At 36.6% G+C, this 72,089-nt stretch overlaps 4 protein-coding genes and 1 non-coding gene across 5 annotated transcripts; 2 read left to right on the forward strand and 3 right to left on the reverse strand.

Annotated features, from left to right (window-relative positions):
* Window positions 1-33,910: 33,910 nt before the first annotated feature.
* Window positions 33,911-34,954, reverse strand: LOC140867093 (uncharacterized protein At4g14450, chloroplastic-like). Its single transcript, XM_073272170.1, has one exon. The coding sequence runs from the start codon at window positions 34,880-34,882 to the stop codon at window positions 34,553-34,555; it is 330 nt and encodes a 109-aa protein (XP_073128271.1). The 5' UTR covers window positions 34,883-34,954; the 3' UTR covers window positions 33,911-34,552.
* A 5,352-nt stretch (window positions 34,955-40,306) lies between these two features.
* Window positions 40,307-46,602, forward strand: LOC140894384 (enoyl-CoA delta isomerase 2, peroxisomal-like). Its single transcript, XM_073302894.1, has 2 exons — window positions 40,307-41,088; window positions 46,469-46,602. The coding sequence occupies exons 1-2, from the start codon at window positions 40,366-40,368 to the stop codon at window positions 46,487-46,489; spliced, it is 744 nt and encodes a 247-aa protein (XP_073158995.1). The 5' UTR covers window positions 40,307-40,365; the 3' UTR covers window positions 46,490-46,602.
* Window positions 42,706-45,678, reverse strand: LOC140894385 (uncharacterized). The gene is made up of 5 exons (XM_073302895.1): window positions 45,523-45,678; window positions 43,855-43,969; window positions 43,683-43,772; window positions 43,485-43,583; window positions 42,706-43,010 (listed from the first exon to the last, which is right to left on the reverse strand). Exons 1-5 carry the CDS (start codon window positions 45,588-45,590, stop codon window positions 42,906-42,908), a joined length of 477 nt encoding a protein of 158 aa, XP_073158996.1. The 5' UTR covers window positions 45,591-45,678; the 3' UTR covers window positions 42,706-42,905.
* On the forward strand, window positions 46,482-48,252 carry LOC140894383 (1-aminocyclopropane-1-carboxylate oxidase homolog 1-like). The gene is made up of 3 exons (XM_073302893.1): window positions 46,482-47,029; window positions 47,326-47,647; window positions 47,809-48,252. The coding sequence occupies exons 1-3, from the start codon at window positions 46,482-46,484 to the stop codon at window positions 48,058-48,060; spliced, it is 1,122 nt and encodes a 373-aa protein (XP_073158994.1). The 3' UTR covers window positions 48,061-48,252.
* A 5,067-nt stretch (window positions 48,253-53,319) lies between these two features.
* LOC140869858 (U6 spliceosomal RNA) lies at window positions 53,320-53,427 on the reverse strand. The gene has a single exon (XR_012146849.1). It is a non-coding gene; the product is annotated as a U6 spliceosomal RNA (small nuclear RNA).
* Between the last annotated feature and the right edge of the window lie 18,662 nt (window positions 53,428-72,089).

Genomic DNA, 72,089 nt, shown 5'->3' on the forward strand with positions numbered 1-72,089 from the left:
TTCTATTTTATGATCATCGTGTTTCTCTATGCCTTTTCTTTTTCGAGGATTTTTATCCTTGGAACCGACTGACCTTCCACGCTTTAAGCATTTTATGACATCATGAGTGTCTTCAATTTGTTTCTTTGGAATTTCAATTCGAGCAGGGGCATTTACAACATGTATATATGATTTCGTTACCCCTTTTGTGTCTGCAAATGCATCTGGCATTTGATTTGCAATTCTTTGCAAGTGCACAATTTGTTGTACATCTTTCTCACATTGTTTGGTCCTTGGATCCAAATGTAACAATGATGGTACATACCATGTATTTTTTTTTTCGATGTGTTTCTTTTCTCCCCATAACATTGGGAAGATTTTTTCATTAAAATGACAATCAGCAAAGCGTGCTGTAAACACATCGCCTGTCTGAGGCTCAAGATATCGAATGATTGATGGACTATTATAACCGATATAAATACCGATTTTTCTTTGAGGACCCATTTTTGATCGTTGAGGTGGTTGATGGGCATGTTTGTGTTGCATATTTTAATATCATTGTGTTGTTATTTTGCATGCGTTTATGTGTTTTAATTAAGCATTGTGTTCATATTTCATACATCGTGTCTACATTACATTCTCCCATGTTTATTGTATAGGACGTAGCGTTTTGTCGAGAAAAATATGGAAAAGCTATTGCGCGAGAATGAATTACGGAGCATCAATGATCAGAAAATCATATTTAATTTGATAAAAGTTCAAATCCGATCTCTACTGTCCAGAATAAAGTTCAAGATGTTTTAAAGCAGCTGTCCAAATTTCAGCTCAATCCGACGGCTAGATCTCCGGATATGAATTTTACAAAATCGCTGCTCGCTGGGAGAAAAGTTGCTCGCTCGATCCGCAACATTTTGCGGATCGAGCGGCCAAAAAAATATGAAAACAGTAGGTTCGGAAAAGTTGCTCGCTCGATCCGCAACATCTTGCCAATCGAGCGAGACGTGCTGTTCGGGAAAATATTTGTAATTTAGGAATTTTTATTATTAAGGACTCTAGCCTTAATTAAAAGATATATCTCGAATTTTAGAGTCAGATATTGAGGGAAAAGATAGGGGAGACGCAGAAGAGGCTCAAGAACCATCTTGGCAGCTAGGTTTTATCTTTCTTGTTCTTAGATTTTAATTCTTCTTGTTTTTATTCTTGGATGAGGAAGACAAACCCTTGAATTTATTTATCTTGTGAGATTCAGATTTTCATTGTTTGATTTTTATCAAGTATCAAGAATTATTCTGAATTGATTGATATGCTTGTGTATGAGATTTTTAGATTGGCCATCTTAGGATTTCATTATACAGTCGAATGCTAAATTAGAATTCAAATCCGTAATTGTTTGAAACCTCTTATTTGCGAAGCAACTATGATTAATATTTTCTGCTGTTGAATTTGTTAAATCGTAGGAATAATAATTGACTAGGCTAAATTCATCTGCTTGTGTATGGGTTGTCTAGCTTTATCAGTTTTACTAGTTTGAATGCTACCGTGGATTTAAATCTGATCGCTGGTATTGGGTTAGTTTATGAGGCAAGGGTTAACTTATACTGCTGTTGTCTAGTTAACTAAAATTAAGGTGAAACAGGAATTAAATTTCCAATGATGAATATTCGATGTGAATTAATTATTTTTAGAGAATCGATGATCGAGTGAATGATTTCAAGGGTGTAGTCGACCGATACCAAGTCTCGTTATTTATTGATCTTTCTTATTTTAATTCTTGCATAGTAGTTAGTAAAATCCAAAAATCCCCTTTCCAGTATTTTTAAGAATACAAATAAATTTCACTGTCCTCGTGGGAACGATCCCTACTCTCGCTACTACATGTTTATTTAGTTAATCTGAGTTGGGTTAATTTGGGCGCGACACGACTAAGCGCTACCAAATTTTGGCGCCGTTGCCGGAGAAAGACGTTTAATTTATTTGTGTTTTTGTTTTTGTTTCATTGTTTTTTATTATTATTCCTCAGAGTGCTACTCTGGTTTGTTTGTGCGTGTAGGTGAATCTTCGGAATTAGAAGAATTTTCATATGACCCAGAGATAGAAAGAATTTTGCGTAGGAGAATGAGGATTCTTGCGGTGTAATACTTTGAGATGTCAAATCTACAAGTATTCACAAGTTTTACCCAGCAACACGGAGAGCCTTTCTATGCAGCATGGAAGATATTCAATGATTTAGCAACCCTCTTCCGGTATAATGATTTTTCTAAATATTCTCTCCTTACATATTTTTTTGATGGTTTGGATGCAGTGACAAGAAGATGGGTAATTGATGGAGCTTTCACGGCCCGTATTTCAATATTTTGCCGAGATGATGATATCATGAGACACCTGTTGGATGATATGACCGAGTTTGACTATTACTGGTATTCACACTCTCAATACCCGAATTTTACAGACCAACCATTTGAGCTTCAAAAGGAGGAGGGAAGTTGTTCACAGTTGATCTTACATCCGCTAGAGGATATCATGAGCAAGTTTGTGGCATCGACTGTGGAAGCTATAGAAGATTTAAAAAAGTCTAGATGCGACCTTGCGGAGCACATAGAGAATCTCAAGAGATCAATTCCCCAGGGACACAGAGAACATAAAGTGAAGCAAGATACTCAAGCAGTGACCAACCCAATTTGGTTCGATGAAGATTATTCAGAGAACCAGGATTGGGAGAGCGAATCAATTCCTACTGAAGATTTAGATGTGTTTGAGTCTTCTCTTCTTGTTGAACATTAGCCGAAAGATGTACTGGAAGAAACAATGTATGATGGAGTGCCAGTTTCGAAAGATTTTGGTTTCCAAGAGCCCGCAGAGATATTCTCTTCCCATGTTTACTAGCTACGGAGTGTTGTTGAGGTAACGAGCTTCATCTGTATATATCTGGCCAAGTTTGAGGGCATATGGAACCAAGACCCATTTGTAGTGTCATACGACACTTATTTTGGGCGTCAGCCGCTCTTTGAGCAGTGCTTCTGAGAGTCAAGCCGATGACTGAAAATGAAGCGCTGACTGGGAGGCAACCCAGTGTTTTTTTTCTTTATTTCATTTTTTGTTTTTTATTTTATTTTGTTTTGTTTTGTTTTTTTTGTTGTTTTATTTTCTTTGTTTTCAGGAGCCTATCCGCCCCATCTGCAGACCAATTTTCAATATGAGTCTCCCATTATTCAGCCTAAGGCCAAAGAGGACGACAACGCCAACACTTGAACCAGGGGAGTTCTGTTTTAATTTTGCATCTCGTTATCATTTTGTTATTTGTGTTGTGTGTTTGTGTTTTTAATGCTAGAGCATTGAGGGCAATGCTTTAGATAAGTGTGGGGGGTGCATTCAGTGTTTTGTTGTTTGTTTTGCATTGTGTTTGTTGCGTACATGCATTTAGTTCGTAAATTTTTTCATGAGTGTTTTGTATGCATAAGTAAAGGATGATGTAACACCCGGTATTTTAAATACGTAAATACGCATGCATAATTAGGATATTTAATTATTTAAATTTTAGATTTATGGGTTAAATAATTATGTGAATTATTTGTGCATGATTTAATTTATTTTTTTAAGCATTTAACCCATAATTAGTGATTTTTATGATTTTTAGTATTTTAATTATATTATCGCGTAGACGGGACCGTGGACGGACGAGATGACAACTTTCTAGCCAATTAATTTCATGAGCCTTTTTAGAGCCCTAAAATATTATTTTGAGTTTTATTATCCCAAAATTTTTAGTATTTAATTTTATATAATTTTAGGAGTCCATTTTTATTCAAAATAAGCCAAAATAATGACTTTTTAGTATTTTTAAAATTCCCTTAAATTGTAATTTCGAGATTTTAAATTTAGTTATCAGATTTTAACTTTTAATTAGGAGTTTAAGTTGTATATTTTATATTTAAAACCTTTTATCTATATTTAATTAACCTATATTTTTAATTAACACAAAATCAAAACCTAAGCTACCCAAAACCCTCTCAACCGATCACTCACCTCCATCAGCCGCCACCCTCACTATTCTTCATCTTCTTTGACCGAGCAAGCTCCAAGAAGAACACCATAGCCACGCTTTTGAAGGTCCAAAACTTGTCGTCGTCGTCCCGTCGTCCCGGAATCTTCTCACGCTCGTTTTCTCTTCGTTTTTCGGTGAAAGGCATGATTCCTTCTATTTTCTTTGTGCCATGACAGTAATTAGATGTGTGCGTGCGTGAACATCAGTTTATTGTTCAAGATTTTTCAGAAAAACGCTTTGATATGCATTGTGTTCTTGTATTCCTTCCATCATGTTCATATTTTTCCTACATGGCTTGTATGGATGCTGGTCAGGGTTTTCTAAGGGGTGTGGGGATGGCCTGGGCTCGAATGGCTCGAGTGGCTCGAGCCAAACGAGCCCAGGAGGGCGTTTGGTTCAGTCGGTCGAGAAGGGATGCGCAGGTAGGGTTTGTTGGAAGAGGGATGGGGCTCGGTCCTGTGGGGTGCATGGGCCGGGGTCAGGGGCTAGGTTGGGTCCGCCCAGACGTGGGCTAAGTCTGGGCGGCGGGGCTTCGGCCAGGGGTGGCTGGAGCAGGGCGGCAGCAGCCCTGGAAGGGCTGCTGCTCGCGGCTGCAGTTGCAAGGGAAGTAGGGGCTCGGGTTTTAGGGTTTGAAGGGTCCGGGTCGGGTGGTTAGGTCCGGGTCGGGTCAGTCAAGTCTTGGGTCAAGTTAGTTGGGTCCGGGTTCGGGTTAAGTTAGTTGGGCTCGGGTATTTTTATTTTTAAGTTTTAAGTTTAATTAAAGGTTTAATGGGCCTAATTAAATCTTAAAATATTATTGGGCTCCATTTAATTATTTTGGGTTGAATTTAATTATTTGGGGTTAAATTATTTTAATTAAGTGAGCCCACTAAATTTTATGGGCTTTAGGGCCCATAAAAGTTATTGGGCCAGTCTTTGGGCTTTTGGGCCCATTGGGCCAGTTTGAGTTGTTATTGGGCCTAGAAGGTTTTATGGGCTTTAAATTATTTTAATTGGGCTTAGAACAATTCTAATGGGCTTAAGTATGTTATTGGGCCAGTCTCAGTGTTAATGGGCCAGATTTAAGTAATTGGGCTTGAGAGTAGGGCCAGCAGTCCAGTACAATCCATGAGAAATTTCATGTGTCCTGATTATATATTTAATTATTTTTATGCATTGAAGTTATTTTAATATGTATATGTTAGTATGAAATCAAATTAAATATATATGAAGGACACACATTTTTATTTAAGTACATGCATTCATGAAATAATATTTTATGCATGATTTAATGTTTAAGGTTGAGCAAAAGAAAATATTTTATGTTGGAAGTTGAAGTAGTGCAACAATTTAAGGAGGATTCGTCCCCATATGATTGAAGGGCAGTTTACTGTCAATTTAAGAGGTGATTCGTCACCGCCACGTACGTTGGTTTCCACGCTGATCAGTATTTAATGTATGATTTAAGGTTACACTACGGATACAACCATGCGATGTTAGAAAATAATTGCTCAACAATGTTTATGTATTATGTTATTTAAGTTAAGTAAAGTTATGTTATGTTATGAAATTTTCAAGCATGCTCATTCATGTATATGTATGTATTAGTATTTAATTGTTTTAAATTATTTTAAACCCTTGTTATATTAGCATGTTGGGCCTCTAGGCTCACTACACTGGTATGGTGCAGGTGAGTTTGTTGAGGATGAGGTTGTACCCACCGGAGGCGAGGATGTATGAGCGGACATGCAGTGATCCCGTGACCGTGATAGATATCTGAGTCACATTGCATGTTTTAATTATGTCAGCATGTTACACTTTTTAAATATTTTTTTCAGTGGTTGGGGCTTTGAATATTTTATTTGAATATTTTCAGTGCATGCAAATTTTACATCATTTTTCTTATGCAGTATTTTTTTTATTAAATGTTTGACTCAGATATTTATTTTATTTAAAGAATGCAATTATAATTTAAGTTATTTATTTATGTATTTATTTAAATCTTTTTATTCTGTGCATGTATGTATGGGCATATATGTGCATATTTTATTTAGTAAGTATATATATAAAAAAAAAAATTCCGCATATTTATTTATTTAATAATTATAGAGTTAGGGTCGTTTCAGTTGGTATCAGAGCACGGTCCTTGGAGGGGTCATTACTGCTATGCGAGCTCAGAAATCCACGCTACCGGTCTGTAAGTTTTAAGTGTTTATAGTATGATTTATTTTTTTAAGGATTTAAGTTAGCATTAATTTTAAATCACTTAGTTATGCATGACGATTTACGTAAAGAAATATGTGGTGGTGCAGAATGCCTCCGAGACCAGTTAACAGACGTGGGGGACCTCCACCTCCACCTCCACCTCCACCTCCACAGAACCCTATTGCAGCATTGGAGCAGGCCAATGCAAATATGATGGCAGGGATTACTGCTCTGTTAGAGCAGCAGGCTACTCGTCCCAGGTTGTCCCATGAGGAGGACGTTGCTGAGAGGTTCCAGAAGAAGGGACCCAAGGAGTTTGTGGGTACCACCAATCCTTTGGTGGCGGAGGGATGGATTCGCTCTCTGGAGTCCATCTTTGCTTATATGGGGATCACAGACACCGACAGGGTGAACTGTGCGACGTACATGCTGAGGGGTGATGCAGCGCTCTGGTGGGAGGGTGCAGCCAGAGGAGTTCACCTTCCTACACTGACCTGGGCAGAGTTTAGGCGTATCTTCTACGCCAAGTACTTCACTGAGGATGTGCGCAGTCGCATGATCCGAGAGTTTATGAGTCTCCGTCAGGGGGACAAGACAGTGGTTGAGTATGTGAGACAGTTCGAGAGGGGCTGTCACTTTGTGCCTCTGATTTCAGATAGTCCACCAGAGAAGTTGAGGCAGTTTGTGGAGGGTTTGAGGGCGGATATCAAGCATGATGTTCGCATGGCAGACGTCCTTACTTATGAGTCTGCAGTCAGTAGAGCCTTGCGTTCCGAGGAGGGTCAGAGAGAGATTCAGAGAGAGCAGCAAGGGAAGAGGCAATTTCAGGCTGGGTATCAGCGACCATCTTCGCAGTCTCCTGCAAAGAAGCAGTTTACAGGGCCGGCTAAGGGCCCGAATCAGCAGCAGAGGCCACAGCAGCAGAGGCCGCAGCAGCAGAGGGGCGGGGCCCCTAATGCCATAGCTTATCCTACTTGCCCGAAGTGCCAGAAGATGCATTCGGGACCTTGTCTATTGGGAGCAGGAGTTTGCTACCACTGTAGGGAGCCAGGGCATCAGATAGCTAACTGCCCGAGGAAGAAGAACACCGCTGGTAGGGTGTTTGTGATGCAGGCCGAGGAGGTAGATCCAGACACCTCCTTGATCACCGGTATACCTTATCCCTAGCATTTTAATAATTTTCCTTTGGTTAAAATTTCGTCTTTAATTTGGAATTTGTTGTTATTTGGGTTATTTAACTGCATGTTAGAATAGAAAGCATGTTTTACTTGTGATTAGAATTAAGAAGTAGTAGTGACTCGTTGGGGAAAATTTAGTAGTGGTATGAAACTGTTGGGAATTTTCTGTGTGCAGGGAGAATTCTAGTTGGAGGCAACTCCATGTTTGCGTTGCTAGATTCAGGGGCTACGCATTCGTTTATCTCCCTGGAGTTTATCAGGCGGGTAGGCAACACACCTGAGAGTAGTGACAGTGGGTATGATGTTACTATGCCGTCAGGGCAGATTATTTCTACCTCGAAGGTTATTCGAGGACTGGAGTTAGAGCTGCAGGGACACTCCATTCGAGCAGATGTGGTGGTTTTACCCTTGAGCGGATTCGATTTGATTTTGGGTATGGACTGGTTGACAGTCAATGGAGCTTCGATTGATTTTCGTCGGAGATCAGTGTCAGTGAGACCTACAGTAGGCGACCCGTTCACTTTTCATGCATCTCAGAGCAGTGATATGCCTCGGGTGATATCTCATATTCAGGCGAGGAAGTTGTTGAGACGGGGTTGCCAGGGGTTTCTAGCGAGTATTATCACGACTTCAGAGCCATCTAGCAGCTCATTATCAGAGATAGAGGTGGTTCGTGACTTTCTGGATGTCTTTCCGGAGGATGTTGCAGGGATTTCACCAGTGAGAGATGTGGAGTTCAGCATCGACTTAGTGCCAGATACCGTGCCTATCTCTAAGGCACCGTACAGACTTGCTCCTACCGAGATGAAAGAGTTGAAGGAGCAGATTCAGGAGTTGTTAGAGAAAGGCTTTGTCCGTCCTAGATTTTCTCCGTGGGGAGCTCCGGTGTTATTTGTGAAGAAGAAGGATGGCAGTATGAGACTGTGCATCGATTACCGGGAGATCAACAGGGTCACAGTGAAGAACAAGTATCCACTGCCGAGGATAGAGGATTTATTTGACCAGTTGCAGGGAGTGTCAGTGTTCTCCAAGATCGATCTGCGATCTGGTTATCATCAGTTGCGTGTTAGAGATACAGATGTGTCCAAGACTGCTTTCAGGACACGATATGGGCATTACGAGTTCTTAGTGATGCCATTTGGGATGACCAATGCTCCAGCGGTTTTCATGGATCTCATGAACCGAGTCTTTCAGCCATATCTAGATCAGTTCATCATAGTCTTTATTGATGATATTTTGATCTATTCTAGGAGCATCGAGGAGCATAGACAGCATCTTCAGACAGCCTTGCAGACTTTGAGGGAGCATCGGTTGTATGCCAAGTTCAGCAAGTGCGAGTTTTGGCTTGAGCAGGTGGCATTTCTTGGCCACATTATTTCGAGAGATGGGATTGCAGTTGATCAGTCGAAGGTTGAGGCAGTGCAGAATTGGGGTATTCCGAAGAATGCTTCAGAGATTCGCAGTTTCTTGGGTTTGGCAGGATATTATAGGAAGTTCATCAAGGGTTTTTCCTCTATTGCAGTACCCTTGACTTCCTTGACCAAGAAGAATGCGAAGTTTATCTGGAGTTCAGACTGTCATAGGAGCTTCGATCAGCTGAAGGAAGCACTCACTACTGCACCAGTGTTAGCGATGACAGTACCACACGAGGAGTTAGTGGTGTACACCGATGCGTCTAAACTAGGTTTAGGCGCAGTACTTAAGCAGTGTGGCAAGGTTATTGCGTATGCGTCGAGGCAGCTGAAGATTCATGAGTAGAATTATCCGACGCATGACTTGGAGTTGGCAGCAGTGGTCTTCGCTTTGAAAATCTGGAGGCACTATCTGTATGGAGAGAAGTGCAAGATTTTCACAGACCACAAGAGTCTCAAGTACTTCTTCACACAGAAGGAGTTGAACATGAGACAGCGCAGATGGTTGGAGTTGGTGAAGGACTATGACTGTGACATTAGCTACCATCCGGGTAAAGCTAATGTAGTGGCCGATGCTTTGAGTCGGAAGTCGTCAGTGGTATCATGTTTGACCGTACAGTTACCACTACAGAGCGAGATTCAGAGATTTGGCTTGGAGTGTTATCCGAGTGGCCATGCACCGAGCTTGTCAGTGTTGACGGTGCAGCCAGTTCTGAGAGCCCGGATTAGGGATGGACAGTCTACAGATGAGGAGTTGCAGCGATGGAGACAGAGAGATGAGGCTAGAGGTAATCTCTTGTATTCAGTGGAGGATGGAATCGTTCAGTACCGTGGTAGGATGTGGGTACCGAACGTCGATCAGTTGAGAGCTGAGATTTTAGCAGAGGCTCACACATCTCCGTACTCCATTCACCCCGGAAGTACGAAGATGTACAAAGAATTGCAGCTATTTTATTGGTGGCCCGGAATGAAGAGTGACATCGGGAGAGTGGTGTTAGAGTGCTTGACTTGTCAGCAAGTCAAGGCAGAGCATCAGCGTCCAGCAGGACTTCTTAGACCTCTTCCTATCCCGGAATGGAAATGGGAGAATATTACGATGGACTTTGTGGTTGGCTTACCGAGGAGTGCCAGAGGTTGCACAGCGATTTGGGTGATTGTGGATAGACTCGCCAAGTCAGCTCATTTCTTGCCGGTGAGGACTACTTATTCTTTGACACAGTATGCAGAGCTTTACATCAGAGAGATTGTTAGACTGCATGGCATACCAGTGTCTATTGTGTCAGACAGAGATCCGAGATTCACATCTGCGTTTTGGAAGAGTCTGCACACGGCTTTGGGGACTAGGCTTTTGTTCAGTACAGCATTTCATCCCCAGACAGATGGTCAGTCTGAGAGGGTGATCCAGGTTCTCGAGGATCTTCTGAGAGCTTGTGTCATTGATTTTCGGGGCTCTTGGGAGACTAGACTGCCATTAGTGGATTTTACCTATAACAACAGTTTTCAGTCGTCTATAGGTATGGCTTCTTATGCAGCATTGTATGGGAGGAGATGCAGATCTCCTGTGCATTGGGATGAGGTTGGTGAGAGGATTTTACTGGGTCCTGAGATTGTGCAGCAGACAGCTGACATTATGACTCAGATTCGAGATCGGATGAGGACTGCTCAGAGTCGGCAGAAGAGTTATGCAGATGCCAGACGACGAGATTTGGAGTTCACTGTAGGTGATCACGTATTCCTGAAGGTGTCACCGATGAAGGGAGTAGTGCGTTTTGGCCGGAGAGGCAAGCTTAATCCGAGGTATATAGGGCCATTCGAGATCTTGGAGAGAGTTGGCACGTTGGCCTACCGTTTAGCTCTACCACCAGGGCTAGCGGCAGTGCACAACGTTTTCCATGTATCCATGCTTCGGAGATATGTCTCCAACCCGTCGCATGTGTTGGATTTCGAGCCCTTACAGTTGCCACCAGATCTAGTGTATGAGGAGAGGCCAGTGATTCGTCCTTACTTATGTGTTTGTTGTTGTTTCATTTTGTTTTTGCATGACTTGCTCGAGGGCGAGCAAGGATTAAGTGTGGGGGTATTTGATGGGCATGTTTGTGTTGCATATTTTAATATCATTGTGTTGTTATTTTGTATGCGTTTATGTGTTTTAATTAAGCATTGTGTTCATATTTCATACATCGTGTCTACATTACATTCTCCCATGTTTATTGTATAGAACGTAGCGTTTTGTCGAGGAAAATATGGAAAAGCTATTGCGCGAGAATGAATTACGGAGCAGCAATGATAGAAAATCATATTTAATTTTATATAAGTCCAAATCCGATCTCCACCGTCCAGAATAAAGTTCAAGATGTTTTAAAGCAGCTGTCCAAATTTCAGCTCAATCCGACGGTTAGATCTCCAGATATGAATTTTACAAAATCGCTGCTCGCTGGGAGAAAAGCTGCTCGCTCGATCCGCAACATCTTGCCAATCGAGCAAGACGTGCTGTTCGGGAAAATATTTGTAATTTAGGAATTTTTATTATTAAGGACTCTAGCCTTAATTAAAAAGATATATCTCGAATTTTAGAGTCAGATATTGAGGGAAAAGAGAGGGGAGACGCAGAAGAGGCTCAAGAACCATCTTGGCGGCTAGATTTTATCTTTCTTGTTCTTAGATTTTAATTCTTCTTGTTTTTATTCTTGGTTGAGGAAGACGAACCCTTGAATTTATTTATCTTGTGAGATTCAGATTTTCATTGTTTGATTTTTATCAAGTATCAAGAATTATTCTGAATTGATTGATATGCTTGTGTATGAAATTTTTAGATTGGACATCTTAGGATTTCATTATACAGTCGAATGCTAAATTAGAATTCAAATTCGTAATTGTTTGAAACCTCTGATTTGCGAAGTAACTATGATTAATATTTTCTGCTGTTGAATTTGTTAAATCGTAGGAATAATAACTGACTAGGCTAAATTCATCCGCTTGTGTATGGGTTGTCTAGCTTTATCAGTTTTACTAGTTTGAATGCTACCGTGGATTTAAATCTGATCGCTGGTATTGGGTTAGTTTATGGGGTAAGGGTTAACTTAGACTGTTGTTGTCTAGTTAACTAAAAAATAGGAATTAAATTTCCAATGATGAATATTCGATGTGAATTAATTATTTTTAGAGAATCGATGATCGAGTGAATGATTTCAAGGGTGTAGTCGACCGATACCAAGTCTCGTTATTTATTGATCTTTCTTATTTTAATTCTTGCATAGTAGTTAGTAAAATCCAAAAATCCCCTTTTCAGTATTTTTAAGAACACAAATAAATTTCACTTTCCTCGTGGGAACGATCCCTACTCTCGCTACTACATGTTTATTTAGTTAATCTGAGTTGGGTTAATTTGGGTGCGACACGATAAGCGCTACCAGTGGTGCAATAGGCACATACACCATACATCCAAAAATTTTCAGATGAGAAATATTTGGTTCTTTACCAAATGCAAGCTGCAATGGGAAGAATTTATGATATGCACTTGGTCTGATGCGAATTAATGCCGCAGCATGTAAAATTTCATGTCCCCATATAGAAATAGATAGTTTTGTTCTCATAATCATTGGTCTAGCAATCAGTTGTAGATGTTTAATCAATGATTCAGCTAATCCATTCTGTGTATGAAGATGAGCAACATGATGTTCAACAGTAATTCCCATTGACATACAATAGTCATTGAAAGTTTGGGAAGTAAATTCTCCAGCATTATCAAGTCTTATTTTCTTGATTGTATAATCGGAAAATTGATTCCGCAATTTTATTATTTGAGCCATTACTCTTGCAAATTCCACATTCTGAGTTGACAATAAGCATACATGTGACCATCTGCTAGAGGCATCGAAATATCATAAAATATCGAAATGGTCCACATGGTAGATGAATTGACCCACAAATATAACCCTGAATGCGTTCAAGAAATATGGGTGATTCTGTTTGGATTTTAGCTGGCGATGGTCTTATAATAAGTTTTCCAAGAGAACATGCTTTACATTGAAACTTATTATTCTGAAAGATCTTTTGGTCTTTCAATGGATGACCATGCGTATTTTCAATAATTCTTCGCATCATTATTGAACCAGGATGTCCCAATCGATCATGCCAATTTGTTAATATTGAAGAACTATTAACCATCATATTTGATTCGATTGAACTTATATGTGTATAATGCAATCCAGTAGGAAGCATTGATAATTTTTTAACCACATATTTCTTTCCTGATTTATATGTGGTAAGACACATATATTTCTGATTTTCATCAGTTATCGTCTCAGTATCATATCCATGAGAATATATGTCATTAAAACTCAACAAATTTCTTTTCGATTGTGGTGAATATAAAACATCATTTATCAGAAATTTTGTACCATTTGGTAACAAAAATTGTGCTTTACCACAACCTTCAATCAAGTCTACAAGACCTGATATTGTATTCACCATTGTTTTTGTTGGTTTTATTTCCAAGAAATATCTTTCATCTCGCAAAATAGCGTGCGTTGTACCACTATCCGATATGTAAATTTTCATGATATTATTTCCATGTTTGCTCATAGCATTTTCCATATCAAACTTCACAAAAATGCAATAAATAAAAATTAAGTACAATATAAATGCAAAATATAACATGCTTTATAATACAAGAATGCATGAAAAATACAAATTTTTTTCAATCTAGTCCCACCAATCTTTTAATCAATGTCTTCGAAATCATTCAAAAAATCTGCAGCATTGAAACTAGTTGAACCAATTAAATGGTCACTATTTTCAACAAAATTGGTCTCTTTTCCTTTTTCCTTTGCCGATTCTTTATAGAGCTTTTATAGGTGCTCAGAGGTTAGACAAATATGTGACCAATGTCCTGGAGTGCCACATCTATAACAAACACTCTCATATCTTTTTGAGTGATTTTAATTTTCACTCGTATTTTCATGCTGCCTTTTTGGTGGGTGGTTCGTGACGTTCTTTTGAGATGAATTATTGAAGTAACTATCTCGATTATTTTCATATCCACGACCGCGACCACGACCGCGATCATTTTTACGTCCACGTCCACGTCCACGACCAAAATCTGGTCTATGCCTTTTATTTTGGTTTTTATTTTTAATTACGACATTTGCTTCTGGAAATGCCGTTGATCCAGTGGGTCGGGATTGATGATTTATCACTAACAATTCGTTGTTTTTTTCCGCCACAAGAAGACATGCGATTAGTTCAGAATATCTCGAAAATCCACGCACTCTATACTATTGTTGTAGAGTTATATTTGATGCGTGAAATGTGAAAAATGTTTTTTCAAGCATTTCCATTTTAGTAACAACATGCCCACAAAATATCAGTTGCGAGACTATTCGATACATCGCATAATTGTAATCACTGACTTTTTTAAAGTTTTGGAATCTCAACGTATTCCATTCATCACGGGCGGTCGGGAGTATAACTTTCCTTATATGCTCAAATCTTTCTTTCAGCCCTTTCCATAAAATCATTGGGTCTTTTTCTGTGAGATATTTACATTTCAATCCTTCATCAAGATGTCTACGTAAGAAAATCATAGACTTTGCCTTTTCTTGTGAGGATGATATATTATTTTCTTTGATGATATCACTTAGACCCAATATCTCAAGATTTATCTCTCTACATCGAGAGTCCATGGCATATAATTCTTTCCAGTGATATCGAGCGCAACTGAAACGACCCTAACTCTATAATTAATAAATAAATATGCGGAAAATTTTTTTTTTATACTTACTAAATAAAATATGTACATATATGCCCATACATATATGCACAGAATAAAAAGATTTAAAAATAAATAAATAAATAATTAATTAAATACTTAAATAAAAATGCATTCTTTAAAATAAAATAAATATCTGAGGCAAACATTTAATTAAAAATACTGCATAAATAAAATGATTAAAATTTGCATGCACTGAAAATATTCCATAAAATATTCAAAACTCACAACCACTGAAAAATAATATAAAATATGTAACGTGCTGACATAATCAAAACATGCATGTGACTCAGACATCTATCACGGTCACGGGGTCACTGCATGTCCGCTCATACATCCTCGCCTCCGGTGGGTACAACCTCATCCTCAACGAACTCACCTGCACCATACCAGTGTAGTGAGCCTAGATGCCCAACATGCTAACATAACAAGGGTTTAAAATAATTTAAAACAATTAAATACTAATACATACATATACATGAATGAGCATGCTTGAAAATTTCATAACATAACATAACTTTACTTAACTTAAATAACATAATACATAAACATTGTTGAGCAATTATTTTCTAACATCGCATGGTTGTATCCGTAGTGTAACCTTAAATCATACATTAAATACTGATCAGCGTGGAAACCAACGTACGTGGCGGTGACGAATCACCTCTTAAATTGACAGTAAACTGCCCTTCAATCATATGGGGACGAATCCCCCTTAAATTGTCGCACTACTTCAACTTCCAACATAAAATATTTTCTTTTGCTCAACCTTAAACATTAAATCATGCATAAAATATTATTTCATGAATGCATGTACTTAAATAAAAATGTGTGTCCTTCATATATATTTAATTTGATTTCATACTAACATATACATATTAAAATAACTTCAATGCATAAAAATAATTAAATATATAATCAGGACACATGAAATTTCTCATGGATTGTACTGGACTGCTGGCTCTACTCTCAAACCCAATTACTTAAATCTGGCCCATTAACACTGAGACTGGCCCAATAACATACTTAAGCCCATTAGAATTGTTCTAAGCCCAATTAAAATAATTTAAAGCCCATAAAACCTTCTAGGCCCAATAACAACTCAAACTGGCCCAATGGGCCCAAAAGCCCAAAGACTGGCCCAATAACTTTTATGGGCCCTAAAGCCCATAAAATTTAGTGGGCTCACTTAATTAAAATAATTTAACCCCAAATAATTAAATTCAACCCAAAATAATTAAATGGAGCCCAATAATATTTTAAGATTTAATTAGGCTCATTAAACCTTTAATTAAACTTAAAACTTAAAAATAAAAATACCCGAGCCCAACTAACTTAACCCGGACCCGGACCCAACTAACTTGACCCAAGACTTGACTGACCCGACCCGGACCTAACCACCCGACCCGGACCCTTCAAACCCTAAAACCCGAGCCCCTCCTTCCCTTGCAACCGCAGCCGCGAGCAGCAGCCCTCCCCTGGCCGGAGCCCCGCCGCCCAGACTTAGCCCACGTCTGGCGGACCCAACCTAGCCCCTGACCCCGGCCCATGCACCCCACAGGACCGAGCCCCATCCCTCTTCCAACAAACCCTACCTGCGCATCCCTTCTCGGCCGACTGAACCAAACGCCCTCCTGGGCTCGTTTGGCTCGAGCCACTCGAGCCATTCGAGCCCAGGCCATCCCCACACCCCTTAGGAAACCCTGACCAGCATCCATACAAGCCATGGAGGAAAAATATGAACATGATGGAAGGAATACAAGAACACAATGCATATCAAAGCGTTTTTCTGAAAAATCTTGAACAATAAACTGATGTTCACGCACGCACACATCTAATTACTGTCATGGCACAAAGAAAATAGAAGGAATCATGCCTTTCACCGAAAATCGAAGAGAAAACGAGCGTGAGACGATTCCGGGACGACGGGACGACGACGACAAGCTTTGGACCTTCAAAAGCGTGGCTATGGTGTTCTTCTTGGAGCTTGCTCGGTCGAAGAAGATGAAGAATAGTGAGGGTGGCGGCTGATGGAGGTGAGTGATCGGTTGAGAGGGTTTTGGGTAGCTTAGGTTTTGATTTTGTGTTAATTAAAAATATAGGTTAATTAAATATAGATAAAAGGTTTTAAATATAAAATATACAACTTAAACTCCTAATTAAAAGTTAAAATCTGATAACTAAATTTAAAATCTCGAAATTACAATTTAAGGGAATTTTAAAAATACTAAAAAGTCAATATTTTGGCTTATTTTGAATAAAAATGGACTCCTAAAATTATATAAAATTAAATACTAAAAATTTTGAGATAATAAAACCCAAAATAATATTTTAGGGCTCTAAAAAGACTCATGAAATAAATTGGCTAGAAAGTTGTCATCTTGTCCGTCCACGGTCCCGTCTACGCGATAAAATAATTAAAATACTATAAATCATAAAAATCACTAATTATGGGTTAAATGCTTAAAAATAAATTAAATCATGCACAAATAATTCACATAATTATTTAACCCATAAATCTAAAATTTAAATAATTAAATATCCTAATTATGCATGCGGATTTACGTATTTAAAAATACCGGGTGTTACAATTCTCCCCCCCTTAAATTGAATTTCGTCCTCGAAATTAAAGTACTTACCCGAACAACTCCGGGTAGCGAGTCCTCATGTCTGCCTCGGTCTCCCAAGTAGCTTCCTCCTCTGAGTGATTCAGCCACTGGACTCTGACCATCGGTATGATCCGCGTCCTAAGCCTCCGCTCCTCCCTTGCCAAGATCCGCACTGGCCTCTCCTCATACACTAGATCTGGTGGCAACTGTAAGGGCTCGAAATCCAACACATGCGACGGGTTGGAGACATATCTCCGAAGCATAGATATATGGAAAACGTTGTGCACTGCCGCTAGCCCTGGAGGTAGAGCTAAACGGTAGGCCAACGTGCCAACTCTCTCCAAGATCTCGAATGGCCCTATATACCTCGGATTAAGCTTGCCTCTCCGGCCAAAACGCACTACTCCCTTCATAGGTGATACCTTCAGGAATACGTGATCACCTACATCGAACTCCAAATCTCGTCGTCTGGCATCTGCATAACTCTTCTGCCGACTCTGAGCAGTCCTCATCCGATCTCGAATCTGAGTCACAATGTCAGCTATCTGCTGCACAATCTCAGGACCCAGTAAAATCCGCTCACAAACCTCATCCCAATGCACAGGAGATCTGCATCTCCTCCCATACAATGCTGCATAAGGAGCCATACCTATAGATGACTGAAAACTGTTGTTATAGGTAAACTCCACTAATGGCAGTCTAGTCTCCCAAGAGCCCCAAAAATCAATGACACAAGCTCTCAGAAGATCCTCGAGAACCTGGATCACCCTCTCAGACTGGCCATCTGTCTGGGGATGAAATGCTGTACTGAACAAAAGCCTCGTCCCCAAAGCTGTGTGCAGACTCTTCCAAAACGCAGATGTGAATCTCGGATCTCTGTCTGACACAATAGACACTGGTATGCCATGCAGTCTAACAATCTCTCTGATGTAAAGCTCCGCATACTGTGTCAAAGTATAAGTAGTCCTCACCGACAAGAAATGAGCTGACTTGGTGAGTCTATCCACAATCACCCAAATCGCTGTGCAACCTCTGGCACTCCTCGGTAAGCCAACCACAAAGTCCATCGTAATATTCTCCCATTTCCATTTCGGAATAGGAAGAGGTCTAAGAAGTCCTGCTGGACGCTGATGCTCTGCCTTGACTTGCTGACAAGTCAAGCACTCTGACACCACTCTCCCGATGTCACTCTTCATCCCGGGCCACCAATACAATAGTTGCAAATCTTTGTACATCTTCGTACTTCCGGGGTGAATGGAGTACGGAGATGTGTGAGCCTCTGCTAAAATCTCAGCTCTCAACTGATCGACGTTCGGTACACACATCCTACCACGGTACTGCACGATACCATCCTCCACTGTATACAAGAGATTACCTCTAGCCTCATCTCTCTGTCTCCATCGCTGCAACTCCTCATCAGTAGACTGTCTCTCTCTAATCTGATCTCGCAGAAATGGCTGCACCGTCAACAATGACAAGCTCGGTGCACGACCACTCGGATAACACTCCAATCCAAATCTCTGAATCTCGCTCTGTAGTGGTAACTGTACGGTCAAACATGATACCACTGACGACTTTCGACTCAAAGCATCGGCCACTACATTAGCTTTACCCGGATGGTAGCTAATGTCACAGTCATAGTCCTTCACCAACTCCAACCATCTGCGCTGTCTCATGTTCAACTCCTTCTGTGTGAAGAAGTACTTGAGACTCTTGTGGTCTGTGAAAATCTTGCACTTCTCGCCATACAGATAGTGCCTCCAGATTTTCAAAGCGAAAACCACTGCTGCCAACTCCAAGTCATGCGTCGGATAATTCTGCTCATGAATATTCAGCTGCCTCGACGCATACGCAATAACCTTATCACACTGCATAAGCACTGCGCCTAAACCTAGTTTAGACGCGTCGGTGTACACCACTAACTCCTCGTGTGGTACTGTCATCGCTAACACTGGTGCAGTAGTGAGTGTTTCCTTCAGCTGATCGAAGCTCCTCTGACAGTCTGAACTCCAGATAAACTTCGCATTCTTCTTGGTCAAGGAAGTCAAGGGTACTGCAATAGAGGAAAAACCCTTGATGAACTTCCTATAATATCCTGCCAAACCCAAGAAACTGCGAATCTCTGAAGCATTCTTCGGAATACCCCAATTCTGCACTGCCTCAACCTTAGACTGATCAACTGCAATCCCATCTCTCGAAATAATAGGGCCAAGAAATGCCACCTGCTCAAGCCAAAACTCGCACTTGCTGAACTTGGCATACAACCGATGCTCCCTCAAAGTCTGCAAGGCTATCTGAAGATGCTGTCTATGCTCCTCGATGCTCCTAGAATAGATCAAAATATCATCAATAAAGACTATGATGAACTGATCTAGATACGGCTGAAAGACTCGGTTCATGAGATCCATGAAAACTGCTGGAGCATTGGTCATCCCAAATGGCATCACTAAGAACTCGTAATGCCCATATCGTGTCCTGAAAGCAGTCTTGGACACATCTGCATCTCTGACATGCAACTGATGATAACCAGATCGCAGATCGATCTTGGAAAACACTGAAGCTCCCTGCAGCTGGTCAAATAAATCCTCTATCCTCGGCAGTGGATACTTGTTCTTCACTGTGACCCTGTTGAGCTCTCGGTAATCGATGCACAGTCTCATACTGTCATCCTTCTTCTTCACAAATAACACCGGAGCCCCCCACGGAGAAAAGCTAGGACGAACAAAGCCTTTCTCTAACAACTCCTGAATCTGCTCCTTCAACTCTTTCATCTCGGTAGGAGCAAGTCTGTACGGTGCCTTAGAGATAGGCACGGTGTCTGGCACTAAGTCGATGCTGAACTCCACCTCTCTCACTGGTGGAATTTCGGCAACATCCTCCGGAAAGACATCCAAAAAGTCACGAACCACCTCTATCTCTGATAATGAGCTGCTAGATGGCTCTGAAGTCGTGATAATACTCGCTAGAAACCCCTGGCAACCCCGTCTCAACAACTTCCTCGCCTGAATATGAGATATCACCCGAGGCATATCACTGCTCTGAGATGCATGAAAAGTGAACGGGTCGCCTACTGTAGGTCTCAGTGACACTGATCTCCGACGAAAATCAATCGAAGCTCCATTGACTGTCAACCAGTCCATACCCAAAATCAAATCGAATCCGCTCAAGGGTAAAACCACCACATCTGCTCGAATGGAGTGTCCCTGCAGCTCTAACTCCAGTCCTCAAATAACCTTCGAGGTAGAAATAATCTGCCCTGACGGCATAGTAACATCATACCCACTGTCACTACTCTCAGGTGTGATGTCTACCCGCCTGATAAACTCCAGGGAGATAAACGAATGCGTAGCCTCTGAATCTAGCAACGCAAACGTGGAGTTGCCTCCAACTAGAATTCTCCCGGTGATCAAGGAGGTGTCTGGATCTACCTCCTCGGCCTGCATCACAAACACCCTACCAGCGGTGTTCTTCTTCCTCGGGCAGTTAGCTATCTGATGCCCTGGCTCCCTACAGTGGTAGCAAACTCCTGCTCCCAATAGACAAGGTCCCGAATGCATCTTCTGGCACTTCGGGCAAGTAGGATAAGCTATGGCATTAGGGGCCCCGCCCCTCTGCTGTTGCGGCCTCTGCTGCTGTGGCCTCTGCTGCTGATTCGGGCCCTTAGCCGGCCCTGTAAACTGCTTCTTCGCAGAAGGCTGCGAAGATGGTCGCTGATACCCAGCCTGAAACTGCCTCTTCCCTTGCTGCTCTCTCTGAATCTCTCTCCGACCCTCCTCAGAACGCAAGGCTCTACTGACTGCAGACTCATAAGTAAGGACGTCTGCCATGCGAACATCATGCTTGATATCCGCCCTCAAACCCTCCACAAACTGCCTCAACTTCTCTGGTGGACTATCTGAAATCAGAGGCACAAAGTGACAGCCCCTCTCGAACTGTCTCACATACTCAACCACTGTCTTGTCCCCCTGACGGAGACTCATAAACTCTCGGATCATGCGACTGCGCACATCCTCAGTGAAGTACTCTGCGTAGAAGATACGCCTAAACTCTGCCCAGGTCAGTGTAGGAAGGTGAACTCCCCTGGCTGCACCCTCCCACCAGAGCGCTGCATCACCCCTCAGCATGTACGTCGCACAGTTCACCCTGTCGGTGTCTGTGATCCCCATATAAGCAAAGATGGACTCCAGAGAGCGAATCCATCCCTCCGCCACCAAAGGATCGGTGGTACCTACAAACTCCTTGGGTCCCTTCTTCTGGAACCTCTCAGCAACGTCCTCCTCATGGGACAACCTGGGACGAGTAGCCTGCTGCTCTAACAGAGCAGTAATCCCTACCATCATATTTGCATTGGCCTGCTCCAATGCTGCAATAGGGTTCTGCGGAGGTGGAGGTGGAGGTCCCCCACGTCTGTTAACTGGTCTCGGAGGCATTCTGCACCACCACATATTTTTTTTACGTAAATCGCCATGCATAACTAAGTTGTTTCAATTTAATGCTAACTTAGATTCAAAGAATTAAATCATACTATAAACACTTAAAACTTACAGACCGGTAGCGTGGACTTCTGAGCTCGCATAGCAGTAATGACCCCTCCGAGGACCGTGCTCTGATACCAACTGAAACGACCCTAACTCTATAATTAATAAATAAATATGCGGAAAATTTTTTTTTTTATACTTACTAAATAAAATATGTACATATATGTCCATACATATATGCACAGAATAAAAAGATTTAAAAATAAATAAATAAATAATTAATTAAATACTTAAATAAAAATGCATTCTTTAAAATAAAATAAATATCTAAGACAAACATTTAATTAAAAATATTGCATAAATAAAATGATTAAAATTTGCATGCACTGAAAATATTCCATAAAATATTCAAAACTCACAACCACTGAAAAATAATATAAAATATGTAACGTGCTGACATAATCAAAACATGCATGTGACTCAGACATCTATCACGGTCACGGGGTCACTGCATGTCCGCTCATACATCCTCGCCTCCGGTGGGTACAACCTCATCCTCAACGAACTCACCTGCACCATACCAGTGTAGTGAGCCTAGAGGCCCAACATGCTAACATAACAAGGGTTTAAAATAATTTAAAATAATTAAATACTAATACATACATATACATAAATGAGCATGCTTGAAAATTTCATAACATAACATAACTTTACTTAACTTAAATAACATAATACATAAACATTGTTGAGCAATTATTTTCTAACATCGCATGGTTGTATCCGTAGTGTAACCTTAAATCATACATTAAATACTGATCAGCGTGAAAACCAACGTACGTGGCGGTGACGAATCACCTCTTAAATTGACAGTAAACTGCCCTTCAATCATATGGGGACGAATCCCCCTTAAATTGTCGCACTACTTCAACTTCCAACATAAAATATTTTTTTTTGCTCAACCTTAAACATTAAATCATGCATAAAATATTGTTTCATGAATGCATGTACTTAAATAAAAATGTGTGTCCTTCATATATATTTAATTTGATTTCATACTAACATATACATATTAAAATAACTTCAATGCATAAAAATAATTAAATATATAATCAGGACACATGAAATTTCTCATGGATTGTACTGGACTGTTGGCCCTACTCTCAAGCCCAATTACTTAAATCTGGCCCATTAACACTGAGACTGACCCAATAACATACTTAAGCCCATTAGAATTGTTCTAAGCCCAATTAAAATAATTTAAAGCCCATAAAACCTTCTAGGCCCAATAACAACTCAAACTGGCCCAATGGGCCCAAAAGCCCAAAGACTGGCCCAATAACTTTTATGGGCCCTAAAGCCCATAAAATTTAGTGGGCTCACTTAATTAAAATAATTTAACCCCAAATAATTAAATTCAACCCAAAATAATTAAATGGAGCCCAATAATATTTTAAGATTTAATTAGGCCCATTAAACCTTTAATTAAACTTAAAACTTAAAAATAAAAATACCCGAGCCCAACTAACTTAACCCGGACCCGGACCCAACTAACTTGACCCAAGACTTGACTGACCCGACCCACCTAACCACCCGACCCGGACCCTTCAAACCCTAAAACCCGAGCCCCTCCTTCCCTTGCAACCGCAGCCGCGAGCAGCAGCCCTTCCAGGGCTGCTGCCGCCCTGCTCCGGCCACCCCTGGCCGGAGCCCCGCCGCCCAGACTTAGCCCACGTCTGGGCGGACCCAACCTAGCCCCTGACCCCTGCCCATGCACCCCACAGGACCGAGCCCCATCCCTCTTCCAACAAACCCTACCTGCGCATCCCTTCTCGGCCGACTGAACCAAACGCCCTCCTGGGCTCGTTTGGCTCGAGCCACTCGAGCCATTCGAGCCCAGGCCATCCCCACACCCTTTAGGAAACCCTGACCAGCATCCATACAAGCCATGGAGGAAAAATATGAACATGAGGGAAGGAATACAAGAACACAATGCATATCAAAGCGTTTTTCTGAAAAATCTTGAACAATAAACTGATGTTCACGCACGCACACATCTAATTACTGTCATGGCACAAATAAAATAGAAGGAATCATGCCTTTCACCGAAAATCGAAGAGAAAACGAGCGTGAGACGACTCCGGGACGACGGGACGACGACGACAAGCTTTGGACCTTCAAAAGCGTGGCTATGGTGTTCTTCTTGGAGCTTGCTCGGTCGAAGAAGATGAAGAATAGTAAGGGTGGCGGCTGATGGAGGTGAGTGATCGGTTGAGAGGGTTTTGGGTAGCTTAGGTTTTGATTTTGTGTTAATTAAAAATATAGGTTAATTAAATATAGATAAAAGGTTTTAAATATAAAATATACAACTTAAACTCCTAATTAAAAATTAAAATCTGATAACTAAATTTAAAATCTCGAAATTACAATTTAAAGAAATTTTAAAAATACTAAAAAGTCAATATTTTGGCTTATTTTGAATAAAAATGGACTCCTAAAATTATATAAAATTAAATACTAAAAATTTTGAGATAATAAAACCCAAAATAATATTTTAGGGCTCTAAAAAGACTCATGAAATAAATTGGCTAGAAAGTTGTCATCTCGTCCGTCCACGGTCCCGTCTACGCGATAAAATAATTAAAATACTAAAAATCATAAAAATAACTAATTATGGGTTAAATGCTTAAAAATAAATTAAATCATGCACAAATAATTCACATAATTATTTAACCCATAAATCTAAAATTTAAATAATTAAATATCCTAATTATGCATGCGAATTTACGTATTTAAAAATACCGGGTGTTACAGCAACAAATTCAATCTTTGCCAAATTTGACATGGTGGTACTAAAAAAATAACAATGCATTTTATTAGTTAATTTCCATTAATATGACAATACAAAATAATGAAAGAACGAAGATTACAAGTGCGTGTACAAATAGAGAAAAAGTATGTGGTGAAAAATCGCTGGTGAGTACAAGACTCGTGAGCATGATGATCATAATCGCTATGAAAAATAACCTTAGAAATGCCATCATCTTCATCTTTGAAAAATGAGAAAATATTTTGAGAGAAATAATGAATTTTGGTGTGATTGAAAATGAGTTTGAGTGAACATATTTATAGACCAAAAACTAATCGTTTTGTTACCGTTTGTGACCGTTGGGGGTAAGGAAAAAAATCGAGTATGTGTTGAATAAAAATTCGTGATAATGATGCAATGCATATAATGATAATCATAATTAAATAATTATTTATATCATATCACATTATTATAAGTTCGGTGTCATAGACAACCTTTTATATAATAATATGAGATTATACGAATATGATTAGTATATAAATACACAATAATATATATCATATAACGTTATTATAAGGTCAGTGTCATATACAACATTTTATATAATAACATTAAATTATATATTAATACAGTTAGTATATATACATAATAAATATATATCATATCACGTTATTATATGATCAGTGTCATAGACAGCCTTTTATATAATAACATGAAATTATATATTAATACAATTAGTATATATACATAATAAATATATATCATATCACGTTATTATAAGGTTAGTGTCATAAACAACCTTTTATATAATAACATGAAATTATATATTAATATATATACAATAAAAATATATAAACAGTAAAATAAAAATTCTTACTTGTTAAATATTTTTGACTTCTTCTTGTATTTTGGAACGTCGAAAATTATAGAGAACCTTCGAGCGATCGTGCTGATAACGTGTTGTGAAAAAGTAAAAATATATGGTAAAAAGTAAAAACTCCAAAACTCAAAATATGAAACTCTACATTTTATAATATTTTTCTCTCAACTCAATTGTGATTTTCATCATAAATAAAGACCTATTTATAGATCCACATTTGAGATTAGTCCAAAAATTAATATATCATCATCTACATCATCACACACTAATTTTCAACATTTTACAACTCAATATTCAACATTCAATATTCAACAATAATAAAATAATATATTTTCAACAAAATCATTTTAATTTTGATTGATTTTTTTCAATTTGAATAAGATGGTTCAAAATTTTGTCGTACTGATTTTGACAAGTACAACTAACATTTAACTTTTTTGTGAGAACACACCAAAAATTTTGAATTTTTATTTTGTGTTTCAAAAATAGCACGTGGGAAATCAGAAATCATGGTGAAAAGAGTCTAAACATCCCAGAAAAGTAATGGCATTAATTAGACAGTGTATTTGGTGTCCTTTGATGGAGTCGTGGAAATTTTGAATGGGTTAGGATATATGATTCAAGTGGTGGGTAGGAATTGGTATTAAAAGGACCAACTAAATCTGTTTACTATAACAAATGGGTTTGGTTAAGAATAAAATCAAGACTTTAGAATTATTATTATTTGATTATGATATAAACGCATCCCATATTTCGTACGAGTAAATTGATAAGATATGTATGTATAATTGCCACATTCATTATGTCATTCCTTTGGAATTTCAATATAATATTAATCTTTTCCCCTAAGTATTCGGTCTGAAAAGTGCACAAAAATTTCTATTAGATCGTAACTCAATTTTATAATATGAATCTGCTATTCGATCTAATCCATGAAAAAAATATTATATTTTCATTAAAAATTTTTAACTTGTTTTACGAATATAAATATGTCAGATTATCTTATTAGAGATCTATTTTTGAAACTATTGTAGACATTCAATCGAACTCTCATTCTATCTGCAAACTTTATTAGAATAAGTTAAATATTGGCATTCAAATTGAAGGGGTACTGATAAGGTGGCTTGCCCAACCATTTTTCGAGTTTGGCAATGGAATGGTTAAAATTGAGCTTTGAGCGTAAGATCTGGTCTCAAAATTCGAATTCAAAATATTGATATTTTACAAGATACAATTTATAAGTAACATTGTTTTTACATTTGAATTCTGTGGGCAGTGAATAGTGATATCACGCCCGGAGTATTTTGAATCCAAAAATGAATCCAAAATCCATTTGTAGGGCTGACAAATGCGGCTTTTTCCAGTTGAAAGCCACCATAAAATGTTTTCGACATATTTACAAAGTCAATGCACGTAAAGGTGTAGCAAAATACACACACAGACCAGAGTCAGGATGAACCTTTCGGGTCCATTACCATACATAGATTTTATTGGAAAAGCAGTGCTTGCAGTAAGATTATTTTAATTTAATCAGCTCATGTGTTAGAGGAAACTTGGGATAATATTTAGTGAACTGTGTCCATTCAAATGTTAGATCTCATGTGTTGTATATATGATTATTATAACTGAGAGAAAACATATTAATTACAGTTAATTTCAAACTTAATATTTTGATTAGAATATGAGTGGAGTTGTCCATATATACATATAGTTGGAGTTGGTATTTTGGTTTAGGTGAAAAACGAATTGAAGGTGGATGCGGACATAGCAAACAAATCAAAAGGGGATTTGGATGTCCAAAGACAACAACAAATGACAAAACAACCAACAACTTGTCACCTGAAATCGTGTTTCAATGGTTCCAAAGACAGTGGTCTATCATTCGATGCAGTAGATAACACACTGATTGATTATTCTATCATATATTTGGCTTAAGTTTTATAAATAATTAGTATCAAAATATATTGATCTATCATCTTATGTCATTCGTTTTTATCATCTTACCCATTAGTTAAGTGCAGAATTAATAATTAGAGATTTGAAAAGAATTACGTTGTTGAAGTAGAACCGAAAAAAAAATTTATTATATGGTTACGTAACGTATTGTTGTTGCACCTCCTCAACTACGGCTGATTGGATCGGTGTACCATGTTAATATTATAAATATTATAAATCTTAGATAAATTAGTCAGCACTACTTTTAATATTAATTTTTAGAAAAGGTCAACACATCCAATGGCGCATAATTATATATCAAATAAGAGATTGTTTGTCTGAGCTTAATTATTTAAAAATATATATAAGTTATACTAGTTTATAAACTGATTTTGGAGCTTATAAGCTGTGATAAATTACTTTTAAAATAAGATGTTAAAGTGTTTGTATAAATTTATTTTAAACAAACTAAAATGTTGATGTGTTTGATATTTAAGATCTTTTTATTGTCAGAACTACTAAAAATATATGATAATATGAAGGTTATTTAAAATATTTTTAAAATTTCATCATAAATTTTAAATCTAAATTAAAAATAATAAAACTATTTCATATGTTAATTTAGAAAAATTTATATTCTTTGGGGAAAAAAATTTAAAAAATAAGTAAAATTTATGAGTGAAGGACATCATTGGGATTTATGAAAAGATTGGACACCTCATGAATTTATAAATAACGCTTTATTAGTTTAATATTTCAATGTGGGATATTGTAGCATTGCCGATCTCTTGAGAAGCCGACGTCTGCGACGGTCTACTCTAGATGACTTTCATTCACCTTTCTTTTGGTGGTAGCCCTTTTCTAGGTCGCCCCTTCCGCTACTACGACTCTCAACGAGAGCACCAATATTAGGTTATAAACTCATGAGGTTTTCATCCCAAAAGGCTTACCTATTGGATAAGGTTGCCTCATGAGTTTATAACTAACTCTTTATTAGTTTAATATTTCAATGTGAGATATTGTAACAAAGATACAATGATATTTTATAGAAATAAAATTTTAAAATAAATTCTTTTCAAAAAAAATTAGAGTCACCTTAATTTTTTTAAAAACAGTTTGTCAGCTTATTTTGATCACTTATAAGTTGTTTGACCAAATTATTGTCAAATAAATTGGAAGAACTTATAAGATCTAAAACAGTTTATAAACTGTTTTGAAGCTTACAAGCTAATTCAAACACTATCTTACTAACAGATAATAATATTAGTTTTGTTCTCTAAACAACCACCGTAAACATTTACATAATACTGAATGGTGTGACATTCATCTATTAAATTTACAAAACGACACACCTGTCAATAATAGTAACACAAGGTTAAAGTCATCAACACCTACGCACTTGTTGTCCAATATTGGACCAGCTAACATCGTTATTGTATTTATTAGGCTAAAGATATGGATTGCAAGAACTGTACAACTAAATCCATAAATCAACATATTCTACCTAACCCCCCCTTACTCGCGTTCCCAATTCTCCGGCCAACCCACATGCCCCAAAGGGCTTGGTGGGGTTCGGGGTTTATCCATTTATTTCTACGGTAAAAAATTAATAATAAATAAATAAAATTTTTATCATTTTTGGATCTCGATTTAGAAGTGGTATATTTAATGTGCCAGTCACATAAACTTGGTTTTGAAAATGAAAACAACTTGTATTTATGACGAGCGTTTGTCAATGCGTGTTTGCAGCTTATGGCACGTTGTGGGAATGTGTTACATTGGACTTTAATTATTGGTATTATGATTTAGAACTTAGAAGTGGTATATTTATGATGGGCTAAATTAATAATTCGAGTAAAACTAAGCCCAATTCAGTCTCTAAGACAAATAAAACTTATCTATATGTACCTATATCGACTCAAAAAAATGTACCACTTTATACCTAAAAAATATAATTACATACCTAATTCGGTTGGGTTGTGATGCGGCCAGAAAATATTTGTACTCGAAAAATTACTTCCGCAGAATCCGGATTGTCAACAGTCACTTGCATGATCTCAATCACAATCTTCAATGGATCCTTACTACGTCATAATTAAAAGTTAAACGTGTTGGGATGGTTTTCGACAAAGATACTCCAACGTTAAAGACTCAAGTCACCTATTATTATGAGAATATTAATTGAGTTCATATCGTTATAATGATTAAAAATGAGTGTGTCTTAAGAATGAGATGATTTGATCTATTTGCAAGTTTTATAGATTTTTGGGTCTTATTAACATACTTAAATAGTAAATTTTTTTAAATAATATACTTAAATAGTGATTAAATAAGAATAAACCCAATAAATAATTCTTGGGCTTTATCAATTAATTGGACTCTTGACCAAAAAATAATTGGAACGGGTCTCATAATCAAGCTTGAGCCCAATAGATTTTTAGGTCGTAATCCATCAAGTTGGTACTTTAATTTGTACTTTGTGCTATAATTTTAAATTTCCAAATTATATATTCAAATAATAATATTAGGTCACTATTAATTGTTTTTAAAATTAAATTTCGAAATTATATATTCAAAATTTGAATTTATTGTCAAATATAAAAAAAAACCTGAAGATATTAATTACGCGGATTGATTTCCTTGTCCATCAAATACCCACAATTAAATGTTGTTTTTGTAACTGATAAAAAAAAATGTCATTGTACCAAAAACTAGTTATTCTAAGGTTCAACAATGATTAATAGTTATTTAAACAAAAAAAATAATAATAGCACAAATAGACAACAAATTCTCATTACTTTTTAAATGAATTTTCCAAAATTGGAAAAAATTAAAAGTCCACAAATGTTGGCCGGATCAACGAGGGGGGATTTGGGAAAATAATTTTTTTTAATTATTTTTAAAAAAAAAATGATCTCACCAAATGATTTGAAATACATTACAAGAGGTCATTTTCTTAAAAAACAGTTGACTGTGGTTAAAATATATATATACAATCGCCCGATCCAACAGGCCTACATGATTCATGAACATAAAAAGAAATTTTTTTTTTTTGTACAGCAAAATCGAAAATAATTTTGAAGGTAATATTGATATGATTTTTCTATTATATTTCGATAAATGCCACTTCTTTAGTTTATTAGTGTTAAATTAGCAAAAGCAATGATTTGATTTATAAATTACTTAGCATCAAAGTCTTAAAACTATACAAAATCTCAAATTTGAGATATGAATATAACAAATATCTCTCTAACAAACATACATACATACATACATACATACATACATACATATTACTAGAGTAACACTCCCGTGAGACGGACGGATCAACCATATCCATATTTATAATAATAAGTAATAATTTTGACATAAAATGTAATAATTTTTAATGGCTAACTCATATAAGAGACCCGTCTAAATAAATGACCATTGATACCATCTTATAATAGTTTTTGTCATGATACTATTATAAACCAAGTACACCAAATAAAAACAACATTTGGTATATAAACGTGATTTTCCAAAAATACCTTTCAACTGAATTAAAGAAAAATAAAAAAAAACATATATTTATTTATTCCTAAAATCTATAGCTTCTCATTCTTATCCATTCTTTAACCTATTTTCTACAAAAAGTTTTTATGTTATAATATATATAAGTGTGTATGAATCATGACTCATGAGTGTGGGACTTTTTATTAAAATAATATAAAAATTAAAAATACATATACAAATACAACATTTTAGAAAAATATATCAAAGTATTGCAATCCGGGACTTACTGTCCCGGATTTGTCAGACTTTTCTTTCACCATGGCAGAAAGTCTGACATATATATTTATATATATTGTATATATATTGTTCCGATTCGGGTCGATTGTTTTTAAAAAAATATCAAAATTAATATTAGTTTTATTCCAATTTTAAAATATTTAATGAATTTAAATAAGATAATATATGTGTTTCAAATTAATAATTTAGATAATAGATAATCAAATCAAATTATACTTACACAAAGATAATAGTAATATTTAATTTGACATAGGTGCACTTGAATTGTTAAGTTTTTATTGTTTGGATATATCTACAATAAAAATATATATTTTTATTATTTAATTATATTTATTGTTTACTGAATTACGGATTCTATTTTTATATATTTATTTATGAAATAATCGGCTAGTTTAACATGTCTTGTTGTAGTCAATTTTTTTCGGTCAACCAATCATTTATTGACCAAAAAACAAAAATTACAAAAATTTGATATTTTTTGAAGTATTATAGTTTCAAACAACTGCATTAGTTTTATAATTTTTATATTATTTTAAAAAATATTGTTATCTAGTTCTATTTTATTTCATTAAAAACAAAATATTGTATATAAATCGAATTACATGTAACACTCTCGGCTTGTTTCTTCTCTCTATAATAACAATGAATTTTTTAAAAAAATAATAACATAAAAATTCAAAAATTATAAAAATAAAGCTGACCGTGTTGTATATATTTCGATCTATATAAAATATTTTGTTTTTAGTGAAATAAAATAGGATTAGATACCTGGATGTTTTAAAATTAAATAAAAATTATAAAACCAATGAGTTGTTTGAAACTATAATAATTCGAAAAAGATTAAATTTTTGTAATTTTTATTTTGGGTCAATAAATGATCGATTGACCGAAAAAAATAAACTGAAAAAAGATATGTTAAACTAGCCGATTTTTCATAATTAAATATGTACTGAATTCAATAAACAATAGATATAAAAAAATAAAAATAAATTTTTATTATTATAAATATATCCAAACAATAAAAAATTTAACCGTTAATTCCAATTATGTTAAATTAAATATCAACTATTATCTAAGTGCGAGTATAATTTGATTTGGTTTATCTCGATTATTAGTTTGAAACACATATATTATTTTATTTAAATTGATTAAATATTTAAAAATTTAAATCAAAAATATTTATAAGTTTTGTATTTTTTAAAAACAACCGGCTTGTTTCGGATCCCATATATATATATATATACACACACAGATTTGATATTATGAGCATCCATGATGTGCATTTTTGTGTGCACCCCTAACGTGACATCCTTTACATCCAATAGATGAACGTCACATCAACAGGTGCACACACACAAGTGCACATGATAGGTGCTTACTATATATATATATATATATATATATATATATAGATTTGATATTATGAGCATTCATGATGTGCACTTTTGTGTGCACCGCTGACGTGTCATCATCTACATCTAATAGATGAACGCCACATCAGCAGGTGCACACACAAATGGACATGATAAGTGTTTACCATATCAAAACTATATATATATATATATATATATATATATATATATATATATATATATATATATAATCCGTAACTTATTGTCCTGTCAAGCTTCTGCCAACATGGCCACCGGATTGCACCACATTGATCAACATTTGTAAAATGTTGTATTTTCATATGTTTTTTTTTATTTTATAATATTTTAATAAAAAAGCCCATGAGTGTGTGCGAGGTGGACAACATATAAAAAGTAATTCACGATATATAACATCCAGAAATATATAGACGTAAGACACGCACACAGGAAATATGCAAGATTGAAGCATGGATTTATTAATTCGATAACAACTCATTCATGTCTTTTCAAGCGTCACAAAATTTGACTATACATAAATGATAGAAATCATCTTCCATTAAAACACTCAATCTTCACTTTTGAAAAAATACATAAAAAAACACTCATCCAAGTAAAGTAGAGTCGGCGAGACGATCAATCCGTTAATTTTTAATTATAGTTGACAAGTTAGAATGGGTTGGTCTGCAACCCATCACAACTCACCATTTGATAAAACTGAGCAAAATGATCTACTATTTAAACGAATTGGAAATTTGACAACTCAACTTACCTATATAACAAGACGCGACAGACCAAACCCGCTAACTCAACCCATTTGAGAGTTCTTCATAAAAGATTCCAAGTTTTGATACATTGTAGCCCCACCACTTGTTTATATTATAATATAATTATATTATATTATATAATATATAAATATATATGAAAAGAATCCAAAACCGAGCTATTTGTAATTATCCCCTTGTCCAAAAGACTACTATCACTAAAAATATATTTATAATCGCCCACACCTCAAATTTTGACGGGCTTATCTTTGAAGTAAGCCCGAGAAATGAAAATCAAACACGTTTACATCAAAATGAAAAAATTGAAATTTACTTTAATTAATCGCCCATACCACGAATTTACTTTTATGTCAATTGGTATTTTTTTTCTTGAATCTATGTCAATCGGAATTGGAAAAACAAAATCCTCCTTATGACACAAAATATATATAAATATGTCGAACTAGAGATCAGCACAGACGCACGCGCGCGCACACATATACACACATATATATATATATATATATATATATATATAAGATAGAGGAGATTAGGTTGGGCAATGAGATGAAATCTTCGGTTATATTTTGTACTCTAAATCGTGTTATATTTTACTCAAACAATATGTGTTTGAAGAGATTATTAAAAATTAAACTCGATAATCATTGTGTACGAACAAAATACAATTTTTTAGATTAGTCTGGTGCACAAAATTTGTTCAGTGTACTTTACACAATTAACGTCATTTATATTCTATTGTGTTAGTTCTAAGTTTTACCCAATAAACAGAGACCACATGTTTTCACATCATAAATAAATATAATTAATTATTAAAAATACATTCGATTCATTAATTCCTCTCTAACTAATAAAATTTTAAAGTCCAAACATTGTTACTTTATAAAATGCTCTTTCAAATTAATCAATCCATACACAATCTTATATTTTAAATCCACAATTTGGAATAAAATAAATAGGATGATCATAATTTATCAATCATCAATCATAACATTATTGTCATCAATCAATCATAACATTATTTTTTATTAAATTATCCAATGCATTGATATCCTTAAAAAATGAATTAATTTTCTATGAAAAAACAAGGAAGGTGACTGAATTTTTTTACTTTGGTTTTGTGTTCGCATCGACACCATCTTAAATCAAAACCAGGTTGATTCCAAAAAAAAATCGAAAAATCAAAAACAGGTTAAATCAGATTTTTTTTTTAAAAAAAACAAAAATTTAAATACCCCAAAAAATAAAACTGTGAAAAGCCAGCAATCACATCTCATAAAAATCTATGAATATACATTACTGACAAAAAAAAAAAAGCTAGAAAAAAGGATATCATCATCTATCTAACTTTCCGGCACACACAAACGGCAAAAACGGAACCGGCTCATAACCGAACGGCTGCGCCGGGTGCCGCCACTTATTCATAACTACATCCGGATTCCCAGCCACCATCGCCGGTGCCGGAGATTCGTTTTTACGATCGGAGCAGGACTTCCTCTCATCCGTCAGATTATCAAACGGAGGCGACAGAATCAACGGCGACAAGAGAGGTATGGCCACTTTCCATTCCGTCGCCGGAGCGATCTGTATAGACGCCGGTGCACTCCTCTGTAAACGGGTCGATTGGCGACGCGCCGACGTATCCCCTTTCCTAAAATCAGCCATATTTGTTAAATACTTAAATCCGATTGGGAAGAAAATGGGTGAGAAATCGTTGAGAGAGAAATGGGTTGAGCTGGAATGGGGGATTGGGAGGTTATAAATACGGGGCACGTGGAAGACACGCTTGGGGTAAATCTGTCATTTACTTTCGGTCAAAGAAAAGGCTTTTTTCCGCCTTGACTGGGCGAGGCTTGGTTTGACCCTCTCTGCCTTAAGACGGAGCCAAATTATTTTAATTAAATTCTGGATTCGGACAATTTATAAATTAACCTAATTGTGAAGATTTTTTTGTTACAATTTTTAAAATATTTTATTTTCTATACCCTTTAATGGTGTGACCTCGTCTTGTTCAAGTCTTCTTACCAAATAGACATGTGAATTTGGTCTATAACTAAAGTGAAAATTAATATTTTTGTTAATAAATTAATCGGATATAAATTTCATCTCATAAAATTATGGTCTAATAAATATTTTTGTGATCTTATTTTATGTACCTTTCTTCTTCGTATTATCTCCTTGGAAATAATATTAAATAGTATATGATAAATAACAAGAGTGTATCTATTTCATCTTTTAGTAAATAATTCAAATTTTGATTTCACAAATCGATGCATATGGTTTTTATTTTTAGTTACGATGCCATCTAATATATATCATCTACCGAGACCATTATTTCGTGCCACAACCTTCTTATCATCCAAAAATATTGTTTTTTCTTTGGGGAAAAAAAATACGCGACAGAAGAAAAAAACATCAAGTTGTAGGATTATATTTCCAAAAAAAAATATAAATCATCATGCAAATTGTGTTCGAGTACCTTTAGGTAGTGTTTGAGAGAGCTTCTAGAAAGCACTTCTCATCTTCTCATTAACAAAATTTCATAAAATTATAAAATTTGTTAATGAAAAACTGATAAATACTTCTTAGTATCTCTCCCAAAAACTATCTTAATATAGTTAACCAAAATGCAATAAAAAAAAAGAGAGAAAGAATAAAAGCTTGCGCCACTCGCTTATTTACTTAGCTGGAAAGCTGATGAGCTGTTAGTTATAATAACGCCGAACCAACCCAACTACTTTCTAACGGGAAGGAATAATTAATAACTTTGCTTTGAGTCTTTGTCTTTACCATAATATTTTGGAGTTATTTGCATCAAACATCCCTGTGAAATATTAAAAATGCACACTTTTTTTCTGTGAAATTTTAATAGGCATCTTAAATCCTAACCTTTTAAAAAATTAGCACACTCGCCCCCTCAGATGAGTGATTGTTGCGTACGCGCCCCTCATGCGACTGGACAAATATTTTGATATTTTTTTTGCACCAAATACCCCTGTGAAATATTTAAAATGCATATTTGACACCTGTGAAAATAATTTTTAAATCTATTCAATCTATAATACATAATTTTTATTAAAATTTAATTATAAAATATTTAGCAAACACTTTTCGTTTCATTAATTTTATTTTTAATTTTTAATTTTTAATTTATTATGATTATATAATTATTTTCTAAAAAATATTATTATTTTATCTTGTTATCATTATTTTATTAAATTTTCTTCTTGTTTTCAACTTCTCAATTAAAAATGCATTCATAAACGAGATTTAAATACCTAAAAGTACCAAAATATTAAATCAAAATGATAATTTCATACATATTAATATTTTTCAATTTAGGATTATAGATTTTTGAACCAAAATCTAAATTTTTTAAATGCATTGCAGAATTTGCATTAAATAATAATACACAATATTTATTAAGATCTAATTATAAAATATTTTTCAAATATTTTTAATTTTATTTATTTTTAGTTTTTATTTTAAATTTATAATTTTCAATTAATTTATTTCTAAAAAATTATTATTTTATCTCGTTATCATTATTTTATCAAATCATTTCGTGTTTTCAACTTCTCCATTAAACATGATTCATAAATAAGGATTTAAATATCTAAAAATATCAAAATATTGAACCAAATGATAAGTTCATGAATGGTACTTTTCAATTTATAATTATATAAGCATGTTATTTTTTTATTATTTATTACAACTTGTGCAATGCATATTCTCGAAAAATTTAAATTTTTGTTCAATAATATATAATACTAAATCGGAAAAGCAATATGTTTGAACTTATCGGTTTAGTTTAATATTTTGGTACTTGAAATTATTTAAATACTTGTTTATGAATGCATGTTTAATTGAAAAGTTGAAAATAAGAAGTAAGTTTAATAAAATAATGATAACAAGATAAAATAATAATATTTTTTAGAAAATAATTATATAATCAAAATAAATTTAAAATTAAAAATAAAATTAATAAAACGAAAAATGTTTGCTAAATATTTATAATTAGATTTTAATAAAAATTATGTATTATAGGTTGAATAGATTTAAAAGTTATTTTTACAAGGGTCAAATATGCATTTTTAATATTTCACAGGGGTATTTGGTGCAAAACAAATATCAAAATCTTTGTTCAGTCGCATGAAGGGCGCGTGCGCAATAATCACTCATCTGAATGAGCGAGTGTGCTAATTTTTTAAAAGGTTAGGGTTTAAGATGCCTATTAAAATTTCACAGGGGAGAAGTGTTCATTTTCAATATTTCACAGGGATGTTGGGTGCAAATAACTCTATTATTTTGAATATGTAATTAATTTGGTATAACAATTTCACATATTTTTTTTTATGAAAGGTGTTAACTATGGTAATTTTTATAATAAAAATTATTTTTTTATATATGATTCAAATAATATATTCGTCATATTCGTTTGACAAAAATATCTGTGATCTAATATATATTTCTAAAACAACGGAATATTCTCTCAATTAGTAACGGTGCAACTATTTACATTGCAAGTATTTAGAATTTTCAAAATTGACCGGCGGGATGGGCCGGTCCACTATTTAGATGGATTGAGAAATTATCAATTCAATTTATCTATTTTGCGGTGTGGGACGGATCGAACTATCATTTTTTAGTTATATTTGGCGTGTTGAGACGGATAAGCACACAACCTATCATTTGACGAGACGAACCGACCCATTATTTAAACGAGTTGAAAATTTGTCAACTCAACTCATTTATATTATACGACGAAGAGGGCCAACTGAAAAGTCAGCGGGCGGATAACGTTTGTTCACCGTTATATTAAATGAGTTACAAAGAGAACAAAAGGTTAGTGGGGTCATTTTGAAAAATGCGTACAAAATGAGGGTTACAATGTAATAAAATATTTAAACGTCGTATAATACTATAATCAGTTTTGATTCCCGATGATCGACGGTTGTGGTATCCTCACGTGGCAATTTTTGGACCGATGAACTCTTGAATTTTTTATGGTAAATCAGATCCTATTTATACAGGCACTGTCTTGATATAGATTTAACGGTGTACATTTACCAATAAATATGGAGTTAATTATTTTTAGTGGACCCCGTATGTATTGATAAATGAAGACCTTTAGATCTATCATGAGAGTAATATCTGTAAATGTAGATTGAAATGAACCCTTTTTTCTTCACAGAAGGTAGAAAACAATAATTAATTTAATTCACTCAAAGATAATAATTAATTTTACACATTAATTATGTGACAATAAAGTTAATTTAACGATTTATACTACTACTAACTCGAAGAAAATAATAAGGTGATACTAAAATATTAAAATTTGTGGATTTGCAACGATTCATTTTTGCAAATGCCACCTCCACTTATTGACGGCAGCTATTTTTCCCAATTCCGACGACATTTTGTTTGGCTCAATTTTAGATTTTTTACAAAGGATCTATAAGATTTTTTTTTTTTTAAAAAAAAGATAAGAAAGAAATTTTCAAAATAACTAAAATAATCACTACATTTGTCATTATTTTTTCTCTGTCCCACTCATTCGATTTGTTAGTCTTATTTTTTTTCCCCGAGTTTTCATTCTACAAAACAAAAAATCGTGTATATATAAATAGCTTAAAATGATTTCATAGTAAGATGTAAGACATTACAATATATCTCATAAATTTCAAAAGCTTAAAAAGATTTAAAATAATATTTTAAGAAATAATCTATTGTTTATTTAATAGAAAACATTACAGAAATAAATTTCATCTCAAGGTAAAAAGAATACATTTGATCCAACAAATTGATATGAGAAACATATAAACTAATCCTTTTTTTAAAAAATATTATTGTATTATTATCGTTTAGAAACTTGATTGAAAAGATGATTGGGAACCAAATTATAAATGCCTCGAAATGTCAGCCGACCATGGAAAAATTTCAAAGGCAGGAAAATAAAACGTGGTGATGCTTTGCCAATCGTTGAACTGAAATTGAATTGAAATTGTCTAATCATATTTATGGAACAAGTCAAATTATGAACACAACTCCAAGTCTTCTTTAATCGAGAGTTTTTACTTCTCGAGAGTGTTTTTTGGGCCAATGTATATATTGACAGCCCATTATTTGACTAAATTAGGTTGGGCCAACAGTTAGGCCCCAGTATCATCAGCGGACAAAATATGTCCGTATGACAGAATCCGCTTTCAGATTATTATTTGTTTGGTTCCTCGACTCACGTAATTTCTTCTCTTTTTGTACTAAGAAATGATAACTTTCATGACCCGATTATGAGCGTGTTTGGGAAAAAAACTTGTAGTTTAAAAAAAATATTTAAATAAATTCAGTTTTTTTATAGTATTTTTATTTATAAAAATAATAAATATTTTAGCGTTTAGATAAATGTTGAAAAATATATTTTTTTTTAAAAAAACTTTAAATAGAAATTAAAGCAAAACAAAAAAAAACACATTTTTGATTTCCAAAAAAATACTTAAATAAATGTTTTTTTAAAAACTTATGTTGTAACCGAATGTCTAAATTTTTTTAAAAAAACAATTTTTTAATTAATTAATTATTTAAAAAGATCTAATTGAAGTATTTCAGTTGGCTATTCTTCCGAGTCTATGGCTTATATTCTGTACATGTGTATATATTTCCACTTTCACCTAATTGGTACCACATACAAGACGAAAATATATATATCACGAGCAAAACTTAACATGCATAAATAGTTTATATTAATCATCTAAAAATTAATAAATATTTTTTTATATTTTTAATTGAAAAATAAAATAGTTACAAATGATAAATGACATTTTTGTCAATTAATTAATTTGATCAAAGTAGTTATTCTAAAAAATTAGGCATTATTATATTGTATAGATATATATAATTCCACGTTAAATAGACAATAAATACATAATCATTTCACGTTTTAAATTTTATCTATTTAATTAATCAAAATATTAGTCTGTAGAAAAAATAAATAAAAAATATGTAGAATGGGCATTGTTATTATTATATTATATGAATTAATTAAATTGATTATATATTTGTATGATGCAAAATCAATGTTTACCTATTGATAAATTGATTCTTCTCAACTTCCTAAGAAATCACGACTCAGAGCCCTTATCCTTTTCCACATGTGTACGTTAGAGAGGCGCGGCCAGTTTTTCATTCTGACGTTAACCGGCGTCGGAAAAGCCGATCAGGAGCACCGCCTCCACCCCTCGCTCATCGCCTCCATCCGCTCGGCTCTAGCGCAAGTCAAGTCACAAGCGGTGCACGGATCGGTTCTCATCACCTTGTCCGAAGGAAAATTCTTCTCCAACGGCTTCGATCTGAGACATGCTCAAGCCGTCGGGCTCAAATCCGGCTCCGCCGAAGCCGCCAGAGACGAGCTGATCCGTATGGTGGATCTCTTCAAAGGAGTCGTCGCGGATTTGATGGCTCTTCCTATGCCGACCATCGCCGCCGTCACCGGCCATGCCTCGGCGGCTGGGTTGATATTGGCCATGAGCCACGATTACATCACCATGAATTCTTCGAGGAGTGTGCTGTACATGAGCGAGCTGGATATAGGCATGACTCTGCCGGATTATTTCACGGCTCTGATCAGGGGGAAAGTCGGGGGCAGTTCTGCTCGGCGGGGATTGGTGCTGGAGGCTGCGAAGGTGAGGGCGGAGGAGGCGGTGGCGATGGGGATTGTTGACTCGGCGCACGATAGTGCGGAGGAGGTGGTGGCGGCTGCAATGCGCAGGGGTGAGGAGTTGTCGAACAGGAAGTGGGATGGGAAAGCGTACGCGGGTATTCGGGTTGCTCTGTACCCGGAAGCTTGCGGGTTATTGGGATTGAAGGGTGAGACGGTAATGCTTTCAAAACTTTGAAATAGCATTAGGTTTCGTTTCACTCTGTGTGATGGAAAAGGTAATAAATAAAAAGAATGCTATTTCATTTTCCGAATAAAAGTTCCTTTGTGGTTGATACATCTTATAATTAAATACATCTTTTATCTCTCAATAAATTATAATAAGAAGTTGACAGTCAAAAAAATATTAATGTTTAATTTTTCTTGAACTTTTATGGCAAGTTGTATCATAAGAAAAATTGTTTTAAAGATTGCAGCTTGAAAGCAGCATCAAATTAATTATTCGAATCAAAAACTATTTTACTTATGCAATGAAATTTTAAATTATGTACCATGTTTCCATCTTCGTTTTTATAGTACTTTTTACCATTATTATATAAGATAGTAACGTTGAAACGTTGTCATTTACTCACGAAGCTGCTGTTATAAATTAGTTCGAATTAAGCTATAATATTGACGTAATTTATTTAATGAAAATTTAAGTATATTTTGTAGGTGGTGATAATTAAGCTTTTTACTCCATAAAATCACTGTCGGTTTTATATTTTCTCAACAAATAAAAATGAAGTCGCTTTATTATATATTATCTCTATTTTTAAGAAATCGTTGGATTGAATAAATAAAAACAATTTTTTTAAAATAAAAAATAATATTTTTTAATCGAACAAAATATTAATATAATAAAATTAAATTTTTGATGGGACGATTTCAAAAGATTTTTTAAAAAATGTATTTTAAAATACTTGAGGTATAACAAGAATGACGTATATACTCATTCTCATGGGTTAACATACCTAATCATACACGAAAAGATTAATCTAATACAGTCTTATACTCAGTGTTCTAAAAATCCCCGCCTAAGCGCTGCCTAGGTGTTGAGCGACGGCCTGCCGCCTCGATTAATGGCTAGGCGTCGCCCGATTAACTGGTCGCCTAGGCGGTTTACCCATATAATAAAAAAAACTTTTAATTTTTTTAAATAATAAAGAAAATTTAGAAAGAAGAAAAAAGACCATAAGCCCACAATCAAAAGAGAGAATAAACAAAACAAAACAAAATAAAAAGTGAAAGAAAACAAAGAAAAGCAGTCGTGAACTTGTCTTCAATATTCAACCTTCTTGCTGTCTCCCCAACTATTGAGTATTGACTATATTAATATATATATATATATATTTTTTACTATATTATTAAAGTTTTAAAAGAATTTTATACAAAAACTAAAAAAAAACATAAGACATAAATTATTTTTCACAATAAAACTCATAAATATTTCATGATTTTAATGTTTTAGGTTAAAAAAAAAACGCCTATGCCCCGCCTAAGCGGCTAGGCGCTAGAAGGTGGGTCGCCGCCCTTCTACCGCCTAGCGCTTTTTAAAACAATGCTTATAATATATACATATGTATGTATGCATGCATTTACATTATGTATAACTGTTTTCATGGGTTAACATACCTGATTTTACAAGAAAAGATTTTAAAATAATTATATCAATAATATTGTATTTTTAATTTTCTGAATATTTCACAAATTATCACAAAATGAAATAATACAATGTAATTTTAGAAAAATCAGACAATCTTAAGAAAATGAATGCTAAAAAAAACACCTTCATTGTTCAAACAGAGCCAAAAATGTTTATGGCATCCAGGTTCCAACTTTGGTGGATAAATAATCGATTCTTTTGTCAATTAAAAATAAAATAAACTGAGAAAAAAACAGACTACCAAATATTGGTGCCTGCCAGTGGAAGGCAACTAAAAAAAAAATAAATCAATCTTTAAAACTAAAACAATCTAATTCAAATCCTAGGATTCAAGCTGTCTTTGGTTTGGGGGCCTTTTTCTGTGGCTGCTTCCTCCTCGGGATAGAGTTCTTCATCCCTAGGAAATATAATAGTGCACCAACAAATGCCACACACTGCCACCAAATTATAAACCAAAGTTACTCAAACTGAAAATATAATGAAATGGTCAATCCCATTTCACCTTAAGAATAAGAGAGGATGGAAACAGCCACCCATATTCAAATACTCGATTTCGTAATTATCGGAATAACTAAAGTTTAAGCCATGCTCAAGAGGCTGTCGAGTTCAAACGCCACTGAAAATATTGTCATGTCTGGTGTTTATGACGATCGAGGACATTAGACATTGAATTTGAGCAAATCCTAAGATTTGATAAAGAATTCATTTGCACCACAAGGTATCTCATTTCCAAACAGGGTTACGTAAATGAAATACATAGGAAGTCTGATAGATCATGAGACAAACTTCCCATTACCCCTGAATGGTGTGCTGTTATATCTCATAATAGATTATGAGACTGGGTATTTTTATATGCTTGAATGAGTTGAAGAAAGTCCTTTATTTGAGTTTGAAGCTTTCAACATTACCTGGAGGAACTCATGCAAAAGCCTGATAAATTCTGTCTCACCAACATCGTAGTTGTAAAAGTCATACAACATAGGTGCTGTCAAAACCAAGTACAATATCTGCACGATTCAATAAAAAAGAACATAAATGTATTGGTAACGATGTGTTAACGAGTTTGGTATTGAGTAAGGTGTAGGAATATTGAAGTGAGTTCATACCAGAAGAAAAGCACCAAAACCACTGCCAATCACAAATAAAAGACCTCCTAACCCCTTCAAGAAAATACAGGCAGCTACAAAAGCCTTGGGCTGCAAATCGCACAACATAATGAGGAAAAAAACCATTTCGCACTCCCGGGAAGAAAAAGTATTGAAAATATAGAGCCTATACATCAACATGCAAATCGTTTTTCCCGATTTTGTTATCAACAAACTTCTTGACAAAATGTAGCTTGGAAGCCCATTCTTTAGCTGCAGGTCCACCATTGTCTCCAAATTCATTGAACCTACAATAATGCAAGCCGCATCAGTAGAAGGCAACGCAATACAATGTTTTGAAATGGGAATGGTCGATGATTTACATTGAACACAACACAACCAGACATGTCTTTCTCTAAATATTTAACTAAAATATGACTTGGGTGCTCACAACCATACTCTGATACGCACAATCAGAATTTAGTCACTCAAGTAAAAGAATTATAAAAAACTACAAGCCTCCATTAGTTTGACAATCTCGATAAGCAATCATACTTTGAAAATCTTAACATGTTTGGTTACTTGACTGTTTCGCAAACAAGTAAAGCTATCGTTGGGAATACAATCGGCAAGTCTATAGAACTTAATTTTAACTTAATTTGATTATTCTAATTCCAAATGTTAAAATTTATCAGTAATATTGGGAGGGTTACCCACATCCAAGTTGTCTTTTCACCCATTCTTATTTTTAGACGGCTATCTCCATATTTTTGTTTTGTCTGGACAATCTTAAGCTCTTCCTTCAATGCCAAAATGTAATCTTCCAAAATTTCAGATTTAAGATTCCACCATATCAGCTTTAATATCTCACTATCCAATTAATTCGAGTCTTGGCAATTTATTATGCCAAGAAGGTGATACATGTGAATTGTGATGGATGGAAAACACATGTATTAGGCTAAAAGAACTAAGGAAATCAAATAGTAAAGGTTGCTCATTTCATTGGTGGCTCATAAGAAACAAGAATATCTTCAAATTATCATCAGCTAACTCTATGAAAGAATGACGACAAAAGTAGTTCAGCAAATGCTCATCAGTAAATCTACTCTAAAATACCTTGTGTGAGCTAATATGAAGTTTCATTATCATAATAAGGATATACATTACCGACCAACACCATAAGAATAGTCTTGTGCAAAACTATACAAATAAGCAAGCGGACCAAAACCAAGTGGGAATGTATATCATAATCAAGTGGCAGAGGAGATAAATTTCGAAAAATATAAACGAAACTGAACTTCACTGAAACAAATACAAGTACCATAAGCTCATGTAGAAAATATCAAAGTAGAGGGAGAAGCTGAGGTCCTCTTTCTTCCTAACAACAATATCTATGCAAAAGTACTGTAAAAATGTAATCTTGGCCCCTTATTTACATTTACCACAGTACGAAACAGCCCTCAACACTCGAAATCAAATAAGAAACATGGTTCAGTTCTCCAACATAAAGGAAATGTTGAAATGCAGGAAGCATGGAAACCACAAATGAAAAACCCGAAAACTCAAGGTCCAATAAAAATTAAAATCATGCCTATCAAGGACCAACAAAATCAAGAAGCTATATAATTTTTTGTTTCATCTTCTCCGATTCGTAAACGGTTTAGCAAATTGCTCCGCCAAACGAAAAAAAAGGGGGTAGATCTGAAACTATGACACAATGCCATACAAAATAAGTCGACCTTCAAACTGTTGACATGCCACCACACAAACACATACACACATCTATCATCTATAGCTATAACAGATCTAGCTACACATAAAGAGGCAAGAACACGGAAAAAGAAAGAGCGAATTGGGTTACATTTGCCACGCAGATAGGATGAAGATGGAAGCAAAGAGCAGTCTTCCAAGAAAAGAAAAGAAACCCATCTTTCACAATGCCACAACCCTTTGCTCTTCCGCTTTACCCCTCTCCGTTGCGTGTGTGCGCTGAGAACCGTGAAAAACGGTGTAAATAAGTGAAGGGATCGAGATTCAGAAGGCAAAGATTAATGTATCTTAATAAAAGTAATGTTCTGTATTATATAATAATAATAATAATAATAATAATAATAATAATAATAATAATAATAATAATATTTTAATATAAATTTAGATGTTAATATAACTCATTGCACATTACTGAAGAAAATGTGGACTTTATCTAATATCCGGGGAAATTTCAAGTTCTCTTATGATATATCTATCTAACTCTGTCTATTTCATAATAGATGGTCAATTGTTAATATTTTCTCGTTTCACATGTTCATTCTTGAATATTTGGGATGTGTTGAAATATGTTCTATATCGATAGTTTAAAATTATTACGGTAGGATAAAATTTCAGAGAGTTCAATATATGATCTGTGGACAACCCTCATCCTTAAACTAGTTTTTGAGATTAAATCAGATCAAAGTTCATTTATTAAAACGATATCCGAGCCCAGACCCGTTATATGTATTGAGCAAATTTTATGTGATATTCGCATCATAGAATAACTTTTTCACCTCGTACAAATAAATAAGTATATAATTACATTTTTTTTTTTTAATGTGACATGCACACCCGCAAATAATGAGATCGATGTGGTTACTGGTTCAAATTAAGACTAAAATTCAATTGGTGCAGTTAACATTGAACCACTATAATATTATAGTAATAATAATTTCATTTCTCTCGTTAGAATTTGACTTTCTTCATGTTTCGCTTGTTTTCTTGGCTGTTGACTTCATTTACACATCTAAAATTCCAGCAATATCGTCATGTAGATCAACAAAGACAATGGATAAATCTCAGTTACCAGTTGAAATTACTCCAAAAAATGAGCATTATTTCGACAGAACAAGCGATCTAAAAGCATTCGATGAGGCCAAAGCTGGTGTGAAGGGACTAGTTGATGCCGGAATCACAAAAGTCCCTCGAATTTTCTTTTCTCCACCAGATAAGTTTCAAAAGGACTCCCATCCCACCATCAACCCTGGATTCAGTATCCCAGTTTTGGATCTTGATGGGATTGAAAATTACCCGCTTCGACGAAGAAATGTAGTCGACAGAATCCGTGATGCATCGGGGACTTGGGGTTTCTTTCAAGTGATTAATCATGGGATTGGTGTGAGTGTTTTGGATGAAATGCTGGCTGGGACTAGGAGGTTTTATGAGCAGGATAATGAAGTGAAAAAGGAGTGGTATACAAGAGATGGCATGAAAACAGTTGTGTACAATAGTAATTTCGATCTGTACAGGGCTGCATCGGCTAATTGGAGGGATACTACTTACTGCAATATGGCTCCCATGATTCCCAACCCAGAAGAATTGCCTGAGGCATGCAGGTAACTTTTTTTTTTTAAAAAAAACAAATATTTGTAGTATAATTTTTCATTGGATGCATATAGTAGCGTGGGAATTGTACATGGTTCGTATATAGATTGAAGAATTAGAGTTTGATTGATTTCAAGAGATTTGCGTTAATAGATAGGTTCAGAATACAATGTCTATGTCCATTGTCCACAGCAGAGTTTGATTTGAGCGAGAAAACGAAACCTCGATCGATATTATATATATATTTGAAAGGCTTAAGAATTTAGTGGTCTCTTCGGTTGTTCTTGTGACAATGTTTTCCTCGCAGGGACATCATGATTGAGTACTCCAAGCATGTGAAAAAATTGGGTCGACTTCTGTTCCAGCTACTATCAGAGGCTCTTGGTCTCGACCCGAATCATCTGAACAACATAGGTTGTTCAGACGGGCTAGCCATCTTGTATCACTATTACCCTGCATGCCCTGAGCCCGAGCTGACCTTAGGAGCAAGCAAACATGCCGACTACGACTTTCTCACCGTTCTGCTTCAAGACAACATAGGAGGCCTTCAAGTGCTTTGTTATGATCAGTGGATTGATATCACCCCTGTGCCAGGAGCTCTAGTAATCAACATTGGAGACCTTCTACAGGCACTCTTCTTTCTACTACTTTGAATGTTCTTGTTTGTTTAGTGTCAAAATCTAGGAATAAAATTTACACAAGTCTATAACATGTAGTGTCCCCTTAATCATAGATCGTGTTATTCGGGTTCCCCGTGTTAATTTATTGTTGTTTTGAATGTTTTGATCAGCTGATATCAAATGACAAGTTTAAAAGCAGCCAACACAGAGTTGTAGCAAATCTTGGTGGCCCAAGAGTGTCCGTGGCATGCTTCTTTACTACTGGTTTGATGCCATCATCAAAATTGTATGGACCTGTCGAAGAACTGCTGTCTGAAGAGAACCCACCAAAATACAGGGAAACCACAGTCCAAGAATACTCACTGCACTACAATGCAAAAGGCCTAGGTGGGACTTCTGCTTTGTTAGATTTCAGGTTGTAAATAGACGTTGCGGCCTGTCCTCTTATAACAGTATCAATTGTGTGCCATGAATTATATCTGTTTCTTGCTTTTTTGTTGTGTAATATCTGGAAAATTCTACTCTAAGTTGTATCATGTTACATTCTATCTTCAAGGTGTTGATCTCCTTTCAGTACTGGTAACTTGAATTTAAAACGAAGATATCTAACATTGTAGGCGTTGTCTGTCTCTCTTTGAGATCCTTGAGGTTAAATATCAGAGGTTTGTTTTTGTTTTGTTTGAATTTCCTTGTAGTTATCACACCTTAATAGCCTACGATCCCAGCTTCTAGTTGTCTTATGTATAAATTAAATACCAGGATGCCCACATTCCGATGCATCCCGTGTTCTCAAAGTTTTGTCCAAATCCATATCCTAATTGGCCTCCGGGAATCATGTCTCTCTTGGATCATATTCAAACACCTCGGATGCTCAGTCATTCCATCTGTTTTTCGAGCATTGGTTGATCGATCAAGAACGTTATCTCCGAGAACTTGTTCGGGTAATCGAATGCGGGGCAATGACGAAGAAGAACAGAGGTTTGAACAATTCGGTCACGACAAAGAAATCGCAATTAAATAACCATAAAAAAAAAACAAATGCACGTACTTATAATTTCGATCAACGTAGGAAAAGGAAAGCAGACGAGACGAGATTGGAGGATGATAGAGCTGGTGTTGGGCGACGATTTTTGGCGTAGAAGGAAGCGAGCAAGACGATGGGAGGAAGAAAAGAAATTAGGGGAGTTTTTGGGAGGGAGATAGGAGAGTGACAGCGGGAAGAGTTGAAAAAAATTAAAAAAAATTGTATAATGTTTTTAATTAAAAAATATGTGTTTAATTGGATTTTTAATTTATAAATCAAAAAAAGTTTGGGGGTTCGAATGAGCTGGAAACACCATCTATAAGCCCAAATTAGAAATCGATATACTGTCGCTGCTCTGTCAAGCAGGCAAGTAAAGAAGAGTACCTTCTATGCGCTTTGTCAAGCCGGCAAGTAAAGAGGAGTACCTCTCGCGACTGAGCCAGACAAACAAACAATTGTGAAAAGTGATTTATAAATAACAAATTATTTATTGAATTCTAGATGTGGGAACAAGTATATGGTTATAAATTAAGTTGATTTTGTTATCTGTGCTCCCGTTTTCATGGTTTATAAATTTATTTGTCACAATTTATTGAATTCTAGATGTAATAAATTGTTTTACACGATGAAATCAATGGAACAAGTCTTTTTATATTTCCCCATATCAAATAATTTCCATAAACACCCCGTAATTCCCATAAATACCCTTGATTGAAACTCCGATTTTTCTAATGTCCACTGATTAAACAAATGATCATTAGACCCAGCTCATCCTTCTTACCAATTATTTTTTAACACAATAACACACAATTCTTTCATGACACACACACACACACACATATATATATATACAAGAAACTTGAGAAAACAAAACAGTTGTAATAACACTACAAGACATGGATAAGTTCCCCTATTCTATGTCTTTCTTCCTTGTTCTAATTCAAGTATCATACATAAGCTTCGCTGCTGCAGGCTTCAACGTATCCACCATCCCATTCAACAGAGGCTTCACTAATTTATTCGGCGATTCGAATATCGTCCGCTCCGCCTATGATCGGTCCGTTCAACTCCACCTCAACCAATTCACAGGCACGTTTTTTAAAATATATATATGAATCTTTTTTTTTCTCCCATGCGGAATCAATTTAAATAATTATGCCATTTTTTTTAACTAAAAAATATTAATGCTTATTTATGAATATTTAATCAGCTTTGCTTTTATTCACTTGTCTGCTGCAGGCTCGGGATTTAAATCCTCAGACCTCTACAACCATGGCTTCTTCAGCGCAAAATTAAAGCTCCCGTCCGATTATACAGCCGGAATCGTAGTCGCGTTCTATGTACGTAGAAATATATAAATATATACATATAACATGTAACAATTTACATGGCTTTACGTACATATATAAATATACTAATTAACTAGTATATAATTGATCATGATATGTATGCAGACGACAAATGGAGATATATTTCGAAAGACGCACGACGAATTAGACTTCGAGTTCTTGGGGAATATCAAAGGAAAAGCGTGGAGGTTTCAGACAAATATGTATGGAAACGGGAGCACAGATAGCTCCTAATTTAAAGTTTTGTGACAGATGTGGGTTACTTTAAGTTTTTTTTTGCTGATTATGCCCAATCTATTAAATATTTTACACCCGTGTTACTTTGGCTTAACCCCTGAAATGTGTTTACAAAATCCATAATTCATCTTCCCTTTTTTTTTTATTAAATCTGTTTTATTATTTTTTTCATGTGTCAAATGCAAGCGCGCTTAAACATTATTTTTGAAACTTTGCTTTATTTCTTTATGAGTAGCTCACAATGTGGATTCTTTCAATTTTTAAAATATTCATAGCTTATATTTTCTGATATTGACTTTTTTAAAAATAAATTTAAGGGGCATAGTAAAAAAAATTGCCATGCATGGGATTAGAAGCTCGACCCAGATTTGGTTATTATTATACCGTAGCTTATTGAATTGGAAGCTTTATGATGACTTTCGGTTGCTTTAAGTCGTTCTTAATGATTATCTCTTATCTGTTTCTTCTCTTTCTATTATATAAAATATTCATAGCTTATATTTTCTGATATTAAATTGCGGCCTGTCGTCTTATAACAGTATCAATTGTGTGCCATGAATTATATCTGTTTCTTGTTTTTTTGTTGTGTACGTAATATCTGGAAAATTCTACTCTAAGTTGTATCATGTTACATTCTATCTTCAAGGTGTTGATCTCCTATCAGTACTGGTAACTTGAATTTAAAACGAAGATATCTAACATTGTAGGCGTTGTCTGTCTCTCTTTGAGATCCTTGAGGTTAAATATCAGAGGTTTGTTTTTGTTTTGTTTGAATTTCCTTGTAGTTTATCACACCTTTTTTAAGTACCCGATTTTACTATATTAATTAATTTATGTGTTAAAAATATGTATTTATAAATATCGGTTTATAGACGATATTAAAATAAATATGTTATTAATAGAGCACACAGGAGTTGAAATAACTCGAACCGGGTCAAGTTTGAACCCCGAATGAATAAAATAAGACACACATTAAAACAATACATATCTAATTAAATAGATATGGATATATATATTCAGACTGTTTCTCTCTCCGCCTGCATCGCGTCTTCTTCTTCTTCATTTCTTTTGTTTCTTTTCTTCAAATTTTCCTATCGCTTCAAATCTCCGTATTTTCTTCGTTTTTGGCCGGATTTCAAAAGTAAATATAGTTCTGGAATCCTCTCGACGAGAGCTATCTTTCGGTACCTATATTTCATATTTTTATTGAGATTTCCGAAAACCCGTCGCACCAGCCGCCGTCGTTCACCGTCGTTCGCCGTCGCCGATCGCCGCCGGAGTGTAGAAGGTTGTTGTTTCGGTTGATTAGACCTCTAATTCGAATATTTGAGGTAGATTTCGAGATTAGTGTTTCGAATTTTGGAAATTTTGATTCAATCGACTTCCGATAATTAATATTTGATTTATTATTGGTTGTAGGTATTATATCGGACTCGATTGGAGGTATTGGCTATTTTTTTGAAATTATTCTAGCATTATTTCGAAATTTCAGATTATTGTAGTTGGGGATTTTTGACTTTTAGGATTATTGCAATTACTATTTAAATGTTTCACTGTGTTAGAATTGTCTTATAGTAATTTAGGATTTAGTAACTAATTATGGACAATTTCAGATTATTTATATTTAGGTAATTCGACTTTTAGAGTCGTATATTCGATATTTGGTCATTAATAGGATGTTTTAATATTAAATATGAATTTTAGGATTTATGAGCAATTTTTCTGAAATTACAGATTCTGAAAATTTGGGATTGGAATATCCGAGAAATATTTGGAATAATTTCTATGGTAAATTAAGAATTGGTTGAGGTACGTATGAGCTGTTTATATTACGACGCCTATAATGGCATGTAATGATATTAAGTATTTTGTAATGAGTGCTAACGTGTTTTATGTGCTTATGTGGATTATATGATTGCATTCACTCATTTTACTAATTTTTCATAGCACGTTGAGCCTTGACTCCTTTGATTGCTATTGATATTGATCTCTTGAGATGTATTGAGTCATCGATGGAGCGAGTGACATTATTTATTGCACTCCTGAGTTAGCACGAGACCGAGCGGGTAGCAACCGTGCTCTCGATGCTACGTACGACACTCCTGATGACAGCATGAGGCTGGACGGGTCGCTCCTGTCACCCTCCGATGCTACGTGTATGGATTAGCAGTGATGATTCGAGGTCTGCTGCGTTCCTGGCACGGGTGGCCACTGAGTTTATTGTGATACGATTATTTGGACTCCTTTTGGTATCCCTTATTTCATTGATACCTGTCACGCATTACATTGCATTTCATTGCATTGTACTTGATTTTATTCATGTCAGTTATACTTGTCGTAATTTTTATAGTTCGTCGTACTGGGGTCCGACCCCTGTTTTCTTTTTATGCTGTGGTTGTTTGTGATTCCATAGCAGGTTATCCAGGGGGATTTGACGCATCTGGTGGAGCGTCATCTAGTGGTACCCAGTGAGGCGAGCGTGGAGTCGAGTTCCCAGATATATGTATATATATATATCAGTTTAGCGAGTTTTATATTTGTCGGGGTGATGCCCTGTGTATCTGTATAAATAGTTTTGGACCTTGTTTTGAATTGTTATTTGTGTGATCGAGCCTTGCCGGCTCTGCATGTGTTTAGTTGTAACGCCCCACTGTATCAAGACGGGTCTTTTCAGCGTGCTTATGTCCTCACTCACACGCATCCTGGAAAACTTCCCAGGGGGTCACCCATCCTATAATTGCCCCAAGTCAAGCACACTTAACTTTGGAGTTCTTATGTGATGAGCTTCCGAAAAGAAGATGCACCTTCTTGATATGAGCAGTACATATGAAATCTTTTAAGCCCTCCTCAACTATGTAGTCCCATACCTACACAGTCTCAGAATCCCCTCTCATTCAGGCACGGGATCGGTTCATTCATGTCTCCCTCCGCCTAGAAGCCTACCAGGAGCCGCTCATTGTCCGTGCAACCTCTTGGCACCGGCGATCACTCCCTGCCTCCTCAGCCCCGGGCGTCACATGCCCACCAGCTTCGCTTGGTTCGTCCCCGAACCATACCGTACTAAGAGAGGTCGGCTTTGATACCATTTCTCGATTTATGCGTGTCATCCTTGCGCAGGGGCCATGCTAATCTTCTCTGTATCGTTCCAATTTTATCGGATGTCCCCGAAAGATTGAAACGCCCTAGTACTACTAAATGCGGAAAAACTTTTTTTTTATTTTTTATGCTATACTATATACATATACGCCCATACATATATGTATAAACTTTAAAAATAATATTACAAATAATAACTCGCTTAATAAAATAATAAACATTTATTTGATAAAATCTTGAGTCATGCAATAGATAAAATAATGTCTATAATAAAAATTTATAACTTATGTCTACTAAAATCATGAAAAATCAATAAGTAATCATAACCACTGAAAACATAAAAATATCCTAAATAAATAACTCATGCATAAATAAAACTCTAGCGAGACGGTCACGGGGCCACTGCCATGCTCGCTCATACGTCCTCGCCACCGGTAGGAGCTACATCATACTCACCTGCACCATATAAGCGTAGTGAGCCTAGAGGCTCAACATGTCTAATCCTTTATAACAAGGTTAAAAATAATGCATCACGTAAATACTAATACATATACATGTACATGAGCATGCGTGGAAACATTTTTCATAACATAAATGCTTAATCATAAATCTTATACATAACATAACTTTCTTCATCATACATAACATAATTGAGCATGTCATAAACATAAAAACTGTGTATGATCATATCCATGAATGTGACTAATAACTGTGCTGACTGATCAGTCTAAAGAACCATCGTACGTGGCGGTGGATAAATCCACCTCTATGCTGGTAGTAAACTACCTCTGTGCCAGTGGTAAAACCCACTTCTATGCCGGTAGTAAAACTACCTCTGTGTCAGTGGTAAAACCCACTTCTATGCTGTCACATCACTTCAATTTCCATAAAAATATTTTTCATGCTCAAATCTTAATCATAAACACATCATAAAATATTTCATGTATGCATGCACTTAAAATATGTCCGTAATATATATTTAATTAATTTTAATAATAAATATACTTTTACTTAAAATAGACTTCATGCATAAAAATAATTAAATATATATTCCGGACTTAGTTTATTTTCATGGATTGGTCCAGACTGCTGGTCTCTCTACTAACCCCTTAACTGACTTAAAGCCTGTTAACTAACTTAAAGCCCATAATTAAATAATTAATTTTAAAAATTATAATTTTTACTAAAATAAAATACTTAAATGTTATTGGGCTTAAATAAAAATATTTAGGCCCAATAACTAATTAATTCATAAAAATTCCTAGACTGACCCAATAAAATCACTGACTAGCCCAAAAATTCCAATGGGCCCACGGGCCCATAAAATTATTGGGTTAACTTAAAAATAATTTAAAAAGCCCAAATAAAATTAATTGGAAGCCCAAATAATTTTATTTCTAATTAAATGGCCCAAAAATCCAATTAAAACATTAAACATTTTAAAATTAAAATACTCGAGCCCGGCCCACCTAGCCCGGACCCGGACATGCCTGACCCAACCCTAGACCCTACTGAACCGACCCACTACCCTGACCCGACCCGGAACCACCCAGAACCCCCCTACCCGACACCCCCCCTCTCCTTGCCCTCGGCTGCGCGAGCAGCAGCCTTCCGGGGCAGTTGCCGCCGTGCTCCGACCGTCCACTGGCCGGAGCACCACCACCTACCTCTAGCCCTCTTCAAGACGTTTCCAACCATGTAAGAACCAGCCCAAACCATCAAGTATAGAGGGAGAACGAAGCTCTGCAAAACTGCCTACCCGCAGCTCGCGCGCAGACAGGAGCAGCTGTGGCGTTTTGCTTCGTTCTCGAGATTCCGACCACCTAAAATCGCGAAACCAATTGCAAAACTCAGCCAACATCTAGTAGGTTCCAACCCAACAAACCTCACCCAAAATAGTGGCCTGAGGAGGGAGAACGAAGCCTTCTCCCTCAGAACACAAATCTGCGCGATCTGGTGCACTAGAGGAGAAGTGCTTCGTTTCAGACCAACCATGGACAAAACCAACAGGGCCACACGACCACAAGGACCCTAAGACATGCCCTCAGATGTGGATTAGCCGCCTGGACCTTTACCATGCATAAAAAACGTGATCATACTCATGAAAGATCAAGCAAAACGTGAGAAAAAGGAAAGGAAAATACCATCTGCATATACTTCTGAACAACAAACATATATACCACAAACTTTCTGCTGTAAAAACCAAAATAATAGCTTATATGGTGTTGAGAAAAGAATTAAACATGCCTTTCGTAATTATTTGACAACGAACGATGCGTTTACGGGACTCCGGGACGACGAACCTCCAAAATAACTCAAAGAACTCAAAGCTTTTGGCTATGGGGCTGTTGTTTCTGTTGAAGCCGATGAAGGAGAAGGTGAGGGAGAGGATGGAGGCGGCTTAGACGTGAGTTTAGAGTGTAGGGTTTGGTTTAGGATAATTTTTTTTGTATAATAAATATTAACTAAATAATATAGATAATATACCATAGAAAAATATAATTTAAAACTCTCTAATAATAATAAAAATCTGATAAAATATCTCCTAATCTCGAAATTATTAAATAGGCAAATTTTAAAAATTAATAAAAGTCAATAAAGAGACTAATTTTGGCTAAAAATAGCCCCTTAAATAAATATATAACTAAATACTAAAATTTTCTTGACAAAATACCTTAAAATATTATTTTAAGGCTCATAAAACTCATAAAATATTTTTGGCTAAATATTTTGGTATCTCGTCCGTCCACGGTCCCGTCTACGCGATCAAAACCAATTAATTTCCATAAATCACAAAAATCACTAATTTTGGGTTAAATGCTAAAATAACTTAAATCATGCATATAAATCACATAATAACACATAAATTCATTTAACCCTTATTTTAAAAATTAATTTCTCCTAATTATGCATGCGAATTTACGTATTAAAATTTCCGGGTGTTACAATTCTCCCCCCCTTAAATTGAATTTCGTCCTCGAAATTCGACGGAATCTGTCTGGGAGGCATTCTGTACCACCACATATTTCTTTACGTAAATCGCAATGCATAACTAAGAGTTTCAAAAGTCTTACTGAACATGAAATACTTAAAATTAATACATATGCTCCTTCTAAATCTTATTAAAACATTTAAAACTTACAGACCAGTAGCAGGATTTCTGAGCTTCACGTGGCAGATGGACACCCTCCGAGGACCGTGCTCTGATACCAATTGAAACGCCCTAGTACTACTAAATGCGGAAAAACTTTTTTTTTTTTTATGCTATACTATATACATATACGCCCATACATATATGTATAAACTTTAAAAATAATATTACAAATAATAACTCGCTTAATAAAATAATAAACATTTATTTGATAAAATCTTGAGTCATGCAATAGATAAAATAATGTCTATAATAAAAATTTATAACTTATGTCTACTAAAATCATGAAAAATCAATAAGTAATCATAACCACTGAAAACATAAAAATATCCTAAATAAATAACTCATGCATAAATAAAACTCTAGCGAGACGGTCACGGGGCCACTGCCATGCTCGCTCATACGTCCTCGCCACCGGTAGGAGCTACATCATACTCACCTGCACCATATAAGCGTAGTGAGCCTAGAGGCTCAACATGTCTAATCCTTTATAACAAGGTTAAAAATAATGCATCACGTAAATACTAATACATATACATGTACATGAGCATGCGTGGAAACATTTTTCATAACATAAATGCTTAATCATAAATCTTATACATAACATAACTTTCTTCATCATACATAACATAATTGAGCATGTCATAAACATAAAAACTGTGTATGGTCATATCCATGAATGTGACTAATAACTGTGCTGACTGATCAGTCTAAAGAACCATCGTACGTGGCGGTGGATAAATCCACCTCTATGCTGGTAGTAAACTACCTCTGTGCCAGTGGTAAAACCCACTTCTATGCCGGTAGTAGAACTACCTCTGTGTCAGTGGTAAAACCCACTTCTATGCTGTCACATCACTTCAATTTCCATAAAAATATTTTTCATGCTCAAATCTTAATCATAAACACATCATAAAATATTTCATGTATGCATGCACTTAAAATATGTCCGTAATATATATTTAATTAATTTTAATAATAAATATACTTTTACTTAAAATAGACTTCATGCATAAAAATAATTAAATATATATTCCGGACTTAGTTTATTTTCATGGATTGGTCCAGACTGCTGGTCTCTCTACTAACCCCTTAACTGACTTAAAGCCTGTTAACTAACTTAAAGCCCATAATTAAATAATTAATTTTAAAAATTATAATTTTTACTAAAATAAAATACTTAAATGTTATTGGGCTTAAATAAAAATATTTAGGCCCAATAACTAATTAATTCATAAAAATTCCTAGACTGACCCAATAAAATCACTGACTAGCCCAAAAATTCCAATGGGCCCACGGGCCCATAAAATTATTGGGTTAACTTAAAAATAATTTAAAAAGCCCAAATAAAATTAATTGGAAGCCCAAATAATTTTATTTCTAATTAAATGGCCCAAAAATCCAATTAAAACATTAAACATTTTAAAATTAAAATACTCGAGCCCGGCCCACCTAGCCCGGACCCGGACATGCCTGACCCGACCCTAGACCCTACTGAACCGACCCACTACCCTGACCCGACCCGGAACCACCCAGAAACCCCCTACCCGACACCCCCCCTCTCCTTGCCCTCGGCTGCGCGAGCAGCAGCCTTCCGGGGCAGTTGCCGCCATGCTCCGGCCGTCCACTGGCCGGAGCACCACCACCTACCTCTAGCCCTCTTCAAGACGTTTCCAACCATGTAAGAACCAGCCCAAACCATCAAGTATAGAGGGAGAACGAAGCTCTGCAAAACTGCCTACCCGCAGCTCGCGCGCAGACAGGAGCAGCTGTGGCGTTTTGCTTCGTTCTCGAGATTCCGACCACCTAAAATCGCGAAACCAATTGAAAAACTCAGCCAACATCTAGTAGGTTCCAACCCAACAAACCTCACCCAAAATAGTGGCCTGAGGAGGGAGAACGAAGCCTTCTCCCTCAGAACACAAATCTGCGCGATCTGGTGCACTAGAGGAGAAGTGCTTCGTTTCAGACCAACCATGGACAAAACCAACAGGGCCACACGACCACAAGGACCCTAAGACATGCCCTCAGATGTGGATTAGCCGCCTGGACCTTTACCATGCATAAAAAACGTGATCATACTCATGAAAGATCAAGCAAAACGTGAGAAAAAGGAAAGGAAAATACCATCTGCATATACTTCTGAACAACAAACATATATACCACAAACTTTCTGCTGTAAAAACCAAAATAATAGCTTATATGGTGTTGAGAAAAGAATTAAACATGCCTTTCGTAATTATTTGACAACGAACGATGCGTTTACGGGACTCCGGGACGACGAAACTCCAAAATAACTCAAAGAACTCAAAGCTTTCGGCTATGGGGCTGTTGTTTCTGTTGAAGCCGATGAAGGAGAAGGTGAGGGAGAGGATGGAGGCGGCTTAGACGTGAGTTTAGAGTGTAGGGTTTGGTTTAGGATAATTTTTTTTGTATAATAAATATTAACTAAATAATATAGATAATATACCATAGAAAAATATAATTTAAAACTCTCTAATAATAATAAAAATCTGATAAAATATCTCCTAATCTCGAAATTATTAAATAGGCAAATTTTAAAAATTAATAAAAGTCAATAAAGAGACTAATTTTGGCTAAAAATAGCCCCTTAAATAAATATATAACTAAATACTAAAATTTTCTTGACAAAATACCTTAAAATATTATTTTAAGGCTCATAAAACTCATAAAATATTTTTGGCTAAATATTTTGGTATCTCGTCCGTCCACGGTCCCGTCTACGCGATCAAAACCAATTAATTTCCATAAATCACAAAAATCACTAATTTTGGGTTAAATGCTAAAATAACTTAAATCATGCATATAAATCACATAATAACACATAAATTCATTTAACCCTTATTTTAAAAATTAATTTCTCCTAATTATGCATGCGAATTTACGTATTAAAATTTCCGGGTGTTACATTAGTCCTGGCCAGTGCGGCTATAGGTTTGTAAATTGGAGTTGTGACTCTATTTTCGAGTATATATTGCTGGTTGTGTTGTACAGGTTTTTGGGATGTCCTATTTACGAATAGGTCATGCCGAAATTTCTGTAGGCCCAAACACAAATTTTTAACTCGTTTTCGCTGTTTACATTAATTAATCCTGGTTGTTTGATCATTAAATATTAAATCAGGACACGGCCCCTTTCACCTTTTTAGCCTACGATCCAGTTTGATGCTATGAATGAGATGAGCAAGGGTCTAAGCCTCTAAGGGATAAGTAAATGGTGTAATATACATCAAGGTACTGTTTGATACATGAGATGATAGTGGGATGAGACACAAATTTTTACTCATCCCATGTTTTTCTCATTTTTTTGTTAACCCAATGATATCTTATGAACCGGTATAACATTAGATGTAGGCTTGATGACAAATATCTCTTAACTCATGGTATTAGTGGAGGATGAGTGAAATTGTGTGAAATTGACAATGATGATTAAGAGAATAAACACAATAATCCTACAAAATAAAAAACATACAAAATCACATATTATTCATATCTATGTCTTGCTTATCCACATCTCATCATGTTTTTATTCATCTATCGTACATCTCATCCATGATGCCAAACGGTATACAAAGATACCGGACAAAGATGAATAATATATTGTTTTGTGTGTTTTAACTGCATGATTATTGTGTTTAGCATTATTTTAAAATAACATATTAAATGTTTGTTAAATCTAAATCAATCATAATTGTCAAATGATATATTTATAAATTTCACTCATATCATACGTATTATATGTTGATCACGTGGATGAAGAAAAAAGACCGATGCAACTCACGTATAACGTCATTACGGATAATGGATGAAATCGATTTAACTTAAAAAAATAAAACAAACACGAAATGAATATAAAAATTATACACCATCTTACGTTCATAAGTGCATTAAACAACGGTGATGGATACTAATATATTAATTAATTAGTATTGATTAAGTTTAAGCCCAATTAGAGTTTTTAGGAGTGTTTAATGGGCTTGGGCCATGTAGCCAAAAAATACAAATATTGGTACGTAAGGTCTTTAGACTGAACCTTGCGACGTAGAGCATTCACATAGCGTAAGGTGAACCTTGCAGCGTAAGGTAAACATGTAGCGTAAGGTGAACCTTGCACCATAAGGTAAACACGTAGCGTAAGGTGAACCTTGTAGAGTAAACTGAAACTTCGTGGATCGTCACCTGCGTCACAAACAAATGTCAGAGGCGCCGGGTGGTTTCCCGGCGTAGGCACTCCGACGTTCAAGTCAGCCAAGAGCACAATGATAATCTCCCAAAATAAGAAAACTCAAGTTGGAGAGAAAAATGACCTTGAATATGGAGATGCTCCTCTATTTATAGAGTTTTTAGGAGTGTTTAATGGGCTTGGGCCTTGGGCCATAAAATTGGGCTTAGACTTAATCAATACTAATTAATTAATATATTAGTATCCATCATAAGCCCCCACTCTCGAGTGAGTGCATGCAGTGGAAATGCTCGAGAGTATACTATATAGAAAAGAAAATTATTCTCGAATTTTTAGGTAGGGGCAATTTTATATATATATAATATACATATATGGTAATTGTGCCTAGATTGGAAGGAATTAAACATAATTTGTAGAGTAAACGGATGAATGACTCACATTACGGAGTAAAATAATTGAATTTGACGTGTAGAAATTATTATCATCTTTATGGGATTAATGATGACATATCCCATTTAAAAACCGATTGGAACACAAGGTATTTGGTAGTTTCTGAAGATTGAATAAGGTGATAAAACTTTTCTTCTTATTATGCGCTTATTTTATTTTACTCCACGTGTTGAAGAATATTAATATTATAGTAACTTTTGTCGTCTATTGTTTAGGATTTGGATGATATTGCTGTAGCTTCTTCTTCTTCGGGGAATTATGGCTGGTAAGTGTAAGATAAATTGAACTTGGCCACTTCCTGTACTTTACTTTGTTGTTTCTCCTCGGTTGTTTATGTGTTTTTGATCTATGCCTCCAATATGCATTTTTTTGTTGTTGAATTATTCGTCGTGTATATTTCGAAGTGGGGGTGAGATGATGGCAATAGCGGCTAGGGGTGAGGATAAGAGCACAACCAGACAGGTTCGACGGGGGAGGCATGTGTCCATCATCCATTTCCAGTTTGGAGGTTGTGATTTGTGTATGGTTCTTTGCAAGCCATGACATGGTGGTCAATATTTGCTCCGGTCGATAATGGTGCGGCTGGGTTTCCTTCCCTTCGACGATGTGTGCTAATTGCTGCTCATCCCAGGCGACGCGAGGCTGCCGGAATCCATTTTAGATGATGGCGACCTGCTTGTTTTATCGACCCAGGAACGTGAGGGATGGGTTTGGGTAGATTAGGTTTTTAATATATAAGGAAATAGGTTTTTAGGTTAATTAATAATACTAGAAAAATATCATATAAATTTAAACATCCTAAATACACGTTCAAATCATAAAATTAGATTAAAATTTATAAAATCCCGAAATTAAAAATTAGGGGAATTTTAAAGATAAGAAAAAGTCATTAAAATGGCTTAACTTTGAATAAAAAGGACTCCTAAAATTATATAAAGTTAAATACTTAAAATTTTGAGATAATAAAACTCAAAATAATATTTTAAGGCTCTAAAAAGGCTCATAAAATAATTTGGATGGAAAGTTGTCATCTCGTCCGTCCACGGTCCCGTCTACGCGATCAAATAATTAAAATACTAAAAATCATAAAAATCACTAATTATGGGTTAAATGCTTAAAAATAACTTAAATCATGCATAAATAATTCACATAATTATTTAACCCATAAATAATAAATTTAAATAATTAAATATCCTAATTATGCTGGCGGATTTATGTAATTAAAAATACCGGGTGTTACAATTCTCCCCCCCTTAAATTGAATTTCGTCCTCGAAATTAAGGTACTTACCCGAACAACTCCGGGTAGCGAGTCCTCATGTCTGCCTCGGTCTCCCAAGTAGCTTCCTCCTCCGAGTGATTCAGCCACTGGACTCTGACCATCGGTATGACCCGCGTCCTAAGCCTCCGCTCCTCTCTAGCCAAAATCCGCACTGGTCTCTCCTCGTAAACAAGATCTGGTGGCAACTGTAAGGGCTCAAAATCCAACACATGCGACGGGTTGGAGACATATCTCCGAAGCATGGATACATGGAATACGTTGTGCACTGCCGCTAGCCCTGGAGGTAGAGCTAAACGATAGGCCAACGTGCCAACTCGCTCCAAGATCTCAAATGGCCCTATGTATCTCGGATTAAGCTTGCCTCTCCGCCCAAAACGCGCTACTCCCTTCATAGGTGACACCTTCAGGAATACGTGATCACCTACTGCGAACTCCAAATCGCGTCGTCTGGCATTGGAGTTGCAGGGACACTCCATTCGAGCAGATCTAGTGGTTCTTCCATTGACTGGGTTTGACTTGATTTTGGGTATGGACTGGCTATCAGTTAATGGAGCTTCGATTGATTTCCGACGTAGGACAGTGTCAGTGAAGCCAGCAGGAGGTGAGATGTTTACTTTCTTTGCATCTCAGTCTAGCAGTATTCCTCAGATGATATCATTTGTTCGTGCGAGGAAACTGTCGCGCAATGGATGTCAGGGTTTTCTGGCTAGTGTGGTCACTACCTCAGATGTTTCTAGCAGATCTTTATCAGATATAGATGTGGTACGTGACTATCCAGATGTTTTTCCTGACGATGTGACAGGAGTTCCACCAGTGAGAGAGGTGGAGTTCAGTATTGAGTTGTTGCCGGATACTGTGCCTATCTCTAAGGCACCGTATCGACTTGCTCCTACAGAGATGAGAGAGTTGAAGGAGCAGATTCAGGAGCTGTTGGAGAAGGGTTTTGTTCGCCCTAGCTTTTCTCCATGGGGAGCTCCAGTGTTGTTTGTGAAGAAGAAGGACGGTAGCATGAGATTGTGTATTGACTACCGAGTTTTATGCATTTAAGTTATTTTAATATTTATATGTTAGTAAGAAAAATTAAATTAAATATATATGAAGGACACACAATTTATTTAAGTACATGCATTCATGAAATCCATTTTTATGCTATGATTTAATTTCTATGGTTGAGCAAAATAAAATATTTTAGGTGGAAATTGAAGTAGTGTGGCCATTTATGTATGGGCAGTTTCTGCCATTTATGTATGGGCAGTTTTCTGCCATTTATGTATGGGTGGTTCGCCACCAGCCTCGTACGATGGTTTCCTAGACTGATCAGTCGCACTATGGGTCACACTTACGGATAGGACCATACGATGTTCAGAAAACAAATGCTCAACAACTTATGTATGTATGATATTATGTATGTATGTATGTTTAATTATGTAATTTAAGTTAGAAATTTTGAAGCATGCTCATTCATGTATATGTATGTATTAGTAGTTTAGTGTTTTAAATTATTTTAAACCCTTGTTAGTATGCATGTTGGGCCTCTAGGCTCACTACACTGATATGGTGCAGGTGAGTACGTAGAGGAGCAGGTTACTCCTACCGGTGGTGAGGATCTATGAGCTGTGCTGCAGTAGCCCCGTGACCGTGACAGCTTCTGAGTCACCGTGCATGATGTCATGTGAAACATTTTATTATATTTTTAGTGGTTGAGTTTTATGGGAATATTTTATTAAATGTTTTAGTGCATGCACATATTTTAATTATTTTATTTATGCAGTATATTTTTAATTCTAGGGTTGACTCAGATATTTATTTAATTTAAAGAATGCCTTTTATTTAAGTATTTAATTATTTATTTATTTAGTCTTGTATTTATTTTAAATATTTTATTCTGTGCATATATGTATGGGCATATATGTACATGTTTTATCTAGTAGTAAAAAAAAAAAAAAAAAATTTCCGCATATTTATTTATTATAGAGTTAGGGTCGTTTCAGTTGGTATCAGAGCACGGTCCTTGGAGGGGTCACTACTGCTATGCTAGCTCAGAAATCCACGCTACCGGTCTGTAAGTTTTAATGTTATTAGTATGATTTAAATTTCTAGAATTTAAGTTAGCCTTAAATTTTAAACACTTAGTTATGCAAGGCGATTTACGTAAATAAATATGTGGTGGTGCAGAATGCCTCCCAGACAGGTGAATCGACGTGGGAGACCTCCACCTCCACCGCCACCTCAGCAGCACCCCATGACAGCACTGGAGCAGGCCAGTGCGACGATGATGGCAGGGATTACTGCTCTGTTGGAGCAGCAGGCGGCACGTCCCAGACTGTCCCACGAGGAGGACGTCGCAGAGAGGTTCCAGAAGAAGGGGCCTAAGGAGTTTGTGGGGACCACCGATCCGTTGGTGGCTGAGGGATGGATTCGCTCTCTTGAGTCCATCTTCGATTATATGGGGATCACAGACGCCGACAGGGTGAGCTGTGCGACGTACATGATGCGAGGCGATGCAGCCCTTTGGTGGGAGGGTGCAGTCAGAGGAGTCCATCTACCTACACTGACGTGGGCTGAGTTCAGGCGTATCTTCTACGCCAAGTACTTCACCGAGGATGTGCGCAGCCGCATGATCCGTGAGTTCATGAGTCTCCGTCAGGGGGACAGATCTGTGGTTGAGTATGTGAGCCAGTATGAGAGGGGCTGTCATTTTGTGCCCATGATTGCTGATAGTCCGCAGGAGAAGCTGCGACAGTTTGTTGAGGGCCTGAGGGCTGAGATCAGGCATGACGTACGCATGGCAGACGTCTTTACCTATGAGTCTGCAGTCAGCAGGGCCTTGCGTTCCGAGGAGGGACGGAGGGAGATACAGAGAGAGCAGCAGGGTAAGAGGCAGTTTGGGCAGACAGGGTATCAGCGACCATCTTCGCAGCCACCTGCGAAGAAGCAGTCTACAGGGCCATCTAAGGGCCCGATTCAGCAGAGGCCTCAGGGGAAGCCACAGCAGCAGACTAGGGGCGGGGCCCCTACTCCAGGGAGATATCCAGTGTGTTCGAAGTGCCAGAAGATGCATTCCGGGCAGTGTCTATTGGGAGCAGGAGTCTGCTATCGTTGCAAGGAGCCAGGGCATCAGATTGCCAACTGCCCGCAGAGGCAGAATGTCAGTGGGAGAGTTTATGTGATGCAGGCTGAGGAGGCAGACACAGATACCTCCTTGATCACCGGTATACCTAACCCCTAGAACTTTTTCAATACTTTGCTTTTGTTTATTGTGATTATATCTGAATGCCTGTTGCATGAGTTTAATTATCAGCATGCTAGAATAAGAATTTTGTTTCTTTGTGATTAGAATTGAGGATTTTAGTGTTTTAACCTTGGGAGCATAGTGGTATGAATTGTTGGGAATCTTCTGCGTGCAGGGAGAATTCTAGTTGGAGGAAACTCCACGTTTGCGTTGCTAGATTCAGGAGCCACGCATTCGTTTATCTCCCGGGATTTTATCAGACGGATAGGCATTACACCAGAGGTTGTAGACAGTGGTTACGATGTTACCATGCCATCCGGACAGATTATCACTACCACTAGTGTCATCAGGGATCTGGCATTGGAGTTGCAGGGACACTCCATTCGAGCAGATCTAGTGGTTCTTCCATTGACTGGGTTTGACTTGATTTTGGGTATGGACTGGCTATCAGTTAATGGAGCTTCGATTGATTTCCGACGTAGGACAGTGTCAGTGAAGCCAGCAGGAGGTGAGATGTTTACTTTCTTTGCATCTCAGTCTAGCAGTATTCCTCAGATGATATCATTTGTTCGTGCGAGGAAACTGTTGCGCAATGGATGTCAGGGTTTTCTGGCTAGTGTGGTCACTACCTCAGATGTTTCTAGCAGATCTTTATCAGATATAGATGTGGTACGTGACTATCCAGATGTTTTTCCTGACGATGTGACAGGAGTTCCACCAGTGAGAGAGGTGGAGTTCAGTATTGAGTTGTTGCCGGATACTGTGCCTATCTCTAAGGCACCGTATCGACTTGCTCCTACAGAGATGAGAGAGTTGAAGGAGCAGATTCAGGAGCTGTTGGAGAAGGGTTTTGTTCGCCCTAGCTTTTCTCCATGGGGAGCTCCAGTGTTGTTTGTGAAGAAGAAGGACGGTAGCATGAGATTGTGTATTGACTACCGAGAGCTCAACAGAGTCACAGTGAAGAATAAGTATCCACTACCGAGGATAGAGGATTTATTCGATCAGTTGCAGGGAGCTTCGGTATTCTCCAAGATCGATCTGCGATCTGGTTACCATCAGCTGAGGGTCAGAGATTCAGACGTGTCTAAGACTGCCTTTAGGACACGATATGGACACTATGAGTTCTTGGTGATGCCCTTTGGGTTAACCAATGCTCCAGCAGTGTTTATGGATCTTATGCATCGTGTCTTCCAGCCGTATCTAGATCAGTTTGTCATTGTATTCATTGATGACATATTGATCTACTCGAGGAGCATTGAGGAGCACACGCAGCATTTGCATACAGCCTTGCAGACTTTGAGGGAGCATCGACTGTTTGCGAAGTTCAGTAAGTGTGAGTTTTGGTTGGAGCAGGTGGCGTTTCTAGGCCACATTATTTCTAGAGACGGGATTGCAGTGGATCAGTCCAAGGTACAGGCAGTGAGAGATTGGGGGATTCCAAAGAATGCTTCGGAGATTCGTAGCTTCTTGGGTTTAGCAGGATACTATAGGAAGTTCATCAAGGGTTTTTCCTCTATTGCAGTACCCTTGACTTCCTTGACCAAGAAGAACGCGAAGTATAGTTGGAGTCCAGATTGTCAGAGGAGCTTTGATCAGCTGAAGGATGCACTTACTTCAGCACCGGTGTTAGCTATGACAGTGCCACATGAGGAGTTAGTGGTGTACACCGACGCGTCTAAACTAGGTTTAGGCGCAGTGCTTATGCAGAGTGGCAGAGTTATCGCATATGCGTCGCGACAGTTGAAGATTCATGAGCAGAACTATCCGACGCATGATTTAGAGCTTGCAGCAGTGGTATTTGCGTTGAAAATTTGGAGGCACTATCTTTACGGCGAGAAGTGCAAGATTTTCACCGACCACAAGAGCCTCAAGTACTTCTTCACCCAGAAGGAGTTGAACATGAGGCAGCGCAGATGGCTTGAGCTTGTGAAGGACTATGACTGTGACATTAGCTACCATCCGGGTAAGGCTAATGTAGTGGCAGATGCTTTGAGTCGGAAGTCGTCAGTGGTATCATGTTTGACTGTGCAGTTACCACTACAGACCGAGATTCAGAGATTTGGTTTGGAGTGCTATCCGAGCGGCCATGCACCGAGCTTGTCAGTGTTGGCGGTGCAGCCAGTTTTGAGAGATCGGATTAGAGAGGGACAGTCCACTGATGAGGAGTTACAGCGATGGAGACAGAGAGATGAGGCTAGAGGTAATCTCTTGTATACAGTGGAGGATGACATCGTTCAGTACCGTGGTAGGATGTGGGTACCGAACGTCGATCAGTTGCGAGCGGAGATTTTGACAGAGGCTCACGCATCTCCGTACTCCATTCACCCCGGAAGTACGAAGATGTACAAAGACTTGCAGCTATTGTATTGGTGGCCTGGTATGAAGAGTGACATCGGGAGAGTGGTGTCAGAGTGCTTGACTTGTCAGCAAGTCAAAGCAGAGCATCAGCGTCCAGCAGGACTTCTTAGACCTCTTCCCATTCCGGAATGGAAATGGGAGAATATTACGATGGACTTTGTGGTTGGCTTACCGAGGAGTGCCAGAGGTTGCACAGCGATTTGGGTGATTGTGGATAGACTCACCAAGTCAGCTCATTTCTTGCCGGTGAGGACTAACTATACTTTGACACAGTATGCAGAGCTTTACATTAGAGAGATTGTTAGACTGCATGGCATACCAGTGTCTATTGTGTCAGACAGAGATCCGAGATTCACATCTGCGTTTTGGAAGAGTCTGCACACGGCTATGGGGACTAGGCTTCTGTTCAGTACAGCATTTCATCCCCAGACAGATGGTCAGTCTGAGAGAGTGATCCAGGTTCTCGAGGATCTTCTGAGAGCTTGTGTCATTGATTTTCGGGGCTCTTGGGAGACTAGACTGCCATTGGTGGAGTTTACCTATAACAACAGCTTTCAGTCGTCTATAGGTATGGCTCCATATGCAGCACTTTATGGGAGGAGATGCAGATCTCCGGTGCATTGGGATGAGGTTGGTGAGCGGATTTTGTTGGGTCCGGAGATTGTGCAGCAGACAGCTGACATCGTGACGCAGATTCGAGAGAGGATGAGGACTGCGCAGAGTCGGCAGAAGAGTTATGCAGATGCCAGACGACGCGATTTGGAGTTCGCAGTAGGTGATCACGTATTCTTGAAGGTGTCACCTATGAAGGGAGTAGCGCGTTTTGGACGGAGAGGCAAGCTTAATCCGAGATATATAGGGCCATTCGAGATCTTGGAGCGAGTTGGCACGTTGGCCTATCGTTTAGCTCTACCTCCAGGGCTAGCGGCAGTGCACAACGTGTTCCATGTATCCATGCTTCGGAGATATGTCTCCAACCCGTCGCATGTACTGGATTTTGAGCCCTTACAGTTACCACCAGATCTTGTTTACGAGGAAAGACCAGTGCGGATTTTGGCTAGAGAGGAGCGGAGGCTTAGGACGCGGGTCATACCGATGGTCAGAGTCCAGTGGCTGAATCACTCGGAGGAGGAAGCTACTTGGGAGACCGAGGAGGATATGAGGACTCGCTACCCGGAGTTGTTCGGGTAAGTACTTTAATTTCGAGGACGAAATTCAATTTAAGGGGGGGAGAATTGTAACACCCGGTATTTTTAAATACGTAAATTCGCATGCATAATTAGGATATTTAATTAGTTAAATTTATGATTTATGGGTTAAATAATTATGTGAATTATTTGTGCATGATTTAATTTATTTTTAAGCATTTAACCCATAATTAGTGATTTTTATGATTTTTTTTTAGTATTTTATTATTTAATCGCGTAGACGGGACCATGGACGGACGAGATGACGACTTTCCACCCAAATTATTTTAGGAGCCTTTTTGGAGCCTTGAAATATTATTTTGAGTTTTATTATCCCAAAATTTTAAGTATTTAATTTTATTTAATTTTAGGGGTCATTTTTATCCAAAATTAGTCAAAACATTGACTTTTTAGTATTTTTAAAATTTCCCTAAAATTTTATTTCGAGATTTTTAATTAGGTTATCAGATTTTTAAGAGTTTAAGTTGTTTATTATTTATTTTTAAAACCTCTTTATTTAATTAGTTAGCTTATATTTTAATTAAACCAAAAATTTAACCTATTCTACCCAAAACCCTAGCATTAGCCGACATCTCTCCTTCCTCCCAAGCAGCCGACACCCCATCATCATCTTCTTCATCGGTTCAAGGCACCTCCTAGACTCCATAACCATTTTTCTTCGAAGCTTCAAGTTTGCTCGTCGTCCCGTCGTCCCGGAAGTTGTCTCACGCTTGTTTATCTTCGTCCTTCGGTGAAAGGCATGTTTTTATCCATTTTTTTAAAACTCATATCAGTATATATATGCGTGTGGGTGTGTAACATCAGAATTTATATTTTTTTTTGACATCAAGCTTTTCGATTTTTCCTCCTTACTTGCTCTCGGTTTTGACATTAGTGTTGCATGCTCACGTTTCCCCTCTCCATGTTTGGTTCGGCTGTTGGCGAGTGTTCCAGAGGTGCCCTAGGGTGCCTAAGGGTCGAGCCATGGCAAGGCTTGGGGCTGAGAAGGGCTCGGCCGTGGGGTTTTTGTCATGGTTGGTGCAGACGGCGCAGAACTGGGGCTCGGATAGGAGGCTTCGGCCTTGGTGTTAGGGAGTGCATGGTTGCACTTTTCTCATGGATGGTTCTGGACTGCTGGCCCTACACTCAATCCCATTAACTTAACTTAAGACTTGGCCCATAAATCAACCAAAGCCCATTAAAACTAACTTAGGCCCAATAACACTGTCCCTGGCCCAATGGGCCCAAAAGCCCAATATCAGGCCCAATAATTTTCATGGGCTCCCAAGCCCATAACAATTTCTGGCCAACTTAAAAATTTAAATAAAATTTATTAAAAGCCCAAAAATAAATAAAATAACCCAAAATAATTTAAAGTAACCCAAATAAATTAAATGGTACTAATTAAATTTTTGGGAATTTAATTAGTCTATTTAACTCCTAATTAACTTAAAAACTTAAAAATAAAAATACCCGAGCCCAATTAAAATAACCCGGATCCGGACCCACTTAACTTAACCCATATTATTTTAGACCCGACCCGGATCCGGACCCACTTAACTTAACCCATATTATTTTACCCCAGCCCCATGCACTCCCTAACACCAAGGCCGAAGCCTCCTATCCGAGCCCCAGTTCTGCGCCGTCTGCACCAACCATGACAAAAACCCCACGGCCGAGCCCTTCTCAGCCCCAAGCCTTGCCATGGCTCGACCCTTAGGCACCCTAGGGCACCTCTGGAACACTCGCCAACAGCCGAACCAAACATGGAGAGGGGAAACGTGAGCATGCAACACTAATGTCAAAACCGAGAGCAAGTAAGGAGGAAAAATCGAAAAGCTTGATGTCAAAAAAAAATATAAATTCTGATGTTACACACCCACACGCATATATATACTGATATGAGTTTTAAAAAAATGGATAAAAACATGCCTTTCACCGAAGGACGAAGATAAACAAGCGTGAGACAACTTCCGGGACGACGGGACGACGAGCAAACTTGAAGCTTCGAAGAAAAATGGTTATGGAGTCTAGGAGGTGCCTTGAACCGATGAAGAAGATGATGATGGGGTGTCGGCTGCTTGGGAGGAAGGAGAGATGTCGGCTAATGCTAGGGTTTTGGGTAGAATAGGTTAAATTTTTGGTTTAATTAAAATATAAGCTAACTAATTAAATAAAGAGGTTTTAAAAATAAATAATAAACAACTTAAACTCTTAAAAATCTGATAACCTAATTAAAAATCTCGAAATAAAATTTTAGGGAAATTTTAAAAATACTAAAAAGTCAATGTTTTGACTAATTTTGGATAAAAATGACCCCTAAAATTAAATAAAATTAAATACTTAAAATTTTGGGATAATAAAACTCAAAATAATATTTCAAGGCTCCAAAAAGGCTCCTAAAATAATTTGGGTGGAAAGTCGTCATCTCGTCCGTCCATGGTCCCGTCTACGCGATTAAATAATAAAATACTAAAAAAAAATCATAAAAATCACTAATTATGGGTTAAATGCTTAAAAATAAATTAAATCATGCACAAATAATTCACATAATTATTTAACCCATAAATCATAAATTTAACTAATTAAATATCCTAATTATGCATGCGAATTTACGTATTTAAAAATACCGGGTGTTACAATTCTCCCCCCTTAAATTGAATTTCGTCCTCGAAATTAAAGTACTTACCCGAACAACTCCGGGTAGCGAGTCCTCATATCCTCCTCGGTCTCCCAAGTAGCTTCCTCCCCCGAGTGATTCAGCCACTGGACTCTGACCATCGGTATGACCCGCGTCCTAAGCCTCCGCTCCTCTAGCCAAAATCCGCACTGGTCTTTCCTCGTAAACAAGATCTGGTGGTAACTGTAAGGGCTCAAAATCCA

This window comes from Henckelia pumila, chromosome 4, assembly GCF_033568475.1.
Source record: "Henckelia pumila isolate YLH828 chromosome 4, ASM3356847v2, whole genome shotgun sequence".
Classification (NCBI taxonomy): domain Eukaryota; kingdom Viridiplantae; phylum Streptophyta; class Magnoliopsida; order Lamiales; family Gesneriaceae; genus Henckelia; species Henckelia pumila.

Excerpts from the sequence above, each read along its gene's own strand:
- LOC140867093 (XM_073272170.1), bottom strand. The coding sequence starts at position 34,882 with ATGGCTGATTTTAGGAAAGGGGATACGTCGGCGCGTCGCCAATCGACC.
- LOC140894384 (XM_073302894.1), top strand. The coding sequence starts at position 40,366 with ATGTGTACGTTAGAGAGGCGCGGCCAGTTTTTCATTCTGACGTTAACC. Across the intron at positions 41,089-46,468 it reads TGGGATTGAAGGGTGAGACG|ATCAACAAAGACAATGGATA; the intron begins GTAATGCTTTCA and ends ATCGTCATGTAG.
- LOC140894385 (XM_073302895.1), bottom strand. The coding sequence starts at position 45,590 with ATGGGTTTCTTTTCTTTTCTTGGAAGACTGCTCTTTGCTTCCATCTTC. Across the intron at positions 43,773-43,854 it reads AAAACGATTTGCATGTTGAT|CCCAAGGCTTTTGTAGCTGC; the intron begins GTATAGGCTCTA and ends TGCGATTTGCAG. Across the intron at positions 43,011-43,484 it reads TTTTGCATGAGTTCCTCCAG|TGTGTGGCATTTGTTGGTGC; the intron begins GTAATGTTGAAA and ends ATTTGGTGGCAG.
- LOC140894383 (XM_073302893.1), top strand. The coding sequence starts at position 46,482 with ATGGATAAATCTCAGTTACCAGTTGAAATTACTCCAAAAAATGAGCAT. Across the intron at positions 47,030-47,325 it reads GAATTGCCTGAGGCATGCAG|GGACATCATGATTGAGTACT; the intron begins GTAACTTTTTTT and ends TTTTCCTCGCAG. Across the intron at positions 47,648-47,808 it reads ACATTGGAGACCTTCTACAG|CTGATATCAAATGACAAGTT; the intron begins GCACTCTTCTTT and ends TGTTTTGATCAG.